We start from the raw sequence: 60948 nt of genomic DNA on the forward strand, positions 1-60948 counted from the left end.
AAGACAGTCTTTAACCTTCTCCCATGCCAGATTTCAGGTTTTAAAATTCAGTCTCAAATGTTACCCTTTATTTTTAAAAACCACATACATAATTGTTTAAAATATAACCTGTACGTGGGCTGGGGTCTGTGCTTGGATATGAGAGAGGTAGGAAAGCAGAGGTCACTGTCGGAACTTAAGGGTGGCTGAAAGGATATCTCTAAATTGCTCATCCTCAAAAGGGGAAAAAAAAACCATCTCTGGGAAGAGACCAAGCCAGGAAACAGCAGAGGTGACCTCCAGAGCTCCTTTCCAACCTAATTTACCGGATGATTCTATGAAATCTTAGTTGTAAATGGGACGCATAAACAGCAACTCGATTCACTCATATCTTTATGGCAAACAAGGATATATTTGTGGTGAACAAATATAATCACAGTGTGAGCCCATAGGGAATCTGACCGCAAAAGCTGTGAGGCTGTTCAGTCATCATGTAAGACCACAGGGAAACCAGATGTACCAGGATTCTCCCACTGCGTCTAGTGAAACTCAATCCCTGAGGCATTAAAAGGTTATGGAAAAAAGGGAGCAAATATAGCATATGTACAGTAATCCTCTTTTTGGAGTCGAATTTTCAGAGACGGGCTTATGGGGCTAGCACTGTACTCCAAAAGGAATTCAGTTCAGTTCAAAGCCTCAAACGCGAGTTACCTCGACTCCTGGCAAATTCAATGTTTTGAAAATATTAAGAATCGACAGCCTGAATAAAACACTGTGTTGCATGTGGTGTTCACATTGTGCATCAGTGGGACCTTTGGACAAGGTCAAAGACAACATGCAGGTCTGGATGCAGTAGCCACGTTGACACGTTGGAGAGCTCCCTGTCATTTGAGCAGTAGTGCACCTTGCACTGCGTAGTGCTCAGGGGGGAACTACAGCCACGTTAGGCTCCATCCCCACCTCGTTCCTTATTAGCAAAATATTAGCTGAATTATTTATTCAAATAACAGAATGCCAATTTTTCCTCTGGTTAAAAAACAGCCTGAAGTTGCTGAAATCAGTACAGTCATCCTGATTTAAATTCATTTTGAACAGAAATCACAAGAGGCTTCATTCTGACCTTGCACCAGCCCTTACACTTCTGTGTAATGCAGTAGAATTATTCTTGATTTCCATTTATGTGAAAATCTAAATTGGTTCTTAAAATAGACGCTGTCTTTTTTTTTTTTTTTCTCTCAGTCCGCTACCAGTAAATTATTTGACCTACATCTTAATACGTATTGGAAAAAATGTTCTCCCCACTCCTATTTTACAAATACATTTCAGAACTCATATATTGAACTTACACTCTATTGGTTTCCGCCCCACAAGATTTATCACCCAAGGAAAAGGGAAATCCAGAGGAAAGCCCACTCTCAAGGACGCCAGATGAATATAAAGTGTCTATTCACACACTTTTAATGCATATGTGCTGCGCACGTTGGATGTACACCAACTTACATTTCTGTCTTGTTTTTTTTATCATTTCAGTAATGAGAAAAATCCATTCTATGTCAAACTTCCCTAAGAGCTCCCTTCACCTTGTCTGCATGACGTCCTCTGTATTGAATGAGAAGCACTTTGTAAATTTTCTTTTCCTATCCAGAAGTAGCAATGAAATCCCAGCAAAAAAAGGTTATGTGCTCTCAATTTCAGAAGTTAGAAATACAAAGCACTCAAAATCTGAACTTTCATGAATTTTGCCGTACATTTCTTTGCTTAGCTCCCAATAGCCTTACTAGGAATTAACTATGAAAATCCCTTCTACTTCAGAAGGACTGCTGACCTTCCAATACCGAATGTACAGCACGTGGTCACTTTATGCACCCTACCAAAATAAATTTAGTGTATTCAAAGCAAAGTCCCAGTAAGCTGAGATGGACCGTACATACTCATTGTCAGATTGCTGCCTTAATATATCATGATGCCAAATGTCTTAACGCAGGACAATGACAGTTACTGGATTTATGGCAAAATACAGGCTTTGCAAAGCAAATGTCACAGAACAAGGTGAAGAGGCGCTGACAGACTCACCTTATATACACCCTCTTTCATGTAGTAGCAGCTGAGCTGTTTGTTCAGTAAGGATTTCACATCCTCTTACAGGACTGGGCTTTCGTTTTTTCGCTATTTGGTGTGGAAAACACTATTTCCTTTTGTCCTGTGTTTGCAACAGCTACATTCTTATTTGTCAAGAAACAAACGCTAAGGGAGTAAACTTCATGAGTGAAAGATTGTTTTTTCCCTTGTTGAACCATTTGATCCCTACCACCTGCTTACAGTAACTATTTCTGGTCTCATTACCAAGACTGAGAAATGTGCAGCTTATATGGAACTGGGACATTTGCGAAGAGTTGTATAAGTACATATGCTTCTCTAGATTTGCCACAGAAATAATAAAACCCCATAAACTACACTGGTTCAAACAGTTCCTTCTAGGATTTACTCACTAAACAGACCAGAACAAATCTTTCACCATTCCCTGGTACAGGCACTTCAGAAATCCTTTCTTAAAACTGCTATGTAATGCACTTTTATTCACATTACAGCATACCCAAGCCTTAAGCCATAATGCTGATTCAGATTCTACTAAACGTGCATTCCTTTCTTCATTTTAGCACTTGGTAACCCAATGTTAAAATCTCAACATATTCTTAGTACTAGTAGTTATTCATCCTCTTACTCTTTCTTATATCACTCAATGGATGTGGTGCTTAGGGACATGGTTCACTGGTAGACTTGGCAGTGCTAGGTTAAAGGTTGGACTTGATGTTCTTGGAGGTTTTTTCCAACCTAAGCGAATCTATGCTTCTCTGAATTTCAGAAACCTCAAGGCATAATTTAACATGTACGTTGTTTGTTTGTTTGTTCGTTTTTTTTTTTTTTACATTAAAAAGAAGTATTTAGCATTATTTCCTGTTTTGAAATGTGTCGTAATCTGTTCATTAGGAGACATATTTGAATCCATATCCCCAGTCTAGCAGATTTTTTCCGTAAATGTTAAAGGGTTTAAGAGTTGAACACCTACCTCACCTTAAAAATAGTTTTGGTATAAGCAGGTTCATAATTGACTCCAAGACTGCAAAGCAAAGCAGAAGTCTGAAAGTTTCATAATTAAGACTGTAACTTTAGCTGTCTCTTACTTCTCGCTGTATCTACTGAAGGCTACCCCAGCTCCATTACCTAACTAGGCTCACCTCAACAAAAAGTACGTTTAAATCTAGTCTTGCAATTCCACTGATTCTATGTTCTCAATTGCCTCTGTCTGCTCATGACAGCAGGGAAAAAAATAAAAAAATAAAAACCACCTTCTTACATTCCTGCAACAAGCTTTTTCTTCTGATGTCTGTCTTACTCCAGAATGGCCCTTCCCTTTTTAACCTTTCCTTCTGTTTCAGCATCACCAGGTTTTCCTGTGTTGCGGTCTGTGTTTTAGCAACTAACCCACTTCGGCAAATAAATCATTCTGAGCAATTGCCAGCTCTTTTTGTCTGAGGGTCCTCCATTCTATTTCAGGTTGTCAGCATTTCATTATTTTCCATGGTTGGCCTCATGGCAATGTCCTTTTAAAATTCAATACGCTGAAAAGCTTAGGAAAAAGAAGAGATAAAAAAATGTTCCCTTTTCAGTAGAGAGCATGCAGGTTGAAACAGATATATCTTGAGGACCCATGATATCAAAGAGAATTCGTAAGTTTTACATAAATTCCTCAAATTGCCACAGTTTTGTTATGCATGCATATTTATGAGGAGGTATTATACATAATAGAGATATACAGTATATCAACTAAATGTTCTGTTAGCTTTTGAAGCATAACATTAATACCAAACTTGCAATGCAGTACAGAATTACCCAACAGGTACTTTTTCCTTGGCTCCCTGTCCTGTACTGTGAGGAACTGGTAAATTCACTCATCAAAGGAGTGCTTTTATGTCCAGGCACATATCCCAGATTAAGGAGAACAGATCACTAGTATTTAGGTCTCTTATTTCCACATTTTATATTAATAACGGAGAGTGAATAAGTTCACTGAAGTTTAACAAAATTATGTAGTGCAGAAGTGCAAGAGCTTCAGACATGATTTAGATATCTAAACCATGACTTGAAAAGAATTTAGGACATAAATCCTCCAAAAAGTGACTCAGGAACCCTTCACTGCAGCAACAGCAAGACTTATCAGTGCTCACTTTTCACTTTGGCATTTATGCTTTGGACCTGCGTTCACAAGTTTCCCATCCATGTGCAGGACTGCCCAAGAGTACGCAGCTCAGAACCTCTGTGATCCAGATGTGAGACGGAGCATAACCTAAGTGCCTCCCTCCCCCCCAGAAAGACTCTAAAAGAGTCTGATCTGACTGGTGTGGCCAGGTAAGGTATATCAGCAGCAGTGCTGAGCCCAGCAAATGCACAAATACTGCAGGAAGCCCTCCTTCTGCACTACCGCCTAGCAGTTGCAACACATGAAAGAAGATCTGGAATTCCTGTTCATCCTGGATCCCCTATATGCAGAAATGCAAGAGCAATGGAACCGGAAAACAAAAACTGAAAACAGAAACTGACTCCCATGTGCACTGCCTAGGACATGCCTCTTCTGGTAAGATTTGGGTCTTGATTGTTGCTCCATGGCCTGACCTTATGCAGCCAGTGAGGAAACAAACCAAAACCAACACTAAACAGTGCAGGTAGCAGGGATCAGAACCCATGAGTTTCTCTTGCCAGCTGAGTGTCTGATTTAGTGCAGTGCAATATCCTGTTCCTGCTCTATTTTCCACTCTTTTCTTTAAATACCATTAGGCATTCAAACATTGCCTAATTATATGTAAATACTAGTCCAATTAAGCACCAGATATTGCCATTTGCTAACATTAGGCTAGATTAGTTTTGTAGGTGACAATTCAATAAAACATTCATTCTTTCATACCTCCACGAAACAGGCAATTCAATAATAATTTTGTATTTACAATTGCATCATAGAGCTGCAATCATGCACTTCCTCCTACTGTGCCATCGCCATGCTGTTCTCATAGTGTCTGAATAATTCCAACTGTCACATTTCTTATAGATGACTTACCCTTACCCAGAGACTGTTTTCTGCATCCTCATCGGTATCATAAGACCTCCAGTCTTCCCCCCTCACAGTACCTAAAGGGGGCCTACAAGAAAGATGGGGAGAGATTCTTTGTCAGGGGAATGATTATCACTATCCTAGTGACAGGACAAGAAAGAATGGCTTTAAGCTATCAGAGGGCAGATTTAGATTAGGAAGAATTTTTTCTGCTCTGAAGGTGGTGAGGCACTGGCACAGGTTGCCCAGAGAAGCTGCGGATGCCCCATCCCTGGAGGTGTTCAAGGTCAGGCTGGATGGGGCTTTGGGCAACCTGGTCTGGTGGGAGGTATCCTTGCCCATGGTGAAGAGGTTGGAACCACATGATCTTTAAGGTCCTTTCCAACCCAAACCACTCTGTGATTCTATGACTTAAAATTGCTTCACCTTTTTCCATATATAAATCAGAGCATTTCAAACTTAATAACCTACAAATTGACAAAATGAAACCTTGGCACCAGGTTTCATATGCCAAATTAGTTGCATCAAACAGGTAACAAGAGACACAGTAGTATCCAGGAGCATTTCCACTTTCTAGACCATAAGACCTAAATATAATGAGTAGAAAATATATTCATGCTAACTGCTCACAAAGTCAGCATTCACTCTCCATCTCTGATGCTAGAGACTTGATTCTCCATTGTCTAAATCTTATGCATTCAAAGCAATTATCATTCAGGATAACACTTTTTAACCACTTTATATTTTCTTTGCAGAGCTTTAAATCGATTCAGAGCCCATATACTGTATGCCTATATTACCTTCAATTGAAACAATAAATTAGTAGGAAGTTTAATGCCTAGCTGTGAACCAATTGTATCAGCAAACATACATATTTCTAACACCAACACTGTGAATTTTTGTCCCTGAGAAGGTCCTAAAAGTTCCCTGAAAGCTGTCAGTGACAGTTATCCTACTTTATCCTATTATTTTTAAATCCCCTTCTCAGTATATTGCTAGAAATAGAAAATGTTATTGCCAAATAGTCTCTTTAATCCTACAACATATTGTCCATTCATGGTTCACCTCTAACCTAGCCTTAAAGATGGTAGAAAATGGGAGAAGTGATATAACTCAGCTCTGCAAAAAGTGACTGAGGTATACTGCTGCACACCAATAGTGGTCATGCAAATATTTCTGTGAGCACCAGAAGAAATGGAGAAGTAACTGTGCAACAGAAGCAAGGAGGGGCTCAGCAGTGTTCCTGTTGGATGGTTTGATACTAAACTACCAAACAGGATATCTTCAGACTCGCAGAACCAGCAAAGCCCTTGGTTCTAACAGTGGTGTGCTTGCTACTTGTCATTCCTTCCCTGGTCAGCTGCACAGCTGAGCGGAGCCAAGCCTGGTCATGAAGTGTTTGGATGAGGATGGATTAAGACTCCAGACCATGGCTGGTTTTGACCAGTGGATAGATGGCTGTAACCTGAAGTGTCAGGCATCAGCCAGTCCCTAGGGTGTCCTGAGATCACAAGTGGTGGCCCATGAGAAAGAAGAGCAAGGGAAAAAGGTAAACTCTAGGACAAGATGCCAACACCTACATTCACAAAATTTACAGGAATCTCATTTGCCTGTGAGACCACTCTGCTCATGTATCTAACTTCACTAAAAAGAGTCTTCAGGTTCAGTGAAGGGGAGGAAATGTGCATAAATTTACTTAGTCATTATCTAGCTTCATGATAGAAAGTATATGAAAAATAATGAACCATAATCACTTCTTTCACCAGGTCCCAACCACTTCCTAATAATCTCCATTGAGCCAACTGCACAAAAAATAGATGGGAGCAATACCTGGCACCGTACCAGCCCAGGAACCACCCCAGAAAGCTGAAGAAGCACTGCACACATACCCATACAGGCTGGAAAACTACACAAGACCTCAGGACAGAATAGCTTTACATAACTGGTATAGCTACATGCATCACAAACACGGGGCTGTCTGCACTTAACACTGGGTGCATGAAAATGCTGGACACAGCTCAGCTGGAAGAAGTCATCCTTCCCCTGTCTCTCCTGCATTTTTAGGTTGTTCTCTCAAGGCAAGCAGTCTCTGTAATGTCACCAACTCTATTCATTTTGCTCCACAGTGTTGCAGTGGCACCTGTAATGGTGATATATATATATATATAAAAAAAAAGGCTCTTGAATGCAGTGATTGGCACGGTTAATGACCATGACACTGCAGAGCTGCTGTGTGCTTCAGCAGTGGTTGGCTTATTTCAAGTCCTGACTTTCCATTTAGTAAAGTAAACCAGGAGCATTGCATAGCCTCTGAGTAAGCATTTTATTGAAGCTCAAGTGTTAAAATAGCCTAGACAAAAGGACCATCAAATATAATACTTAAGAAGGGGTGAGGTGGGCAAATGCAAACCAAACACTTCCTTTGTTTAAAAAATAAATAAAAAAATCTGCAAGCTTTTGTCTATCATCGGTTTGTAAAGCTAGTAGACTACACACTAAAATCACGGTAACAGATTTCCCCACCGGAGTAAATGAACTTAGCTTTCTATGTTAATGGTGAGTGCTGCTTGCATTGGCTAGAAATATTACCTTGAGTGGGGATGCTCCACTCTTACCAAAACACGGTTGGCATGCTATCAAAAGGTAACGTCTGTGGAGAACAGTCAGGGAGGCCAAGCCTGCTTAGCCATGCATTGGAGCCAGAAAGTCATTAGCATGGCCCTCATCAGTTCTCCCAGTTCTTTTTTTTGGATTCTGAAAGACTCTACCAGTTTCTTACCAGATTGGTTTTGTATTACTGGCTAGACAAGGCACTTGCAAAAGATACAGCTTTCACCAATGGTGATTTAGTCATGAATTCAAAACTTGTCAGCATCGTTCCTTTCAACTATCTTGGTTGCTGAATTGTACCACTATGATGTATTCACATAGCCATATGTCATGCACAGGAAAATGTATCGGCGAATGGAATGTATTTACAGGAGCTGAAAGACATATTGTATATAGCTTATACTAAAATATGTACAATTAATTGGATTAATTAAAGCACAGATGAAAATATATTAAATAAATGAATTGCTATTTCTGTAAGACTATTCCCAGTGTCTGTGCACATGCTTCAACAAGTCCCATCTACCAGGTTTGTAAGCAATGGTATTTTATTTTTGGTTAGGGAGACAGAAGAAAGTTATTTCCAGCCATTCCACATTCAATTACCAAAACACCAACAGAATTTCTGGCATGGGAGGAGAGCAGAAAGACTGGATATAGCGGGTACTTTCCTAAGCTTGGTCCGCATTCTCTCGAGTCCTGATGAGAGGTTCATTCTCCTTCCCAGGAGGGCAGGGAATAACACCAAGTGTCCTTCCAAGGTCAGCAGCTCAGGACCTCACTGAAGGCTACGTTGTTGCTCATATTAACTAAAAACTGTTGACTGGAGGAGAATTTCAATACTTTACACTAACAAAATTGCAAATACAGCATTATTCACATTTAGAAAAATAGATAATATGGACACACAAGATAAGAGTTTACCCTCTGTTTTGCTATTTTTTTTTTTTGTAAATTTGAGCTAAACAAATTATTCAAAGATTAAATTTTAAATACACCATTATCTATGCATACAATTTACAAGAAATCCAAGACGGCAATATTAGACAAATATTCTCAGCCATTCAAAAATGTATCTACATGAAACTACATCTTCATCTACTATAAAGTTCCTTTTATCTTTTTTTTTTTTTTTTAATATACTTCTGTGGTAATAAATCATCTATTCACATCACTGTGGATGTGATTATCTGTATCTTTAATCAGTTATTTATTATCACTCCACCTTGGCTGTGAAAATAAGAAATTTGGTAATTCTTCAGTACATTACAACATACATATGGAGTACAAACCACAAAGGCAGCATGAACCCTTCTTTGCCTCTCTCTCTCTCTCTCTCAAATATATAAAAAGGCCACTTGTGAAGTCCAGCAATTTAAAAATGTAGCTTATCTTTTTGTAGAAACAAGTAATTAGCAGTGCAATTTAACATTGGCAATTAGTCATGGGCATGGTTAAGTTCATTTGCATTTCTGACTACCTGATAGCAAGTGAAGTCAAGTAATTACTTGTCCACACTACCTAAATTGCATAAAAAATAACTGAACGTAACACTGCAATATTTATTTAACAGTATATCTATGAAAACTAGATGCAGAAGACGTGTGTCCAGTCTTTCAGATATAGTTGTAATGAAAAGAACATTAAAAGATGTTTAGAAGCTTGAGGACACCAATGAGTATCTAATGCGATTTTCAGAAGCACGTTGGTTTCTCACAGCCACTAGAGTCGCACAGAGCTGTTGTTTCCCTCTGCAAGACAAAGCCTTTTTATGTGCTCAGCAGACAAGTTTATGTATATTGGCCCTTAAACCTTTATTTATCACAGTGTTAGCATGCAACATAGTTCAATTTTTAAGAATAAAATTAACTTTCAAAGGGCACTTTGGAAACATTTTTTAAATACCTCATTAAACACTTCTGAGAAATATTTATAAAACAACTGAGGATCTGGCAAAAGATTAATTTTAAAAATTGCAATAATTACCCACAGGAATTGTTCTCAATATTCATATGAATGTGGTTTTGCTATACGTGAAACCAGGCATCACTGAGGTGGAGACCAGTTCAGGCATCTTTAGCGTGGGGTGAAATTTATGTCTGTGCTCAGAGCCAACCCCGCAGCCAGACACTACCAACAATGTCTTTACTCTGCAAACACTTTACAAAGCACAGGAACCAAATATATTGCAGGTGAAATTCTCTGTTGTGCAGGGGTCTTTCACAGGTCTCTGTATTACATAAGTTGTACTTAAATACTATTTCAAAGTTGCACAAATCTACAGCGCTGGCATGAAACTTCCCTTGGAAGAATTCCTTGAGCCCTTTGAAAAGGATGTACTTTGATAGCATCTATCACAGTCTCTTAAGCAATACATAAATCTTGTGCTGACCTCTGCACAGAGGTGGGTACACCTTGCAGAGTATCTCCGGTTTTGTAGAGATGTCACAAAATCCCACAGTGCTTCACAGTTTGCATTTTGCAGACTGCACAGGCAACACATACATCCAAATTTCAGAACCACTAATAAACGCTTTAATTACTCAAATGATCAAGAGAATAGAGACATGAATATTTTACAGTTTAGCTGCTCACAGCTTCTGGCCCTGGACTGAAATCTTGATTCCGCTGAAATTGGTGAGAGTTGTTACTGACCTTGGTGAGGCCAATATCTCACCCCATCTTTTCAACTGATAGCTACTCGTCATCACTAGCCTGTCTTCCAGCCCAATCTCTACCTCAGACTCCATTAGTGAGATTTGTCAGTGTCAGACTTTTCTAAAAAACCCCTTCCATTCTGAGGAAAAAGCTCAAAACAATGAGAATCACCTACCCATCAACCCGACCTGGTTTATAACTTTGGTACACAATTCCTCAAAAGAAATCAAGTGCCATGTACCCAAACTGCTCTTACATGCCAGCAAAGTTCCTTTACAATAGTACTCAACTGTCCCTCACACAGGTGCCAGAACTCCTGGTACCCAAACATCTCCACCACCTCATGGCAATGGGTTGCCGCAATGTCTTGTCAAAGACCAAAAGTCTCAAAGTATGACTCTCTAATAAGGTGATCCTGTTTTGGGAATGGACCTAGTGGGTCCAATTCACTGGACCCAGACCTTGGTTATTCTTATACATTACCTAAATAGCAAAAAAAAAAGTCAGTCAAAATATGGAATCCTCAGTTACCAACAGCAATGCTGAGTACCTCCCCCTTTATTTTCTAGGCTGTGGGTCTTTACTTACGAAAAAATAAGTAACTCCAGCAGGAGACATGGAAAGATCTCTGTACCATAACGATCAACAAATTTGCAGTAGGGTTACCCAAACCTGCAGATAGTTCACGTCTTTGATCTAAATCAGGAAATGAGGGAAAGAGTTTTCACTCTCATATTTTCTAGGGAACGCCTGAATCATTCTGCTGTTAGCTCCAATGGGGTACATAAATGCTCTTGCTCTTACACTTGACTTGTTCTCTGTCCCTTTCCCCTTCCTTCCTGGGGAAAAGCAGACAAGGACTTACATAAAAACAGCAGGGAAAGATTATTTACCTTCCCAAGAGTAATCACTTCTGTCCTCTGAGATGTTTATATAGCATGCAAGTCCTCTCTTTTGAACTTCCTTCCTGTTGTCCTTAATGCTGTCCTTAATGCTGTCTCCCTTACACTGAGGAGCGGGCCATTTATTCCAAGTTCAGGATCCCTTCTTGTGGCAAAGCCCCAAGAAGTTCTGCTTGGCTACCCCTAATCAACTCACTTTACAACAAAGGCTTCCCCACTTTTTTTTTTTTTCTGTACCTTTCAGATCTCTAGCCTGAAGAACTGAAGAGTACAGATCTGAAGAACTACTGAGGACAGATCTCTTCACCTGTCCTTTTGTAGCTTTGCTCCTCCTCCCCTTCCAAAGGCATATTCATTTCAGCTCATGCTTCCCGGAGCCATCTTTAACAGACCACTCCTTTCATCTCCCAGATTCCCAGTCCACGACTCCTGGATTTGCTTTCCATCCATGGGGAAAGTGACCTGCTCCCAGCACAACAGCTTAACATAGTGTTATTTCACACTTCACCAGAAATCTCTCCATTTCTAACAAGGGTTTCTCTTGCTTAATTCTATCCCAGAGAATAGTGTATCCATCTGACCTATTTTAGACTTGTGCTTCAAAATGAGGTGATCTGATCCCTAAAACATCTTCTCACGTACTGTAAGGAGAGGCCGAAGACACTTGGGTTGTCTAGTCTGGAGAAAGGAAGGCTCAGAGGCAACCTCATTGCTCTCTGCAGCTTCCTGAGGAGGGAAATGGAAAGGGAGGTGCTGGTCTCTGCTCCCTGGTAATGGGTGATACGATGCATGGGAACTGCAAGAAGCTGCACCAGGGGAGGTTTCAGACTGGGTATTCAGAAAATTTCTTTACCGTTAGGGTGGCCAAACACTGGAACAGGCTTCCTGGTGAAGTGGTTGATGCTCCATACCTGTCAGTGTTCAAGAGGCATTTGGAAAATGCCTCAGTAATAAGTTTTAACTTTTCTTTAATCCTGAAGTGGTCAGGCAGTTGGACTTTTTGATCTCTGTAGGTCCCTTCCAACTAAACTACTCTCTTCTCTTCTCTTCTCTTCTCTTCTCTTCTCTTCTCTTCTCTTCTCTTCTCTTCTCTTCTCTTCTCTTCTCTTCTCTTCTCTTCTCTTCCATTTACAATGGGAAACTAGCTTAGTTATATGTAACTTCAGTCTAGATGTCTATATTTCATTGAATAAAATTAGAGCATTAGTTCTCAGATTACACATATGATTATTATGCTAAAGCAGCAGTTGAACAGTAGTCCATGAATTCTGAAGTCTATGGACTCCAGCAGTCCATGACAGGTATAAAAGAAAAGCAAGTTTTTAAATGTTATATAGTGATATAAATTGTAACAGCTCTATGAGAAAGCACACATATTTAACAGAAAAGGGGTAGCCAGAGAGGTCTGCTTAGCTCAGCTGACTGTGACATGAGAAGCACATCTTGAAGTAGTAGCTTTAATAACCACCCAAAACGGCAATTTTTGGAAGTGAAATCAGCCCCAAAGATGAGCAGCAACCTAAGGTCATAGTAATTACGTTCATGAAAGAAACAAAGAAACAAAGAGACAAAGAAACAAAGAAGAAAAAATGATAAGGTATCTATGATAAGGCTCTATGTGAGTTTTCTACTCAGAAAAATGTTTTATTTGAAGCAAGTCACATGCTTGAAACACTGCAATTTTTTGTTCTGAGTTAACTGTATTACTCAGTGGCTGCAGACCTTTGGGCTCAATCACGCTGCTCCTGAAGCTAATTTTGTTGCTTGGCCACTAATTCCAAAGACTTTTAGAAAGTGCCAAAACCAAGAAGAATCCAAACTTTGATAACAGCTTTAGTAGTCTACTGGCGATCCTGAAGATGTGCCACACATTATGAATCAACCCCATAAACCCATTCTCCAGAAGGACTTATTTTGGCTTGAGTAGAGGCTCCCTGTGAAGAGGTTCCTCAGAAACCAAGCCTTTTTCTACCCTGGAATATCTTGTTCCATGACTTCCTCCTCGAAGGCTTTTGGGGCATCTCTCTTGTTAATGTGCCCACTTGTCTGGGATAAACCTCTACAAAGATTCAAGAGGCCGGAGGGCTGAGGGTCACGCTCTGTCAAGGTTTTTCGCCAAACCCTCTGCTTCTTTCCCGGGTTTTATACCCTCTGCGAGGGGCAGTGGTCAGCCAGGCACTCGCAGCAGCTAGGCTGCAGGCTGCCTCCCGCCATGACCACCTCGGTCCCCCCGAAGGGTGCCATTTTGGGGGACGGCCGGGCCGAAGGGTGCCATCTCGGGGGACGTCGACCCACGCCGTCCCCTCGCGTCTCCCCGCTCCCTCGGTGCGCGTCGAGGCACAACCGGGGGCCGCGCCCCGGCCGGAGCAGGCTGCCATTAGCATTCAGCCCCGCCGCCATGCAGCGCTGCCAGCAGCCCTGCGCCGGCCGTGCCTGCACGCTGTCAACGCCGCCGTGCCGCCGGCTGCCGGGGGGGCAGCGGGGGAGGCAGGGGGAAGGTGCGGTGTCCTAGCGGCCCCGCAGCCGAGGCGCCCGCCCCGAACCGCGGCGCTTTCTTCGGGAGCCCCCCTCCCTCTCCCCGCCGCCGCAGGGGCCAGCAGGGGGAAGGAGAAGGGGGCGCTCCCTCGTCCCCCCCCCATTTTCAGCACAAGGGGAGGGAGGGGGGGGGAGTTCATCGGCACAAACAAGGAGCGCAGGACCCGCTTCCTCCCCCCCTCCCTTCCCTCGGCGATAAACCCAGCCGGGCTATGCATCGCGATGGGGACGCGCTGCCGCCTTCCCCGCGCTGAGGCGGCGGCTGCTGCCGCTGCCGGGGGGGCCGCCATCCCCTCGGCGGGGACAGAGCAGCCGCCGCGGGAGCTGCCCGGCCCCCAGCGAGGGAGCAGCCGCCGCTGAGGCCGCCCTGCCCTCGGCCAGGGCCGCCGCCAAGGGCCGGGGGGAGCCCGAGCCGCTGCGACACGGGAGGGAGGACGGGGCTCGGCGCGCAGGGAGGAGGCGCAGCGGGCATGCGCCGGCCGAGCCGCTGACTGAATCTTCAGGCGAGGTACCGAGGCAAAAAAAAAAAAAAAAGGAAAAATAAATAAAAATAATCCTAAAGGAATGAGAGAGAGAAGAACGGAACGCGGCGGAGGAAAGCGAAAAGGGGTTTAAAAAAGGGATAAAGCAGCGCTGGAGGAGCAGCTGTGGCATGTGGGCACCGCCGGCACCAACAGGTAGGAGGAGGAGGGCAGGGGCTGGCGAGCCGGGGCTGCCGCAGCAGCAGGTGCGGGGACACCCCCCCCCGGGCTCGGGGATGGGGTCCGGGGGGGCGATGAGAGCCGAAGCCCGCAGACAAAGCCCCGGCTCCCCGCCGCGGGGGGCTCCCGCAGGGCGCCGGCAGCTGCGGCTGCCAGGCGGCGGCACCCGGGCGGCGCGGCGCAGTCGTGCCCGGCATGGCCGCGGGTGGCGGGCGGCTCTTCCCCGGGGGGTGCGAGCGTCTGTGGGGTGCGTGTGGGGTGTGTGGGGTCTGTGGGGTGGGTGCGAGGGGAGGCAGGGCCGCCCGGGCGGCGGGGACGGCTCCACAGAGGAGGGGGAAGCGGCGGGGGGGTGAGGGGGAAGGGGGGGGGGGGGGAGGGGGAGCCTGATTTCATGGTTTTAAAACGATGCCATGATCTGATCAGCCTCTGTTTACACAGCAGCAATCAGGCTCTTTTGTGGACGGTAAGAATGGAAGGGTTTTGCTGGGATTCAGTGGGAATATCCTTTGTGCACACCCGAGGTGGAAACACGGGGTGGGGAGCAAAGGAGCCTGATCATGCCTGCTGTGGCTCCCGTCCCTGGCTCTGGAGGGAGGGGGAATAATAATAATAATAATAATAATAAAACAACAGCAGACAGTTCTTTAATTTATTTTATTTTATTGCACGAAATGATGTTCCGGTGAGGTTCACCGGGAGGATTAGTGGGAATCGCGGAGCCCTAATTAGCTAAAAATATATATATATATATATCAATTTATTATATGTTTATTTAAGCATAATCAAAACCAGCCCTCCTGAAAGGATGGGCATTGTATCTTGGGTGTGTTGCCTATTTTTTCTCAGTATTTACATCGAGCGTTGCTTATTCTGAATTATGTTGAGGCTCTAAAGATTTGCATTAAAGCGGGGAGGGGGGGGGGACCCTAAAGCATAGTGCTATCGCCTGTCTGGCATACCTGTTTATTTGGAAGCCCAAATGATAAAATTACGGCTTATAGGAGGAAGGGAGGGGAATAATGAATACTGTTTCTCTTACAATGTGCATGAACCAACACAGTGTGATTAATGTGCTTTGGTGACTTGGGTTAAAAAACATAAATTCTGCAGGGTTTCTTTGGGTGTGATCCGTATCAACACAGCAGCTGCCTCTAAAACATTGACAAATACTGTAGCCATAAAATAAATATAGGTAATGTCAAAATATCAGCAGCCTTTGGGGATTTTTTTAAAGATGCCAGTGATTAACTCTTGGGCTTGCAAACTAGGAATCTTTTTGATTCATAAAATCTCTGAGGCTTTAACTGTAAAATTATATATGCTACCGAATAAAAGGGGCACTGGTCAGTTCTGAAACTGTAATGAGCCAAATCTGTGAAATGCCAATAATCAAACATGCTAAACAGTAAGTATAAAAAACAAAAAAAAAGCCTCGAGATTTTTAAAAACAAACAATAGTACTCAAATTTACAACTTCATTTGCTTCTCCATAAATTAACATCTTTGTTAGCACTTTCTGACATCATTTCTTGTTAACTTAAGAACTGATAGCTCGATTTTTTTTCAGATATTTTGATGGCATGACAAATCAGAAAGAAGAGGATGTACTGTATGACTAGACACCAGATCAGTTCTGTTTGTGGATTACATTTTCAGTAAGATGTATGGATCTATTTTTTCCTTGTTCTTATATATAGATCATGAGACTTGACTGAGGCAATATACATATCATCCATCCATCTATGGCGAACTACAGCCATGCAGCTGACAACATTTTACAAAATCTCTCTCCTTTAACAGCTTTTCTGAAACTGACTTCACTGGGTTTCATAATAGGAGTCAGTGTGGTGGGTAACCTTCTGATCTCCATTTTGCTAGTCAAAGATAAGACCTTGCATAGAGCTCCTTACTACTTCCTGTTGGATCTTTGCTGCTCAGATATCCTCAGATCTGCAATTTGTTTCCCATTTGTTTTCACCTCTGTAAAAAATGGCTCTACTTGGACGTATGGGACTCTTACTTGCAAAGTGATTGCCTTTTTGGGGGTTTTGTCCTGCTTTCACACTGCTTTCATGTTGTTCTGCATAAGCGTCACCAGATACTTAGCTATTGCCCACCACCGTTTTTATACGAAAAGGCTGACCTTCTGGACTTGTTTGGCCGTTATCTGTATGGTGTGGACCCTCTCTGTAGCCATGGCTTTCCCCCCAGTTTTAGATGTGGGCACCTACTCGTTCATTAGGGAGGAAGACCAATGCACTTTCCAGCATCGTTCCTTCAGGGCTAATGATTCTTTGGGATTTATGCTTCTTCTTGCCCTCATCCTCCTAGCCACACAGCTTGTCTACCTCAAGCTGATATTTTTTGTTCACGACCGCAGGAAAATGAAGCCAGTCCAGTTTGTTGCAGCAGTGAGCCAGAACTGGACTTTCCATGGTCCTGGAGCGAGCGGTCAAGCGGCTGCTAATTGGCTGGCTGGATTTGGAAGGGGTCCCACACCGCCAACCTTGTTGGGAATCAGGCAAAACGCGAACACCACAGGCAGGAGAAGGCTACTGGTTTTAGACGAGTTCAAAATGGAGAAGAGAATCAGCAGAATGTTCTACATCATGACATTCCTCTTTCTGACCTTGTGGGGTCCCTATTTGGTAGCCTGTTACTGGAGAGTTTTTGCAAGAGGGCCTGTAGTACCAGGGGGATTTCTAACGGCCGCTGTCTGGATGAGTTTTGCCCAAGCTGGAATCAATCCTTTTGTCTGCATTTTCTCCAACAGGGAGCTGAGGCGCTGTTTCAGCACAACCCTTCTTTACTGCAGAAAATCCAGGTTACCAAGGGAACCTTACTGTGTTATATGAGGGAGCATCTGTAAATCTTTAGCCTTGTGAAACACTACCATTCTCTGCTAAGCAATTGTGGCCTGTAGCCATGTCTTGAGAAGAAAATCAAGAATGGGATGTCAGCAGTTGTAAGGATTTGGGCAACATTCTGCAGTCTTTGCAATAGCTCACCTCTAATCCTATTTTAAACCTAAACATGTTCCTGCTGACCACTGCTGAAGGTTTGTAATTAAGAACAAAGGACTGAACTACTGCCCTGAATTCCTTTATGTGGTTGAAATCTAGATTATGAAAGTAGCAGGTGCTAAGTATCAGTGCTAAATGCTGTGTATATCACTACATAAAATAAGACCATCAAAAAGATTAGCATTGGACATCTTAATAAATTAAGTTGATATGAGGTTAATGTGTTGATAAAACTAATTTTAGACATCTGAAGACCTTTAAAACATTTCATACAATTATTGTTTTGCAAAGACTGAAAACTGGGGACTCAAGTACTGTAACTGATTAAAGATGTGCCATGCATTATTGGATTATCACACTTACAAATCTGTTTGCCTTGTGAGTAAGTTTTGGGGAGCATTCCAAAGCAGTATTTTTGTTCGGATTTAGACTTTTCTTTTTTTTTCTTTTTTTTCTTTTTTCTTTTTCCCAAATATATTACTCTTTCTAAATACCATTTTCCTTAATGGTGAAATTACTAACATTTAACTGTATTCTGTGGGTTTTGCTGATTTGGTATAAAGTTTAATAGACTCTTATTTATATTTTTTAAAAAGCTAGATATCAGTCTGTTAGGCAACGTTAATGATAATATCCAGTCATAATTGAACAGTTATAATTATACAGAATAAACACATGTTGCCTTAAAGGGTTATCTAGTATCTTCCATTTTGTTTAGCATTGAAGCAAATAAGCAAGGAAAATTGAATCAGTAACTCTGGTCAGTCATTTGGGAGTGCATGAGAGATCACTTAGTCCTCTTTTTTCCTTTTTACTCCAATGGTTCCCAAAATCAGTATGCACCTCACTGGGATGATATGATTTTTTTCTAGGTGTGCCGCCCTTTCTAGTTTGTTCTGAGAAACACAGGCAGTTGATGTATGTTTATATTTTAAGACAGCTGTCATGGGGAGACCGCAGCCTTAGTATGATATCTTGCACAATTTGTGAAGCATTTATTCTACTGAAGGCACAGTCTTGTTTATATTTTCTGCACATTTTGGTGTATTGGTTGTTTTAAATTATTTAAGTTTTAACTTGTGAAAGCATATAATATGATTTCTTAGTATTTTAGAAATACATTAGAGTCTGTGAGTCTTTCCTTCTTTAAGATACAGATGTGTGGATTTCAATATAAAGTTGCATTTGCCAAAATTTACCTGTGTAGCTTGTTAATTTTCTTGGAATAAAATTTTACATTTTTCCAGTTATACAATTAACCTTTTTTATTTTGTCTAGTGAGCTAGCATGAAGTACTGAGAATGTAGCCATTATGAATTATTATCCTTTGCAGTCACTGTATTCCCAAACTGTAAATGCATGAATGATGGGGACCACAGGATTGATAAATGATATTATCTACAGTAGCACTATTGTGTAGTTTATCATAATTACCCATCTATCTGTTCTAATATGTCAGTTATATTTAAAGTTACAACACAGTATTTGACATTAACTTCACGGTTTAATTTTGGAAAATGTGTATATTTGAAGCACAACATCATGAGTCAGTCGATCGTAAAGAACATTGATTTTTTTTCTTAATTTTTTTTGAGAGACAAGACTAGAGGTCTTAATTCACTATTGGTGTATCTTGTTCTTTGTTGTAGTTTTATGACCAGCAAGTTAATATATACATACACGAGCAGCAGTCAATAATGGAAATGCTTAAATTTGTATGATAACATTATACAACATATGCAACAATTCAGAGAGTTGTGTCTATATGTGATCAGACAACTTGATCAAAGATTTAGTGAGCAATCTGTTTGACCTCACTTACACTTTTATACTGAGGTTGATTGGTTGAGAGGCATGGCTTAATATACTGTGTTGAAACAGAAAACTTGCTGAAATACCAAGTCATCATCAGTACAAGGATGTTTCAGAACGTAATTTGAAACGGGACCAATAAACTTCCACCAAAAGGACTTTTTTACTACACCGAAAAGGCTTTGAAATTAAGGTAGTTAAGCAATTGTCAAAGATAGCAGGAGTGCATAAAAACTGAATCGTATGTTGAGAAAAATTCTGAAAGTTATCCCACTTAAGTTTATTAAAAGGTTGATTGGCAATAACTTCAGTCTAATTTCTATAAAATAGTAACCTTTACAAGGAACATTGATATTACATATTGTAATAAAGAAGTACATATAAATAAAGTTGTAAATAGTGTTATAGTTGTAGAAGTAGTCGGTTCTGAGGATTAGCCGGAAAATTTTCAACTATGAAATTTCACAAGCTGCGAATTTGGGGCCTGGCCTAGCTCCTAATAAAGTCAGTTGGTGTTTTCCCATTAACTTCATTTGGAGCAGAAGCTGGCCCTCACATTTCTATAGTACTATGCTTCTGAAATACTAAGAAGGCTGTATTTACTATGCAGTGGGAAAAGGAAAAAAACAATTTAAAATTATTTCCCTGGAAGTTTTGCAAGCAGTAACTGATGTAAATTAAAATAATAAACAGTAAACAAGTCTGAAAGCAAATATTTTGCTAAATGTTTTTCTTTTGATATGAACATAATTCCTTTGACTAACTGAAAAATACACGAGTGTATTGCTACCTGACGAGGGAGTTCTTTCTCTAAGTGAATTTTTATACTTGTTCCAATAAGAAGTCTTGTGACAGATGTAATTCCTTTTATTCTCTCCAGTGTTAAATGAACAAGGGGATGTGCAGTGAAGTTAAAAGCCAACATATGGAGTAACATGCCATGCAAAATTATTACTCAGTGGAACTCACTGGTGCAGGATGTCCGGTACCTTAGAGAGGTTCATTACATGTAGACATGAAGTAAAGCAGTGCTTGCAGGTTCTGCCATGGGTGTCGTTTGATCCTAGTCAGCACATCAAACCTCATGCATTGGGGGATAAATTCAAAAGAGCAAGAAGGTTTCTTCCAGCTCAGTACACGGTTGTGTCACAGTATGAAAAGCTTTTTGCTCTCGTTTTAGTATGGGAGTAAAATCGGTGCCAAAGCTTATACAGGGCTGGTAGGTTACTCTTCTATTTCAGAATAGCAAAGAGTGTCACAGTGTTTTATGTCTGCGTTGATCTTTGATGCTCATGGGTTATATGATGCTAGTTGTTTTAATTTTCCTGGGTAAGAAAAAAAGAGTAAGGACAGGTGCCCTCGAGAAAAGACTGTCTGCCCCTCTTGCTTTCTTGCCCTCTAGTTGTGCCACTGGCCCTTTGGTAACCTCTCCATCAGTTCTTGTTCAATGTGAAGTATTTCATATATTGAGTCCTGTATTTCTTCTGCTCCAGTGCTCCTTAAGAAGTATCTCAGCCATCCCCGCTCCACAGCAGATAAGAGGAGTCCACTTTCCTCAGCAGTAGCTTCTTGCAGCAGCTTCCCGGGGTTTGTCAGTGTCTGATTTCCCTCCTAAAGACAGAGGGAGGCCACTGGTTCCTTCCAGCTGCCTTCGTGGTGCTATCATGCTATGATGCTTGGCTAGCACACTGCCTATCTGTGTCTTTTGGCTTTGGTCATGAAGTAGTCACTGTCTATGTTATGCAGAGAAAAATGCATAATGGCGAGAGTGCAGCAGGAAACAATTTCCCCTCTCCCAACTCCTTCATAAAGAAACCACAGTTATTGTTGCATTGATCCTCTAAATGAATAAAACGGATAGTTAGCAAATTAATGCAAGGTTTTTGGTATAGCCCTAAAATATTATTACACAATGGTTTTCAGGCAGTCTCCAGGCCTCGAGGGCAGAGCAGCCTGCTGTATCCATCTCCTTTTAAGTGCATTGAGTTTGCTCACTTGTATTGTCTGTGCTTTGCCTTCCAAGCATGAGAGCATTTTACTTACATTAATCCGAGCCCAGTATTGCAGCAAGCTGCTATTATTCATGGGTTTAATAAATAAAGTCAAAGGGAAGTCTAGTGGTTTTTGAGGAGAATTAAAGATGTACTTTGACTAATACTTGTTTTTTAGCAAATACTGAGTAAAACTATGGGTTGCCAGGCTCTTCCATAGTTACACAGTCAGCTGTCAATTATTGAAAACAGAAATGGTGTAGACTAACTTGCATAAAACATAGGTAATACAAAGTATATGCACGCTAGCCTGTAAGAACTTCCTATGTTTATTACATTTCTTGAGGAATGAAGTTAAGCTGAACTAAAAAGCTGCAGGAGAAATTCAAAGGAAAATGGTGGGTGTTTTTCCTTTTATTTCTGCTTTGTTTTAGCATAGCCCTGCTAATCTGCAACCTGGGTTACACACCCACAGGCAACCAGGAGTTGACTGTACAGTTCTGCATACCACTTAGACAACTTCCCTCTAGTTTATACTCATTGAGAGCTATGGAAGTGCACACTACTAATCTGATTGACTTTTCAGAGAAAAGAGAAGTCTCAGCCTGAGATACAGTATTCTTCAAAACTAAAATTCAGTGTATGCTCTCTGCTTTTGTTTACTGAAGTGATTTTGAATGTAAAGAAATCAGTGATCTAAATCAGTAATGATCATAAGCACTCTCTGGCTGTGTCCATTAACAGCAGGGCAAGATGTCATTTTGCGATGCATATGCCAGCAACAAATCAAAGAATTTGATATTACACACCATGACTTTCCTTGAGTGGCCTGAAAATAGCTCATGCTTATATTTAGAAAAGATACGATGAAGCTGTCCATTTAAATGGATAAAGTCTTTAACTAGCCAGTATCAGAAAACAAAACAAAACAAAAAGTGAATTTTAAAGATTGCTCATTATAAATAGCAAAGAGTTTTTGTGGTGGTTTTTGTTTATCTGAACTGTGTAATTACATAAGTATATGATGATCAAAGGAGTGCCACAGTAAATAAGTCAGAGTTTTAATAGTCTAAAGAGGAAATAAGTAACAACAAGCCATTTGAAGTAAAATAAATGTAGCTGACCATGTGTTTCATAATACTTAGGAAACAAAGCAATAATTGAGATTTTCACTACATAGTGATTTTACGTACCCAATGCATTTAAAAAACAATGTCATTAGACAGTAAGGTGACTTATGCAGTCCAGTGAGACTTACTCTTCACATCACAGTTTTTGTACTATGCACTACATTTAATGAGCATGAGATTTGAAAACAGAATTTGTCTGATACAATCGTCAACAAACTGCATTAGTTACAATAAAACTTCTCCTCCAAATATTAGGTAAATTACTGTCTCCAGAGATTATTCAAAATTATCCCTGTGCTAATTCAGGAAAGGTCTACTTCACCTTTGTAAAACAGCCATCTAGTTAAAGATGTTTTTTTCATCCTTTCATTTGTTAGCCAAGACAGGTTCTTCTGTAATGTGGAATTAAAAATACCAAGTTTGAAAGGATACATTTGAGTTCCAACTATTATGCCACCTATCCATGATACTGTTGTCATATTTTAAGTAAACCCACAAGGTCTATGGTTGAAGAATGTAAGCAATCATTTAGAAAACAAACAAAGCAAAACCCAATGACATGCTTCCAGTTCATTCTCTCTCCTATTTGCATGAAATGCTAAAATTATTTCAAGAATTTGAAGGCAAACTCTGAAAACAAGCATGTTGGAGGGGAGAGAAGGCAAGCCAGAAATACATTTGTTGAGGTTATCGTCACAAAGAAGAAGGTTATCATGTATGTATTGCATTTTCTGCATGGTTTTAGTTTATCAGCTTGCCTAAGCTTTGCCAACGCATTTAAGCAGCATAGATTGAATTCTCATGCTACCATTAACTGCAGCTTTTCCTGACCCCTTTTATTTTCATTCTATAACCGTAAAGCTCAGGCATGTTAACATTCTTATGCAAACTGAAGAAATTGCTAAAAATAGTTTTGCAATACAATAATTTTGGAGGATCAGCTTCTTGAGACAGTCTAAGAGCAAGGTACCTATTTATGATGACTGCTTTAGGCAGCAGCTTGGAGGATACAACAAAGTTTTAACCCCTGTTTATGAGCTAGCTAAAATCCTGCTGCTGTCCCTCAGTGAAACCACCTCCTGTGGAACTGGCCCACCTCCAGCCTGTGACCCACTTCCATGCTGAGATTAAGTAGGACTTTATTTGTGCATACCCTGAGTGTTAATGGGTGAAACTGAGCAGGGAGCAGAAATGCCTAGACAATATTCATAGGCTACAGATAGATTATGCATTTGTCTTCTCAAAACAGAAGTAACAGAAGAAGCAGAGGCCCAGAGGTAAACATTTTTGTGAGCTGGTTGGTATTTCATGCTCTGTTGTCCCCTCAGAAGTGACTGAGATCTTCTGCTTTACTCTTGATTTTTTATTTTTTTATTTTTTGGAAAATATATTCTGTCTCTGCCACTCCCCTATATCCCACCCCTTACAAGTTGATTTTATGCTTAATCAAGTTTGTATAGTCGTTACAATACATATTTAGCAGTAAAACATTTGTAGCTTTGCACTGATTATGGAGATATATATCAGTGTAAGTGCTTGCCCATTTCCATAAGCAATTCCTGTGTTACGGGCACACAAATCCTATTTTTGAAATTAAGGCACTCTGCAATTATGTGTTTCCTGAATTCCCTGTTAAGGCCCTTAAGCTTTGGAAATTTCTCCTATTTGATCCAAAACACTCAATGCAGATTATTATGGCACACCGCAGGGAACATTCGATCTCTCTGACTGCAGGACTGTTTGGACATCATGAAGACTGGAAATGTATATTTAGCTCCTGTGTAATAATTTATGGTAATGACTGAGCAATAGAAGCGATAGTGATGGGGCTCCTAAAATAACATATTTGGGTAATTGCAACTTTTAATCGTAAGACATCCAGCACAAAGGAGAAATGCTCCTTTTGTAAGATGATTATGTAAATGAAAATTAAATACACAAATACAGTTCTATAGGATTTTGATTAACGTATTCTGTCGAAGCTACAGCAAGATGGACATAAAAAAAAGAAAATAGAGTACCATTTGACATGTAATCCCTGTAACTTTGGGTATATTCTTGCAATCCCTACTCAAGGAAAAAATTCCCTCTCTTTTGTGGAAATTGTCTCAATAAAGTCTGTAAGATCTTGATAATTTACGTAAGTGTTCATGTTCTTTACTTGACTAGTTCTCAGTGAGAGCATGGTACAGCAGGACTTGAACCGTAATTATGTCATAGTCTATGTGCAAAACTAATCTTTTGATTGGTTTCAAGAGGGAATGTATATGTGTATATATGGGCTTTTCTCAGGCTCTCTGATAGAGTGTGGTGTAGTTGGTTCCGAGTAGTGGCGGTTCAAGCCCCTGAGGAAGGCACAGAACATCACACTAGAGCATGACGAGTATAGAAACAGGTGCAAGGAAGGTGAGGGACCTGTGCTAATAGAAGTAGATAATGCTTTTGGACTCATTTGTAAGTTCCTAAGCGTTGGTAAGGGTATCTGCAGTAAGGTGGGGTGGAATGCTGCTACCCCCATCTCTTTGCATAGGGGCAGACTGGAAGTAGTACGCGTTACAGGTTGGTTCCCGCCCCAGGCAGCTGGCGTGGTAGTTTGGGTCACTAAACCCAGCAGCCTAGGGATTTAGCCCAGGTGGATTATTTGGTCACAGTCCGTGCTGTTCGAATGTGTGAAGCTTGTTTTTCTTTCAGTGTTTGCTGTGAGTAGTTTCTGGTTTTCATAGGTAGAAAAGAGGTGTGTGTAAAGAGAATGAATGGGCAGATCAAATCCTTTTCAGCACAACCTTTGTGTGAGGAATTTCAAAAGGATGGAGATAGATGTGGAAGTCCCTCATGGTTTTACCACATCTCTCAGACAGTCTTGTATTTCAGCTTAGTTAGCATATATGCACACAAGGGACTGAAGTGATCGGCCCCCATCAGCATTCAGTCTCTTTCCAATGTAAATCTCCAAAAAGACAGAACAGTGTTTGTGGAGACTCTTTTATATAGATGACCTTCCTCTAAGAGACGTGTCGTCACAAAAGGTGAGATTTATTGTGTCCTTTTGTATTGGAGAAAATTCAATACTGTATCTTTAGGAATAAAATTTCATGTTATATTTGCTTATTAGCATACCAACTTAAAGGCAATGTTACAAAAAGAGTCCATTGCCCTCTTTGAACTAGGCGAACCACAAGTCTAACTGGTAAACAGTATCAGCAGGGATATCGTGATCCTTTGGCATCAGATGAATGCTGATATGTCATTGCAATATTTGACTGTGTAAACCCCCCGAAGGGGTTAATTTCCCACTTTGACATTTTCCTTACACAAACATCTTCATCCCCTTTCATACAGGATAGGCTTGGTAAATGTGGGTGCTTTGGGTGGTATTGACATCTCAGCCATGCCATCTAAGGACAAGTGCTAAATAATTTATTAATTGAAAGTTCAGAAGAGGCTGTGTAAAGCAACAAAACAAGCTATGTTTTCTTAAGTTGTGTTTGTGATCCATTAAACATTGGCTTTGGTACCTGGGTATTGTCAGACCTAGCATACAGACCTGATACAAAATCAGAAATCAAGCTGTCAAGATAATTCCTAGTGACTGAGTATAACTATGAAATGTTATTGTTAGGTGTATTCTAATGGACTGCTTCTTTGCAAATATTCACAAAGTCCGTATGATAAGACACGGATAGAAAAGCCTTGGCCATATTGAACTTAGTAATAAAAGGCCTGTTGCTTTCAGTGAAGTCTGAATGCTGTGCATAAACCTTAATTTCCAAAGATGGCAGATTCACCTGTGCATGCCCAGCATGTCTAAGAATGGAGTTTTTAAGGCCTTGACCATGTTCTTAAGCATTTTGGTTCTCTTTTCTTCATGACAAGGTTTTCATATGATGCTTGCTGCAATGAAATCTGAACTCCCTTTGTAATTTGTGTTTATATAACCATGTTGCTTAATAGCCTCATTACGGACAAGTACCTCTTTGTATTAGGTTCTGTGAAAAAGCAGCCTCTGTCTAAAAGCTTACAATTAAAAGATAACAGAAGATGGGTACAGACGAGTGGGATTCCAAGGAAATTATGAGACAGTGTTTGTTGGTAAGCGTGATGGGAGAAGAGATCCCAGAATACTCCATCTTTTTTTTTCCTTTTTTTCTTTTTCTTTTTTTTTTTTAAAGGAAGAGAGGGAGAGAGATGATGGAAAAGGAGAGTTTTCAAAGGATTGAAAAATAACAAGGGGATGGGTTCTCAGCAGAGAAGAGCAGCTTGGGAGAAGGTACAAAGGCTGTTTCCTGAAAATGTAATTGTCGGTGATAATTGTCAGTGATAGCCTGTCAACATGAGCAGATCAGAACCTCTCGATAAATAAAGAAAGATGATAGGCCAAGAAGAGCAGAAAGAAGTGGCAGTGAAGCTGAATGAGGGACAGAAAATAACTGCTGATCCACAGCATTAGGTAGGAAGAGGTCATTAGAGGTCGTGTTGAAAATAAGACTCAATGAAAACAGCTGGGGAAAGCCAAGGAGATTGACACCAGGTACTGACTGCAGTCAGGGAGCTTAAAAAGGAGAGGTAGAATAAGATAGCAGGGTAGTTGGCAGAATAAGTGGGATACAGAAGCCTGACTTTTTTTGTTTGCTTGTTTGTTTTTGTTTCCAAATTAAGGAAGAGGCTACATAACCCCTGAGCTGTTATGGGGGGAGTCAGAGGACAGCAGGAAGCTGATGAAGCCAGCAAGAATGATTGAAGGACAGGTCTGGTTATTCAAAAGAGTGGTGGGAGGTGAGGATATCTGAAAGAAAGGCTGTAAGAATGACCAGAATTGGATGATTGTCCACAAATCAAAGCAAGTAGATGTACATTTGAGGTTCCAGGAGGAGAAGCACTCAGGCAAAGATGGAAAGGACAAGGAGAAAGGGGGGTCGCATTAGCTGGGGAGTGGGAGGGTGAAAGAAATGAAGAGCCAGAAATGAGGGTCACCTAGACAGGAGCAGGTTGCTGTAGTCTATTCGAGGTTCCCCTTACCAATGACTTTGTGTTAACCCATGGCAAAAGAAAGCAATGCCAAGGGTTTCCAACTTCAGTGATGTCTAGGCAGCAGTGGTGCCAGTGTCTTGTAGCCACTATTATATCCGAGTTCAGCAGGAGCCTGAAGAAAAGCAGAATAATATCCATCATTTTCCATTCATTCCTTTTTAACATTATAACAGGATTTTCTGTTCTACTTCCATGTTCTTTTTCTTTCTCTTTTTGTAATGTTACTCTACTAAGAAAAACTACATGTTCTTCATAAGTGACACTCTGTATTTAGAGTATGTTGGGCCAGCAATTTTGATAACTTTCAGACTGAATGATAGCTTTTCAGAACAGTGGAAGTGCAGCTCCTGTGCAATTTGAGAGCACTGCAGTGTTTTATTATCATTATCTCCCATAATGGTGGTATCTTGGTCTGGTGAAGTGACCATTAGGATGAAAGCCAGTAACTTCCAGGTTCTCATTGCAGCTTTGCTGCTAACATCATTGCATGGGTGACCTTGGATGATTTATACACGCCAACTTTCCAGTTATCCCCAGTTAATTTTAAGCAATCCAAGGACATTTTGGGCTCCTAATATAAGACACTAGATGACCAATTTCCAAGGGAATGCAGCACTAATAAGTACAGATTATGTTAGTGTGCTAGGTGTGTAGGTGGTAAAACTGATGAAGAATGTTTTGTTTAGCACATTTTGCCAAGTCTTGGCCTCCTGCAGGAAATTTCAACATCTTTTCAGATTTTTCCTTCTTGAGAGACTCAAAATATTATGTGAAAAAAGCTCTGTTTCCTAACCTCTTCTTAAAGATTAGGCCAAGCAGCATTTCAGTATACAACAAAATAAGATAGCCAGATTATTGGTCAGCTTGAAAATGTGTTTTTTGTTGTTGTTGTTCTGGTTTTTTTGTTTGGTTGTTTTTTTTCTTCCCCAAGCATTTTTTTTGCATAATGTGCCAGTTGAGCAAAATGGCTAATAATATAACTTACTTGAAGGATGAGAGAATTAATTAGCTAACGTCTCTAGATTTCTGAAACTCATTACAAATCAGGATTTACATCATGGCCTTGTAATTGACAAGGCCATGATGAGAAGCCTGTAACTACCCTAGGCAAGCAAATTGTTGTTAGAGCCTTTTCAGCTAAAGGTTGACGAGACAGTGTGGTGGTCAGCTTTCATTGCTGATGGTAGACTGCAGCCCAAAAGTTTGGAGACAACTGTGACAGATGATTTGGGATGTTCAGATAACCTCATCTTGCCAAGAGATATGTTCATTAAGTTGTCAAAGAACTGAAATGTATGCATTGCCCATCCATCTGGCATATAATTTAAATACAGCTGAATTCGTGACCTCAGATATGATATAAGCATTTCTAAGTAGACGTGACTGATAAATTTGCATAAACAGAGGCTCTTAGAATAAAAATACATTTTAAAAGGAGAATAAAAAAAACACTTCTGAGATCTAGAGACTCATGAAAACATTGATAGATGGTAACATACTCAAATAAAAAAAATTTACTGAGTACTAAATAATATTTTTAAATGTTTGCACAGATTTTTAATACAATTAAGAAAGTCTCTCTGTAGCCTGAAGAAAGGTGTCAGCAGTTGAAGTGCCTGAAACTGAGATACCGAATTCATCACAATGAGTTTTCTGAGGGCTGAATAGATAATCTGCATGATTTTAAATATTAAAATCCTTTGTCAGGATAGATATGCCTGCAAAAATGCAAGCTGGCAGTTACACATGATGAAGGCACAGTTGTCTGGGCAATTCCGTATCTGGGTTACCAAAAATATTATAAATAAAAACAAATATTTTTACCTGATTTCATTTTTTTTAAATTTACTTTTGCCAGACAGCAATACCGTCGTCAGTTAGGTGGATTTCAGCAACACCTAACATCTTAATATTTGAAACCCAGTCACACTGATACGATGCTAGACCCCAAACCTGCAAAACCCTATGTACTGACCCTGTGGGAACAGTAGCACTGTGGATGCTGGCTGTGTCCCCTGGGAGGCTGTGCAAGCAGCCTAGGCCCCCCCAGCTGTCTGTGGAGCTTCAGCAAACAGGCTGATGGTTTGACTGATAGGCTTGGAGAGAGGTTCTCTGAATGCTGCAGGCTTTCAAAGTACACACCTAAAGCAGAACCTGAGGTTTGATGCTGTCAATACTCTTTCAGTCTTATTTCAGGTCTCTCTGCGAGAACACTGCCGCACTCTCAAGGCTGAATCTAGCAGAAAGGGAAGAATCATCCCTCTCTATCTGTGCAGAAGGGCTGGTGCATGAATTTAAACTTCTACACAAGCAGATGGCAATATTTTCTTTTCCCCTCCCTTTTCTCGGCATGGAGCTCATCACTCTCTTCAAGTCACGAATCTGGAGATATGTTTATCAAGAGAGCTAATAGCAAACCCTCCCTCTGCTGTACAAGCAGTGTAAAGAGTGATGTATTTCTCACATGCTCATGAACATGCTGAGAGCCTGCTTTGCTCATGGGCACTTCTGAGTAGCCCCTCAGTGCTGCTCCTGCCGGTGAGGCTCTCGCAGGCACCCATGTCACAGCGTGGGAGGAAATGGCCCTGCCTTCTAGCAGATCATCAAAATCCACATGGATTTCAGTATTTCCACAGGGCAGAAACTTCTGCCAGCATTCAGGTGAAGAAAATGCGGACCTGTAGATAGCAGAGGTATAGGCGTTAGGTATTTCTGTTCTGGCCATGGGCCACCACTTCCTCTGCACAAGTACCGCCCCACCCTGTGCCCATTTTTTCCTTTCTCCTCCTACAGTTTCTACACGCTTGGAACATTTTCTTCTTGGAGGGCAACAACAGCAGAACTCATTTGTCCCTGCTCAACAAAAATTAAGTGAATGTATATCCATGTCTTGAGCTGTTTGATGCCCCTGTGCTTGCTTCCAGGCATCTTGTGGGACAGCAGAGCTCATTCCCAGGGGACAACTTTATGGTTTTCCCTGCAAGGACTGCTTAAATCTATAAGCATTTACAGGATCTGGTCTTTATTCCATCTTTGTCGTTCAGTGTTAGGGAGGCTCAGGAGCAAGCTGAGGCACAACAGTGCTCCATGACCCTTGTTCTGTTCATCGCAGGTCCTTCAGCTCACAGTGACCACCCCACAGCACCTCCTGCACAAACAGCCAGGTGTTCTGGGGTCCCTCTGGTGGCTTCAGGCCATGCTGTGGTTAGGCCTGTTGCACTGCTGCTGCTGAAAGGGCACGTTTAAAAAAGGTGGCATGTCAGCTTTTTGAAAGCCTCCTGCTGAGTGCCGTCTTGTGTCCAAACAGTTCATGCCGTGGCTGTAAGCCACACTCAGCTCTCAAGGGGATTTCAGCCATCTGAGGGGGTGAGCAAGTGCTTCTGTCCTCAGGAACTGAGGTGGGATGAGCACCCCAGCCAGTGGTTGACTAGTGAGGATACTCACAGCTTTGTTGTCGTTGCTCAGGCCTCTAAGCCAAGCAGCACACCGTGCAGCAGGAGCTCTCCCTGAGGGACTCAGGGTGCGTGGGCCCAGCGAGGTGGGCAAAGGGAGGAACTGCCACAGAAGAAGGAAATGGACAGTGGTTTCCAGTGTGCTGGAGAGGATATGCAGATGGCAGAAGTTTTACTGAAAGCAGGGAGGGTCCCTGGGAGCAGTGTGGATGCTCAGGGGAGAGAGCTGGTGTGGAGAGGCTGCAATAGGTATAGGGGTCTTGGGGAAAGGAGGCAGCATGTTGGGCTGGATGGGAGGCTACTGTGGTATGAAAGGCTGCTGGAAAGTAACCTTTCATTAGTAGGCATCCCTTAAATTAGGTTAGTTTAGACACAGCCAAGGTGTCTTCGGTTTAGAGAGGAATTTGAAAGTTACTTAAAAATAAGATAAATGCAGCCAGAAAGCTCTTAATGATTATGGGGGTCAGTGACAATTGGACCCAGTGATCCTGGCTCTTCCAGGCCAGCTAGCAATGCTGGTGCATACCCCACAAAGGGCAGGACAAGGCAGAAGGAGAATATGGGAGGCCATAGTTGTAGGAGATGTGTGATTTAGTGCTTTCCCTGCAGCCTCTCTGCGAAATGCTTCTCCTTCACAGAACTCCCAGGGGAGGATGGGAACAGCGTTGTCTTGCACCCTTATTGGGATGATTTCTCTCTTCCCTTTCCTCTATGTGACACAAAAAGGGAAATTAGTATTCCAAACCATTGAGCCTGTTTGGTGAAGCTAGCACGTCGTTATTTAAGATGACTGTGATTTTTTAATTGTATTTTTTTAATTGACTCCATCTAACTCAGCATTTGAAAAACCTTGAAGATCATATTATGTGCACAAGCACAATTAATTTTTTTTGTTGCAAGGACCCCAGTCATAAAATGTGTATATCCAAGGCCGTTGTGGAATTAAAACTTAAGGTCATTTAAGCGACTCTGCATGTGAATAAATAACATTCAGCCTCCTGATGCCCAAAAAGTATCCAGGCAAAGCCCACAGAACTGAGGCTTTCAGCACAACACTGCCCTCTGGAGCATTCTGAATCACTCATCACAAGCCAAACAAAGGACATAAAGGAAAAAAATAGAAAAAGGCCTTGGTCTCCAATGTAAAAATGAATAGCACAGTGCAATGAGTAATGAAAGCAGCTATGCTGCAAAAGCAATGGAAATATAAAGACATTCATCCCCGTCACAAATACCAACAAACATTTTTCAACATTGAATGGAAGGCAGAAAGAAATTGAGAATTTAGAACAGACCTGGAGAGAATGGCACATAATAACAAAAATGCTTTTTAATTTTGCTCAGAGGTCTTGGCAGAATTCTAACAAAGAAAAATCAACAAGCTATTGGGAAGGAAAAAAATAATTTGCTCTCTCAAAAATCTATTTTAGATGCAGATCTTTTACTGCTAGGCATCCTTTCACGTTTTGGTAGTGTTTGTGTCAATGCAAAGATGATATGTTACCTTGTGCTGTCAAGAGCTTACCAAAATAAACCTCATCAACAAGGCATTAAATAATAATATCACCTTTCCCCAAAGTTTTGATATTCTCTGTGATGTACTTATGCATATTTTTAAAAGAACATAAATTATTGATTCCCTCCTTCCATCAAACCTGTCTAACCAGTGAAGTGTGTATAGAATGCAGTCCTGTACTAAGCTCTGTTAAAGAACAATCTACAACACGTAATTGAAAGCATGGGCTTGATAGAAGTGAATTTCTTGAATTTATTAAAGGCCTAATCTTGCAAATACAACCTATAACCAGCAACAGCTCATCGTTGCTGATCCTTCTGATAGCGGATATTATTGTCAGTAATACATGTGTGCAGAATTGGATTCAAGGATGTAAGAACCACATTCCAACACCAGCTTCCCAACACAGCATGTTTCAGCTAAACAGAATCATAGAAAAGCTGAGGTTGGAAAAGACCTGGAGATCATCTAGTCCAAACACCAGCTCAACGGAGGGTCAGGTAGAACAGGTTGTTCATGGCCACATCCAGTCAGCTTCTGAGTGCTTGCAAGGCTGGAGAGTCCACAACCTGTTAGGGCAATTTGCTCCAGTGTTTGACCACCCTCACAACAAAGATTTTTCTTCTCTCATTTTTACAAGGTATTTTCTGTTTTCTGATTTGCGCCTGTTTCCTCTCATCCTGCCACTGAAGATGGGAGGACCTGTCTTCTTTACTTCCCCAACTGGGCATTCATTCATGCCAATAAGGACCCACCTTAAGCAGTCCCAGCTCAGCAGTCCCAGCTCTCAGCCTCTTCCCATATGTCAGGTGGACAATGCCCCTAATTTTCTTTGTGGTCCTTTGCTGGACTCACTCCAGTGTGGTTTTGTCTGTGTTGTATGGAGTGGTCCAGCACTGGACCCAGCACTCCAGATGGATCTCATTGGCACTGAGCAGAGGGTAGGGATGCCACCGCTTGACCTGATGACCAGATGCTGTTGGCTTTCTTTGCCAGAGGGACACATTGCTGGCCTGTGTTCAATTTGGGGTCCACCAGGACCCCAAGGGCCTTTTCTGCAAAGCTGCTTTACAGTCAGCCCCCAGCCTGTGCCGATGCATGGGGCTATTCCTCCCGAGAGGAATTCGTAGTGCAATTAAACATCATCAGGATAGTAGCTGCCAATGAAAAGAGCTGAAATAATGACTTGGGAATAAATGACTTGTGTTGCTGTAGTTGAAAGAAAGGTTATTTGAATACCAGTAGACTAAAGGGAATGGATTGCAACAAACAGAAATGGCAAGAAAAGGGAAACAGCCATCCCCTGGTGAGTGAACGTCTGATCATAGAAACAGAGCTCCTGGATGATTCGCCCAGGGCTTGATCTAGTAGCTGTTTAAGCCAGAGAGATTTTCCCCAGGGTTTTGGGGCACACTGAATGAAACCCAAATGTATCATGAAGAAAGGAAGAAGTTGCATAACAATCTTTTTTTTTCTTTTTTTTTTCTATCCTGCTAATAACAAGCAGGCAGCACAGTGAGCTTCTGCAAACAATGGGAAATTCTGAAGACACCTCATAAACTGAATTTAGAGTAATAAAATATAAAAATGTCAAGTACAGCTTAGGTAGCCTCAGTGGTACCTCTGCAATGCAAATAATTAATTATGCACATGAATGTTTGCAGGACTGATACATATATGGGGAAGGATATTCCAAGTAAATGATAGCACAAATTCTATTGTCCTCTCTCCATTACTTAGGGAATAAGATCTAGTTTGGCAGTACTGGATTTACATACGTTCGAGTGTTTTATGGAGTTGACCACTGTGCAAAAAGTGAAGAGAAATGATTATCCATTTTATCCTATGATGCTAGTTATGAAATATTGATGCTAACATTGCAGTATATAATAGAAAGTAACAGTTATCAGACTTCATCCTTAGTGCAAATGTTTAATAGCTTAATAACATGTTTAATTTCACTTCAGATCCAACCAGATACCATGGGGTCAGCTTGGCTGATTTGTGTATCTGTGCATGTAAATGTCTCTTAAAGACTGTTTTTCCCTTTAAAACTGACTTTTCCAAACATGGGAGTTTGTAAAATTTATGAGGCAGAAGCTGGAATTCAAATAGGTTTTCCTCTTCACTGTAAAAACTTGGAATAAAAAGTTTGCAGAACACATGTCCTGGTTGGATGTGAGATAGGATTTGAATTTAGGATCATGGATTAGAGCTGCTTTTGGAAGATAATTTATGAAGCAGATTGGTCCATTCCTACCTTCCCTAAAGTAGAAATAGATCACAGAAATCTGAGATGTTTGTTTTTCATTTCAGTATTTTATTAGAAAATCTAAATTTCCTATACAGCATTCAAAAGTTTACTTATTTCACTCTTTCATAAATAATTAATCTTAAAACACCAGATGGGAGGATAAACTAATCTCTGTCCAAGGTGAAGAGCTCTTTGCCTCCCGTGCTCCCTGTGCAAAGCCCTGTATATTCAGTGTACAGATGCACTGTAGAAAGGATAAACTTCTTATTTCAGAGTGTCCTTAGAGAAAAATAAATAAATAAATGACAAAGTAGAAAACAGTGATCAGAAATCATTGTGGGACTTACTTTGTTTCTTTGCATTGATTATACAAGTATTTCTGTATCATCCAGACACGTCTTAGTGGATGACAGCTTTTTTACTTGAGATCTTTAGGATGATTTCTACTTTAAATACCTTCAGATATAAAATCTTTAAAGCATTCATTGCTAGGTTTGTATAGTCAAATTTGTCTTCAGTCAGGCTAAGTGATAGCATTGTTATCATCGTCTAATCTTTAAAGGAGCTGAAGGTCTTGTCCTCAAGGATATCAGTTTAACTCCAGCTCTGTGTATGTATTTAGCTAACTCAGAGGACATGATGTGGCTCATAGTGATTAATAACTATGGTCTTCAGAAGCTGGCATCTTCACTGAGGTTTACAGTATATCAAATTGAATTGGTCCCACTGAATTTAATCTTGAGATCCCCAACACACAAAAGAATTAAGTACAATTTTAAGTATAGTTATTAAATTATACTTTCATTTGACTAGGAAATATGGGCATGCAACACTTAAGTGACATGAGATGAAAGATTAATAATAAACCCATACAAAACAACTTACAACTTTTCTTTATAAATAGAATGGCAATGTTTAGAAAAGATAGAACAATTATTTAAATATTTACAAAATATAGGCTAAGAGCAAGTCCTTATTCATTGTAAGTCCTCTGATATTAGTGAAATCAATATACAGTTGGGGATTCAGACTATCATCCAGGCACACTGCCAGCAGAGTGAATGACTCTTTACCCTTGACTTCAATAATATGAAGTAGAGAACCAAAATGACTATTGAGGTGCCTGTAATTCAGACACTGGAAAGCCTGAACATAAGACAGCAATGTCATACATGTTGATTCAGTGGAGTGGCAACATACCCTTAGAGGATATATCAGATTAACAAGAAGGGGGCGCCTACTCAGAGGGCAACCTAGAAGGTCTACGAACTAAACAAAGTAAATAAAAGCTCACTTGTAAGAAGCTCACAGTGGGCACAGAAACCCTCTTCTGACCTTCAGCACCAGGAGGCTTTCCTGTCCAGTCAAGATCCAGAACACAAAATCCTCTCCTGAGGATTTTAAAACAGGACTCTGGGAATGATTAGAGACCTGATAATGCAATCCCTCCTCAGGCTGAAGGAATTCAAACCTTCAGTTGTTTTATGCCACGCTCCAAGACTGGACTACGACGTAACCTGTTGAAATGGAATCATTGTTTGATCAGTGCTGTGAGACTGATGAAACCGAAAAGAAAGCAAACATGGGGGAACTTGATGTTATAGCCCAGTGAATATACCTCTTTGCTCAGAGGTATCGCCTTCCTGATAAACAAACTCCTGTATTGTTGCTGATAATCTTGGAACAGTGCCTGCAAAAAGCATTTATGCTTCTAAAGATTTACTCAAGATACAAACTGATTAGCCTGGTATCGATATCAGAGCAGATAAAGAAACAGTTGGAAAAAAAAAAAAAAAAAAAAAACGATTAGTCCTAATAATGGGATTTGTGGTAGGATTAAAGAATGGTTAATGAATGATTACTGCCAATCAAAAAAGTTTTAATTGACCTATAAATAGAGATTTCAATATTTCTGATTAAATTACAAATGTGATTGTTAAAAGCAATATTGAGGATATAACATACTTAAACTTCTGTGCATCATTTGACCTAGACCTGTACAACTTTCTGCTTAAGAAACAGGATACAAAAATAACTGATTAAAGCTATTGAAAACTAGGTAAATGACAGAACTCAGCCTGACACTGTAGACTGGGAATCTGCATCAAATAGGGTTTTTTTTTTATGGGGGCCTTCAAGGATTTGTTCTGGGCCTCAGATGATTTCATTTTTTTTATCAGTGACCTGGAAGAAAAAAAAATCATGACCGAGAAAGTTTACAGAAATTGAGGAGGCAGTGAATGATGAAGCTGACAGATCACTGATACAGTTCAGATTGTGCTTTTGACCAGGCACAAACAAACAGTATACATCTTTCTTCAGCTGAAGCTGTTCTTGAAGAACAGGAACTGCATGCTAACCAACAGTCGTTGCAAGGATGACTTGATGTCCTGGTAGATATCAGCCAGGTGTAGGCTCCTGGTGCACAAGTGTGGCTGAAGGAGCCAAATGAAATCCTTCAGTACACAAATAAAACTGTGTGAACAGTAGTAAAGGGGTTCCATATTGGCTACTGATGTGACTGCCACCGGACAACTGTGACCAGTTTCTGTCCTGGTGAATGCTGAAAAGCCAATCAAGATTTAGAGAAGCCCACAGCAGCACTTAAAAGAAAGTAATGAAAAGACTATTTAGCTTAAAAGATTAAAAGAACTGTTTTATGTGGGGCTACTGTTTAATCCCATCTGGGAAAGAAAAATTCATTTTGCTGAAAGATCAGCCTGATACAGGCCAGCAGAAAGGCTGATGAAACAGTGACTCTACCACAAGTCCTTGGTGGCTTGGTGGTATGTGTACAGGGAGGGTTAGGACTGTGGTGTCTCAGTGCTGGGCCCTGTTGGAGTGAGTGGTTCTGCACTTGTTCCTCTGGCAAAAGCTTATAAGGACAGGCAGTCTAAATTAAAGAAAGGATCCCATTACTCGGCTGCTGTCACTGCTCTACCAGGTGGACAAGAGAAAGAGAGTAGGTCAGGTTAGATAATCACCTTACAGTCTTGGTGCTTATCTGAACCTTATGTTTATCATATCCTACCTTAATCATTTGTATCAGCAGAACTAGTTTCTAGCCTCGTTAGAACAAACTGTCCTAAAACATTTAATATTTATCACATCTAGTCAAGCAACAATTCCTGGGGAAACTGCATTTTTCCATTATATTTCAGCACCAAGTCTAGAAGTGCACTAGCTTGCAAAAATGAGGATGGGGGGAAATCCTAATTAAATTTTTCTATTAAAATAACTTAGTCCTTAGGGAGGAGGGTGTTAAGGTGTAGACAACAGGTTATTATGACTAAAAGGGCAGAGCTGTCACCATTTGTTAGCTTGTAAATGACAAAAACACAAAAGATAAATTTTTAATGCAGTAAACCACTGAAAGCAACGCTGCTTTTACAGGGCATTTCCCATGCAGGCTGCCTTCCAATCCATGCAAGCCAGATGAAAGTTTGAGCACTAAATATTACCAGGTGAAATGAATTTGCACGGTAATTGACCTCCTGCAACATGTCACTAATACAGTGTCCTTTCCCCTGGCTGTGGCCTCTAATAGAAGTTTTGGAAGAATATTAACCTGGCTGTATATTATTTTCTGGTTCATTAAATATAATAGCAATTCTGGCAAAGCTTTTTGTTGATGAGAGAGGTTTGGCCTCCACAAGAAAACGTTGTCACAATAGTAGATGCTATATCCTTATCTAATTTACTTACAGCCAATACAATTTTGAATAGAGATATTAGATGGCAAAACCACAAAGGACAATTTATAACTTGCAGTCTACAAAACTATCCCAGCCCTCAACCACCCGCTTTGCCTCTATTCCCAAACATTCCTGCAATCCCAGACACCTTTAATGTGTTCTCTGTTGCATATTAGCCGTTGGCTCCTCTTCCCATGCCTTTAGGACAAACTATTTTGTTCTAAAGGTTTAATTCTCCTTTGTCAAGAGGACTCTGAGGGAAGAAAAAGCTTATCATCCTTTTGGTGTTTTCACTCCCATGCTTAAGAAAGACCCTATAAAACAAAAGGGTCCAAGTGTCTGTTTTCAGTGTTTCATCCAGTTTTAACGCATCTGCTGTTGCCCTCAAAGTATCTCTTTCAGGCCATTTGTCACTGTCCTGGTGTGACTGGCAGTGACAGTTCACCTTTTCTTATCACCCTGCAGATATTTACTCAGTAGTTCTGTTTTTTTCCCCTGGCGTACTAATAAAACACCTGCATTTATACAAGACCTTTTATCCCAAAAGATTTCAACAAGCTCTGCAAGCTATAAATTTACAGCAATACTGTACAGGTAATGTAGCTTTCAGTTCAATATAAAAGGCAGTATCCAAAATCTGGAAATCCTGATATTTTAACAAGTGACTGCTGAACACAGGATTAAAGCAGAGGGTTGTGCATTTTGGAGGGTTAGTCTCAGATGTAGAGCTAGGTTAAATTCCCTGCTGAACCCACACCCAAAAAACTCACACAGGTTTCCTGTGGGACCTTGGGGAAGGTTCTGGTGCCCAGATCCACAAAGTATCTTGGCACCTGGCATGGGACCTCTGTGGAGCCGAAGCGATGAATTTCAGCGGTGTAGGCCTCAAAGCTATGCCTGGCTCCTTAGTAAGGCTGTCAACTCCTGCATTTTTGTGTTTGTGGTGATGATGAAAAATTATCAGTAATACCAATATTGTGCATACCCAGAACTTCAACCATATTGCCTAGACTGAAAAGTTTAATGTTTATTACACACCCTTACCCAGTCAAGACACACATTAAGTGTCCCCACTTACATCCTTGTTAGGTCAACTCCATGAAGCAGGCTTAGGTCAAGCATAAGGCCGAGTGGCAGCAGTTTAGCTCAGTCTGGATAGAGAGGCAGGAGGGAAACTGCTATGCCATTGAGCAGATCCCATTGAGGTGAAGGGCTGAGGAAGAGGGACCTTGAGGTGCAGAGCAGAAGACATCCACCCTCAGTCCAGACACAGCTTTCATGCCTCACCCATTAAAACAAAACAAAACAAAACAAAACAACAAAAAAATTTATCTCCTTTGACTAGGACGCTGCATTATACAGTAGTATTCAAAGTCAGGATTATTTCCAAGCTTAAAAACCTAACATATTTAGGATCAGACTTGGCCTCCATCAAATACGGATCTAAAATAAGCAGTCACTATTTAAATTTTGGCCTCAGTAGCAAAAGTAAGATTTGGATGACACCAAGTGAGAAAATACAAACCTTTCTATTGGATTTATGTCACAAGCCAAATGCAAATTATCACTGTTCCTCATTTTCAGTTTACCTCTAGCTATTTAATCCATCCTCCACTAATTCTCGTCTGCATTATTGGTCTGGAATTTAGTCTACATGATGAGAATCATTTAGTTGATAGCACTTTAAACTCATCTATAAACAGCTTTTGATGACTAATATGCATTTTTCTGTTCCTGCAATAAATTTGTTTCAAGCAAAAGGAGACTGTTTGGAAACACCTTACATTTCCTGGTAAATCAGCTATTTAATATTTAATTTCAAGCTGTACTGGGAAAGCAAATCTAATTTTTTCTCAAGCTCACATCAGAAGGGAAAAAAAGTACAATAGCCGCAGAAAAATAGATAGAATTTGTATAATTTCAATATGGATATATGTCTTCTTAAGCCATAAAAAGAATAATTTTATATGACTTTTTTTACATTTTTCCATCTTAAAAGACAGCCACTTTAGATTCATTTAATTTGAATTCCTACATGGCCTCTGCAAATAAAGAGAATGAATAACCAAATGGAAAATGCTTTTGCTTACTCCCAGCCCTGGAAGTGATTCATTATTTAAAGCATTACTATTAAAAATGAACCATTTCCACAGATAACATGAAACAGGTAATTCTCTTACAGGCATCCTTACAACTACAGAAAACGTGAATATTTGTATACTTGTATGCTTTTGAGAGGAATCCTCAGTAATATACACACAAAGAGACATCACAGATGTCTTCTATCCTACATTTTTTATGCCATTCTTATGCTAAATGGCATTAGACTTTAGCATACCTTTCTTCAATATTCTTCTTTTTGTGCTATACCCAGTCCCAGTTTGCTTCTGCAGTCAAAACCAAAAAAGCCCTCAGCTTCCACAGCTGCTTCTGCTATTCAGTATTATAAAACTGCACTACTGCTACTTAGTGATACTGGATTTTACCTTGCTGCTTGATCCTGCCCAAGGACAGAGTGCATAATTGTCCTGTTCAGCCATGTATGAAGCAATCTGGCCCACAGAGGTTGTACTGAGTATATTTTGTGTTACTGTCAGAGGCTCTGTCATCAATACTTTCTTACTTGGCTGCATGCAGTTGAACCAGGCAAAAACTCTTCAAGGAGCAGCAAACACCACCTGGGGCAGGAGCTTAAGGAAGAGAAGTCCTGTCAAACCAAAATATTCTTTCCTCACCTATCCACAAAGGCAGAAGCTGTGATGAGGGAAGATTCCTGATGCACGGGGGCTGTGCCAGGAGTGCATATGCAGCTGCAGTAATGGGAGATGGGGTATGATCAGCATCCAAGAGGGGCAATAGATCTAAACCACACCATCCAGCTCATTTGGCTGATCACTTTGAGTTTTTTCATCATTCTTGGGATCTCTGTGTTTTAGTCAGAGTGCGCAGTAGAGAATTGCATTAGTTAAAATAGTTCATGAAGCAGACAAGAATTTCAAGCAAACTGCAGACTTAGAGCTTGCCATTAATATTTTCAAAAGGTAATGACTCAGCTCAGTCTTATCACAATTCTGTTGCAAATTCAGATTTCCATCTTTGTTTCTGCTGACTTCACGCAAAGATTTTGCTACTAAAATGAGACTGTTTTCTGATACAGGCCCTTGCTTCACGCCAGTCAAGCTTTTGTGCCAGTGGAGTTGCAGGCTTGTCTGTGCTGTTCTGAGTATATTAGGAATGTATACAGGATATTTAGTACTCAGAAAGTACCAGATTAGTTCAAAATGACCTTATCTACTAAGTGGGGATCAACCCCAAGATTAATACCATGCATAGTTGTATGTGCTCTGTGCCCCATGAGGGCCTGGTTTTATTGCTTTATGACACTTCCCGACCACAACCTCTGCATTTGCCAACTAACAGCCAATAATCCTTACAGCCACATTTTTTTTTTCATTTATATATGCAAGACTATCATGCATAAAAGCCTACAGCATTCTGTAGATAATTTTAAAGAAAATCCCCTTTCCTTGGAATTCAGTCAGTATCCTGAGCTCTTTTGGCACTTTATCCGAAGGTTGAGATACAGGGTCGTATTTTTAGCTTTCAGGCCAAGTCAAAGAGTTTTACTCATTCTAAGTGGCTGTTTGTGCTCTTCACCATGAAGTATGAGTGATTCATGGGTTTAGTCCACTTGGGCTCATTTACAGTAATGCTGTACAGAAGCATAGTTTCTTGGTGTAATGAATTTCTCTCTCTTCTCAATAGTCTAATTTGACTGGCATAATTTGACCGACATAATTGCTGGGCTTCCTATTAAGCAAAATAGAAGTACAGATCATGCATTCTAGTTATTCAGAGGATTCTTGACTCCGATGAGGAGTACTTAATCAAGTTATTATTCAGGTAAATACTACATGTACAAAAGTGACTTTCAGTTTACCAGCTGGAATTGATGTGAAGGGGGATTTTTCAGCTCATTTTCATAGTTGCACTGATGAGTTTCTCAGAGTTCAATCAGGAGAGTTATCCACATTCCTACAACTGTGTTGCTATTCTCTTTCACAGTTTTGTCCCATTCTGTCATGATAAAACATTAAAAGACAGTGCCCTGTTTATCAGCAGGAGTTTTGTCTTTGCTATTCAAAGGGCATTTTCACTAATCCAAGCAACAGGTTTCCCACTTGCAGTCTGCAAGTTGTATGCTTCCTTACCATTTGATAGGAAAACTAAGTGTTGACATTATTTCTTTCTGTAACTTTGAAAAATGTGTTTCTTTGTGCACAATAGCTGGTGCCATCACAGTGTACAACATTCTGGGCCCTATCCCAAATGTCTGATACGTTAGCACCAGTCAATAGCCTGCCCTCCCGTACTATTTTCTTTCACCTCTTATGAAGGTAACTCAAGGCCATTGCCTCAAGCAATTTTTACAGTGAATAAAACTGACTATAGAGCAGTCAAGGACTACAGAATATTTACGTAACCTCCTCTATATTTCTTGATAACCCCATACTTTTATGTAGCTCCTTATTAAGGCATGAAATCATTTGACATTTCGCCTGGTTAATCAAACAACAGGAGGTAATCTGGGAAAGCATCAGTCTTGATTATCGCCACACTACACTGGTAGGGTTGTTACAATTACTTTGGAAGTAAAACTTCCTCTGGGGAACTCAGAGTCAGTCAACTGCCAGTCACATCTTTCCGTAACTTAAGCCACGCAATTAGTTCCTCGTAAAGGCTCGTATTTCATACTGGCTTCTCCTTCAATTAAATGTATTCATTCAAAGCAGATACTTTATCAGCTATTCAATTATTGGGAAGTAAGTGTGATGCAGATCATATTTCTATTCAAATTAACATGGTTCAATATTTGAAGTATTCTGTGGTCAGATTATAGAGACAGCTGGAGGAGTTTATACCAAAATGCCTACAGATAGCTTTAGTTTTCTGTTAGAGCTTCTTCAATGACACAAATTACATGTTTTTTAGCTACTAATAATATCACACCATATGATACTGTGTTAAATGTTGGGCTTGATCTCCTTTATCTTTAAAAATGCACAAGGATACAGCATATAAAATGCAAGAAAAGGGTAAAGGGGGATGATAGTTCACAAATCAGCAAGGTTTTGTAGTTAAGGCTATCTGGTTAGCTGTTTTACTATGCAGCTTACACATCCCCAGTGCGAAGCACAAAAGTGTCGTCTGCTTTTTGACACAGCTTAAAGACGTTGGCCTAAGTTATGCAAAGACTGTGTGGGGGTTCGTAGCAAGAGTGAAATGACATATGAAAAACTGTTACTATTAAGTTGCACATTTGCTGTTCTGCACTTTGTATGTCAATAGTGGAGGCTCTGTGCATCTGCCCTCACCTTCACTGCGGAGGTTACCAGAGCAGCTTCTGAGAACCCAGCCAGACAGCCTGGCTCTGCTGTCTGAGCAAAACCATCCTACTTTCATACTGAAAGGGTTGTTAGGCATTGGAATGGGCTGCCCAGGGAAGTGGTTGAGTCACCATCCCTGGAGGTATTTAAAAGATGTTTAGATGTAGAGCTTAGCGATATGGTTTAGTGGAGGACTTGTTAGTGTTAGGTCAGAGGTTGGACTGGGTGATCTTGGAGGTCTCTTCCAACCTAAATGATTCTGTGATCCTCTCTGATTCACTCTGCACCCACTGTAGATGCTCTACTCTGCTTTTCACAAAAAGTTCCTCTAATGCACTAAAGAACACATCTAATAGTCTTTATTTCTCCTTGCCTCATCTCATGCCAAAATTATCTAAGGATTTCTTTTCACTAACAAAATGTTCGCTTATGTTCAGAAGGGCTCAAATAATTCCTCTCTGTTTCTTCTTGGTTGTGTCATTGAATTTAGCCTTGTTTCACAGTGGTGCCTATACAATACCAGTATTACACGTAACCCTGTGAACTCATTTAGGGAACATCTTGTTTAAAGAGCTGAGATGTTTCTTTCATTCTCTGCTACAAGCCACTAAGAATAAATCCTATTAAAAGTAATGCAAATTGCTGTCGTTAAGAAGATAATCCTGTTTGGCCTACATAGAGTTCACATTTTTCTCCAACAAAACATTACAGATTCTTGGTTTGTTCAGCAAGAAGCACATAGGCTATGCTGCCATTGCTGATAAATAACACACTATCTTCTTTTTATTTCATACCTGCCCTCAAAATATCATTGTCTTGTGCAAAACAACTATAAATCCCATAATCAGCCTAGTAGAGTTTATAGGTGAGAGTTACCTGAAGCAGGGATCACTGGTACCTGACTGGTGTGTGGTCTTTCAGTGAACTGGGCAAATTTGCACACATTCATTATACCCCACAGTACCCAGTACATATGTTAATTCTAATAATATATTATATTGTGTATTATACAGTCATTCATACTGAGATATTGTCAGTGGGAAAATGACAGCAGATCCTACGACAAAAGAATTTTAGGTTCCAAAACAATGATTATGTGGAAGATAGCACTGTCTGTCTAAATGAAATCTGAAAGACTGGCATCCCATAATCGCAATTCATAGTCCTAAAAATATCACGCTGTCCTTTCTGAAAGTAATATAACCATCATATTAACTTACTCTGAACATACTAATGGAGGGTTTGACTTGGAAATGGAATAGATCAAACAGAGAAGTGATCTGCTCGTACTTCAAACGTTAGTCCGAAAGTCACCATTTTAAGCAGAACATTCGGCTTTATTTGGAAGCAGAAGACTTCAGCCGATGCCCAAAGCACGATATTAAATGAGAAGTTGGAAGATTATTTTAAATCACCTGCATAGTGTTTTGTGTATGGTTCAAGATAGCATTGTCAATAATGTGTGCAGTGCTAGTCAACAAGATCTGGAAGATGGCGCAGAGTGCACCCTCAGCAATTCTGCTGATGACACAAAACTGAGGGGAGTGGTGCATACACCAGGAAGTTGTGCTGCCACCCAGAGGGACCACAACAGGTTGGAGAAATGGGCTGATAGGAATCTGATGAGGTTCAACAAGGAAAATTGCAAAGTCCTGCACCTGGGGAGGAACAACCACACACACTGGTACAGGCTGGGGCCAACTGACTGGAAATCAGCTATGTAGAAAGGGACTTGAGGGTCCTGGTGGACACCAAATTTAATACATGCCAACAACATGCCCTTGCATCAGAGACTAATGGTATCCTGGGCTGCACTGTCAGCAAGCTGTGGGAGGTGATCCTTCCCCTCTACTCAGCACCAGTGAGGCCACACCTGGGGACAGACTGCTCTGGATGGTCCTGCTTGAGCAGGGGCTTGGAGCAGATGGTCCCTTCCAACTTCAACAATTCTGTAATTCTGTGAACCAGAACTCTATTGCTATGGTTAGAGATAGTCAAGAGAACAGAGTTTTGATGACTTCTGCAAAGATTCAGTATTTTACTCAGTGACTGTGATATGTGTCCCCATTATTTTAAAACAAAAGTGTGAGTTTGATCTATTTTAAGACAAAAAAAAAAAAAATAACAGCAAGAGAAGCAGTGGCTTTCCTTGGGTGCCGTAAGTGCTGTGGATCACAAGAAAAATTGCTGACAGTTTTGCACTTCTTCCTGGCTAGACTGAGACTGTCCCAGAAGCAGTGGGAAGTTCATGCATCCTACCTCTTAGTAAAACCTACACTTTTCATGCCTGTACAGACCTCAACCAAAAGACAAAGTAAAAATTTTTACAGGAGAATAATTTATTTGTAGAACTATAATAAACATTTGAGCATTACAAACACAGATTCATTAGCTTTCCATGCCCTGATGTGTGTTTCCTTAGTGATATCAGTCATTAGAAATGTCAGTTTTACTGTTTTCCTTATGTTTTGCATATTTAACAGATGTTGACTTCCTAAAGATCTGGTCTTAAATATTCCTTCCTCCTATGCATGTAACATCCCTCATCACAGTCATTTTTTTCTTCCATTATGGCTCTCTCCAGACTTGGGATCTCTTCTTATCAATTAGTGCATATTTTTCATTACGCTTTAGGGACAGAAGGAAAAGAAATGTTTTTTCTCCATCAGTAGCAATCTCTCAATGTTGCAGATTTCACTGTAGCTTGCCAATGCTTCCTACTGATTTCACATATCTGAAGTAGTAACTCATCATTAAATGATCTTTGATATTATTCCATGTCTACACCACTGAAGGAGTAGTTGTTTCCATCAAGAAATATTTCTGCCTCTGTTTTCCTTTTCAGTTATTTCAGTTATTTAACAGAAAGTACAATGTCCCATCTCCATTCAAGATGGCAGTAATTTCAGCCCCTATCACAAAGTTCTTTTGTCATGTCATGACTTCAACAAAAGCAACTTAAAACAAATAAACAGCAAGGAATAAGTCTCTATAAAAATTAGTAACTCATAACAAATCTATTTCCAGATCTACTATATCAGAATCATAATTTGCATATTTTCTGCCAACTGCCATTTGCAAATCCCTAGGATGGTTTTCATCCAACTGTGATCATAACAAACCTTTCCATCTGTGTATTTTTCTAAGAGAAATCTTCATCACAATTGTTCCCTAGAGGCCTTTTGGGCTTCAAAATTCTGATATGGTTCCATCATTCCCATAGGAAAAGTGATACAAAATTTAAAGGAATGTTATAATTGATCCTTAGGTTTGCTCAGCCATGATAAAGAACAGGTCATTTGCTTTGAAAACTACTTTAAAATTTATATTAACAATATTATTTCATTAAGTCATTCTAAGTTCTAAAATATCTTTTCTAACACACAATATATGTAGAATATTTGTCACTTTGAATCTACAAATTCCACAAGACTCTTTTAAATAAGGCTTACTATATATTCTGAAAAATAATAAGTTCACATTTCTATAGAATGTCGATGATATGTTCTGGGAGCTCCAAAAGTTCTCTGCAAAGAGTAGCAAATTAAACAGATCTGTATTCCTGAAAATATGTTAGCTCCCTTTATATGTGGGTAAAATGAGTCCATAACAAATTCAGCCATTTACTAAGATACTTCTTAGTCCTGGCAATAGTAGTCTTTGCTGCTAGTGTTGGTTACAGACATCCTCTGTAGTTGATTTATTGCAAGGTGTCAGAGAAAACAGTTGCTAGTATGAGAAAAAAATAAATATATATATATGTATATATTTAATTTCAATTCTGTTTTAACTTTATCATTCAATTTTTAAAGATGGAATGGGAACTGCTATAATTAATGACAACAAAAGTTTATATATTTAATTTCTTAGGTAAACAAAGAAACAGTAAAGAAAAGATCTTATAGTCTCTTTTGAAGCAAAAGTTTCAGATAAATGAAATTCAGGGAATTACTTCAACGCACAACTGAACCCACCCTTGTTTACAGAACAGATTTGCAAAAGCGAGTCTTTGAGTTTGCTGGTTCAGGACACAATTCTCCTCTTTCAGAAACATGTAAGTAAAGTGGCAGGTGGGACTAGGGGAATGAGAAACTTTCCAAGAAACAGGACTAATTATGAAAGGAGTAAGGACTATCTGAAAAATGCACCATAGCTTCTTTTAATAAGTCATCATTTTAAGTAGGTCATCTATGTCCATTTCCCCACTTATAGACTGAAATAAACATATCAAGAGTAAAACACTTAAGCAAGTTTTAAACTTCAAGAGTATACTGACTAAAAAGACCTGCAGAATCAAAGCCCAATATAGGTAGGAAATTATTTTGCAGTACCAGGACTTTGCTGTAAGAATGCAAGGACAAGCCATCTGCTCTGATCCAGGCAGGAATATTAATCTACATGAGAGATCTGACTTAATACTTTTATTTATTATTTTCTATGAACTTAGCCAAGCAAATGTCTTCGTATCAGGTTTACCTTGCAAATCCTGTAAGACCTATTTCTCGTGTGAGGCGTCTTGCCAATAATGGAGCAGTAAGTACCATGCCCTGTATCTGAGAGGTAAAGGAGGCACTATACCAAGTAACATCAGCAGGCTCCAGTATCAGAGAAGGACATCAAGACATCAAAAAGAAAAGAAACAAATTATCAGGCACCATAACACACAAACAGCATCCAGCCACATCTACAAGGGAACTCCTAGGGCCAGAAACACACTCCTAATATTATGGGAGATGTTATTATCTTTATCATGTGCTGGAGGCACATCTATCTAGCCGTGTGTTATTGATGAAGGGGCTGTGGAGAGACGGAAAGAAGGAGGCAGGGAACACGTCACAGGCTGACAAACCAGTGAATTCAACCAGCAGCCCACTCCCTGCTCCTGCCTGCAGACACTTGGAAAAGAGGCTGCAGGAGGAGGTTGTGGGGTAGGAAAACAGTTTAAGCAGGCTGGATCCATATAATAGGTCATACTTTGGAGAAAATCTAGCTAAACTATCAAAGAGTTTTAAAGGAAACCACTCACAAGCATACACATGTTGCTGACAAGACATACTTCTTTATATCATAGCTCATCAGAGAGAATATAGAAGCACCTACTCATTCTGATAAATACTAGACAACCTTAAAATCCAAAACAGCACTAAAATAAATTAATAAATTACAGGGAAACTAGTACCACAGTCTAGAAGGAATTCCTAGTAACACTGGTAATAAGGAAGTCAAGATAGACAGCATTACCTCCACAGTGGGAATGGAAATCTGAGTTCTCAGCCCTGGCGCTGATCTTCCAACTGATTTTGAAGCAGTCACTTCACAACCTCGTGTTTCTGTTTCCTTAGCTCCAAAATTCTGATAAAAATCATTGCCTTATTTGTTAAATACTTTTGAGATCTGATGTTATTGATAAAAATCAAGGCAAGTGTTTAAGAAGAGGAGAGGTAAGCAGTGGTATATAATCTGTTGCTAAAATCTTTGCTGGAGAATTAGAGTATGGAAAATGTTCTACTACTCCTTTAAAAAGATACTCAAACTGAATCCAAGAATTATGGATCAATAAGATTGAATCCAATTCAAGGTCACTCTAAATGCAAGAAATAATTAAAAATAAAAGCAAACAAAAAATCACACACACACCAAAAAAAAAACTTTTAAATCTAATAGAGTTATTTTAAGGAGCAGCTGATAGTTGTTTATCTACTAGCATTACTGTAAGTTTGGACTATTGACTCTGGGAGAAAGACTCATTTTTTGGAAGTTCAAGGCTCTTTCATCAGAATACTCTGGAATAAAAAGCCACAGTGATGAATTTTAGACTAACTGGAACCATATAAGAGGAACACCTAGGTGTCCTGCTAAAACACCTGTTTATTTTGGAGAACTGAAAGAGGAAGAAAAAAAAAAAAAAAAGAAAGCTTAGGCATAAAAGGCATAGAAAATAATAACCATATTTGTACATCTCTAGTCCACATCCTGACCTAACCTTCACAAAATAAAAGGTGAAGATTAAGAGGATCAGCAACAGTGATTTCTGGGAGAGAGTGGGGAGACTGGAATCCTGCCCATAAGGTTATAACGAGAAGGGGTCTGGGACAAACTTTGCCTTTTATTTTGTACACAAAAACACCTTGTGTGCTGCTGAAACATAGTCCTTCACTTCAGATGGCCTGTAGGACGCAGGCATGAAATACAGTACCGAAAATGCTACGGTGTCATTGCAGGCATTGATGTCACAGTTTCCACTTGAACACTGTTGTAGAGCTCATGAGTAAAGCAGTTTAATTTCCAATAATTTTTGTGATCAGTTCATGGTAAGATCTACCTTTTAGCACTCAAACTTTCAGATTACCATAATAAATATAAATTTATTTCAAGAGTTCTTTTATTAAATAATTTAGATTTGTAGGCTTACAAGCAGTGCTATGTTGATGAAATTTGGTAAGATGCAGATTTCAGCCCTGGAGCAAATGTTTTAGAAGACTTTGAAAATACATTTCTGGGAACTGTGATTTGATTTAAAAGATATTTTTCAGAGAGTGGGATGGGGGAGTGTGTTACATGAGATGAATAATATGAAAAAAGAAATCCTATCACTGCAGCAAAATGCAGTGGATTTTAGAGAGGAAGGTGATGCCCTATAACATATTCTGTAGGAATGCTGTAATTAGATGAAGCTTTTTCTGATATCTAACATACTGCAGCAAGAAAAAAGAAGCATAAATTTGGAGTTTTTTGAGCATTTATACATGGTATTGTGCACTGTGATACAAGCAAGGAAAATTGGATTTGTGTTTCTATATTAGTAGATCAAAAATTCATAGAGCTCCTATGATCGTGGAACCATTGTGATTACCAGCTCCCAATAAATGCTTAAGATTATTTGATGGACAGACTTGTTTCCTTGATAGAAACAATGTCAGAATAAGTTATATATAATATATATTATATATATACATTATAAGATATATATTATATATCATATATAATTATCCATGTTTGCTTATTTAATATTTCTGCTCATTAAAAAAAAAAAAGTCCCAAATAGTAAAAAAAAAAAAATCTGTGTAAAACAACAAAAAATGTTTTGTTGGAGGACTCCTACTTAGACAACATATTGGCAATGAAAAAATACTGTCCTTGTGCAAGCATTTGCAAAGCAGTTTTAAGGACAACTTTAATATTACATTAAATAAAATAAAGCAGCATGAAAACTCTTTGCTGTAGCATTTTTTAATAGCAGAATTTACTATAATTTTTAGACAGTCAGGTTTCCTGAATTCCAAAAAGGACATGAATTTTTTCAACCTAGCCTTTGTGAGGCTCAGGACTGCCACAAAGCACAAGCCATTAAGATAGCAGTTCTCAACAAGTGACTGAAATAACAGTTCACTTTCTCACAACAAAAGATGCTGAAGTACTAGCAGCATTTTCTAAGCTCTTTTAAAATACCTTAAAAATAAATCTATATTTACCTACAGTATACTATAAAAATCATGGGCATCTTCCCTTACATTTTTAGAAATAGTAGCATTTCAGGATGCCATGACTAAGACACACTGATGCTGTCAGAAGTTATTATTTGAGTGGCTTAAAGATGTCAAAAACTATCTCCTAACTGATGGGAAAGGAATTCAGTAAGAGACAATTTCAAGACAAAAAAAATGACCACCTTGGCCTTAAATAAGAAAATGTTGTTAAATTGAAAAACCTCAATTAAATTAGAAGCTTATGGCTTAGTGATGAGCTGGGCTACAAACATGCCTTTTTTAAGGAGAGAGCTTTTAGTAATACTCATTTAGCATATAAGAAAATGACACAAGGCAGAACTTTGTTAAGGTTTATTTTACATAATGGCAATTTACCCATGGGAGCAGTGCTTATATGCAAATTGTATCCCCAAGTGAGAGCTGCTCTCCTTGGCGGGGCATCGATTCTTCCAGTGATGGCAGGCAGCAGCTGTGTCACTGTCCTCAGAGGGACAAAAGATACATATTATCCAGGTTTTGTAGCAGCTGGGCCACTAACTCAGAACATCTCCCAGCCCAGAGACCTCCATCCCTCCTAAAATGGCTTGTCGCCATTAGAGGTGAAGATTGGAAATGTAGACAATGGTCTCAGGATCCAAGATTTATCAATCTCATCGCTGCATCTGTTCACAGATCTGGATGTCAGACTTTTATCTTCCTTTCTGTTCCTCTAGACCACTTCAGTTTCATATTATTCTTTAGCCTATCAGTCTTATTTGAGAAAAATAATAGAAGTTAATCTGTTAGTTTCCAAAAACTCACCTTAGTCTCACAAACAACTTCTTACACTTCTCTCATTGAAACTACCACTTGTATTGAAAGGATGTTAGTATTAAATTATAATGATGCTCCTAGGGAGGAACATGCATTTATTTGAGCACCCAAAATGTTCAACATGATTAATGTGATTGCAACCAATGACAAGGTAATTTAAAATGATTACTAAAAATATCACTCTCACACATGTTATTTTTAGAGTATCTCCAGCAGTAACAAAACAGCACAGAGCTGGGCACAACTTTCACAAACAGTGTAAGATGTGAAATCTAAGAAGAATAAATTAAGTTACTGGCATCTGTCTGTCTAGAAATAGAATCATCTTTAAGAGTGCTCTCTAGAGAGAAGGAAAACACACACTTGTGAAAATGAGTCAATATTTTCAAAAAAGCCACGGATTCTGAGAATGTCATATTCTTGTTACCCAGCTTGGACACGTGAATGCTGGGTTTTTCCCTGAGCCCTTCTCCATAGGCAGTTAGTTTCAAGTCCTTTGTCAACACATTTTTTCTCACATTTAAATTGGCTTCATTTATTTGTAGGTCCCAGGCTCTGGACCCCACCCATTTCCCTCCCTACTTAGTATCTGCCCAACGCTGAAAGAAAAAAAAAAAGTGTTGGTTTTAACCCTCAATGTCTCTTAAATGTTGAGCGTAGGGGAACAACCTTTATTTTACACAATAAAACTCCTATTAAATGATGCTTAGCGAGACCTGTAAGTTGTTAAAGTCAAGCTACTTGGAGATCAGAGGAAAAAAATATATATATCAGCTTCAATGAAGCCATGCACTCACCAAATCTTGATTCTGTGACTTTTCTTAATTTTCATTAAAATTCTCAGATGAATTATTCCTGGACTAAGGAGGATACATCTCAAAAAGTCTCAGGAAAATCCAATTCTCTTTTCTCCTTTTCCAAGGGAAGTAATATTTCCATAGAGAAGCACATTATCAAGATGTTAAGGCCAGCAATTTACTTAATTCCAGAAGATGTGATAGTATAAAGTTATAAAATATATCATGGCCAAAAGGTAAAGGCGACGTTTCATGAAGTTTTCAAAGAACATATTTCTTTTTAACTAAGTTCTTAAGTTCTCTGTGTATGCATTACTGCTTCTATTAACAATATCATTTATTTGTGTAGGCAATGAGCTTTACAGCTGTCTACTTGTTTTATTTGCTTGGTAGAATTTTGTCATGTAAATTACAGTTACATTCTGGTAGCAGCACATTCCAGCAGCTTGGCTCACTTCTTCCCTCACACACCTCTTGCAGGTTCCTGCTCAGGAAAGCACAAGTGTGGTAAACCCTATTGGACTCAGTAGGCTTCAAAAACAAGCTTAAATTAAAGCACATGTACAAGTGTTGACCTAAAAAGAGATGGATTTACGCACCTTTTAAATTTTAAAGAATGTAGGGGCCACTGTTACTTACATCTATTGCATTATTTTGTCTTACACCCTCGTATTGCTACCTGCTGCAGAAATTCCTGTGTAGTGGCACAGGAATTGTGCCACTTGTGGCTGGTGGGAGTCAGCAAAAGCCTGAAGATAAGTTGGTAAGCTCAAGTTCGTTAAAAAGTTCTGAGTAAAGCCTCAATCTTGCTAAAGAGTAGGTGAATTTTACTGTTTTATACGTTATTATTGTCTTTATATCACTCTAAATGCAAGTCAGTCATGACTAAGGACAGCATCTGGATACTGTTCTGCAGCAGACATTAATGAAACCATGTTATTTCATCAAGATTGTCCCATTTTCAGTGTCTGATTGAAGCTGTTTTTTGTCATCAATAAGGGCTGTCAAGTCCTGTAGAACTGTATAATTAGAAATCCAGAGAACCATTGAAAATCAATATAGTCCAACTGAAGTGATTCTACAAATGTTCAGAATGTAATGGACTGCGATAAATCGTTCAAAATTCCATACATTTGGTCAAAAAAAAAAAAAGTCTGTAAATATGCTTAGTATTAACTTCTGTAGAACTTTACCTTTAGGTGCAGAGTTTGTCATATCTGTGGAATGATTTAACTGATATCTATTAATATCAATAGGATATTGAGAAAAGCAGGATAACCCATTATTTTGATTCATCAGAACAGGCAGTGTCTGTGTATCTCCTATCTACATGACGCTACATAACTGTTAGCCTGTTTTCAAGACAGGATCACATCTAGGAAACTTATTCTAACAACTTTCTCCATCTTCAGGTAAGTACCTTTTAGTTTAGTCAAATTTGTTTAACCAAATCATGTTGTATATTGTGGTTTGACTAGTCTTGGAATTTGTTTTCTCTTGTAATTTATGATTACATATTACAGCATAATTATCTCAAAGCCATGAACAGGTCAGCACTGCAAATTCATTCACAAATTAATTAATTCCCATACTGAAAACAGTTAAAACTTGCTACATATTTGTCATTTGTATTAAGCTAACAGGCATACAAATAGATTCAAAAATCATGTAAAGTCATTAAAATGATGTGAATGACTGAAGACTATGTCTCACAGTGGCCTTAGACCTCCATTTTACTACACAGAGATGTCATCTTTAAGACTCATTTGTGTTCTATAGTTTTCCCGCCTCAAATGTCTGCCTGACTTTCAAACTAGGATGGATGGATGGATGGATGGACGGACGGACGGACAGATGGACAGATGGATAGACAGATAGACAGACCTATTTCTAAAAATCCTTTTTCCAAACAAGCCAACATGGCATCACATAAAATATCTGGCAACAGCTATAAAGTTAAGTGTTGATCCTTAAAAAACTCTAATCCTTTCTGGAAGGTGGTCTGCCAAAACCGGTCTCTTTCAATGACATGGAGAGAGCATTGCTGTACATTTGCATCATCAAGAGCTCTCGAAAAAATAGTGAACTGAACAACTGTCCTTACCAAAAGACAGTGTAGAGAGGAAGAAGGCTGACTCGTGCACCTTTATCCATTCAGCTGTTAATAACAAGTAAAACAGACAGTTATTACAGATTTGCCCAAGGAAATACAATACACTTAAAATGAATTTTCTCTCTTCTCAAAACTTAAGTAATAATTTTTTCTCTGACTGATAAGTAACAAGCATGCTCATATTAAATATTATTCCAAAAATAATGCTTGAATTGGATCTTCAGTCACTAGTTCTCAGTTCTAATCCAAAGCAATCTATTTGTTGTGAACTGCATCATAATAAATTCAGTTTTACAGCCCATTCTCAGGCCTCGGTATGATAAATCCTCATTGATTTCTTTTTGAGTAATCAAGTTTTAGACATAAGTTTTAGCATTTTTTAAACTCACTGGCATCACTTCTCTAATATAAGGGAAGATAAAGTGTGAAATGGATTGTCAAATTCAGCTAAAGACCTACTAACCCTGGGAGTGTTAGATGTGTTAAAGTCTTTCAACCATTTTATACCCTTCAAAAAACAAACAAACAAACAAACAAACAAAAAACTGTAACTCCAGACTTCATATATTATGGTCACTAGTATGAGTAAATGAAAAACCTTCCAATACAATATCTGTGTCTGCTACACTTCCATTCTCATCTATAACTTTAGAGACCAGAGAAGAATTAAAATTTTGTGAGTGAAATTTGGGGCCCATTGAGCCAATGGCAATCAATTTGTTATTCGTTCACTAAAATCAGGAACTCTACTTTAATTTTTTGCATATTCAGTGACTGCTTTCATACTGTTATCCAGTAGTACTGGTAAATTAATTTTATGTCCACACAAGTGTATTAAAAATGTGAGTTTTCTTAAAAAAATTTGGACCAAGCTTCTGCAATACAGCTGTTTTTTTGTCAGTATTTGTTTATGTTTTTACATAATCATGTATTCAGATGTCTTATGTAGTCTATCACTATTGACAGAGTATTTCCAAATTTTGGAAAAATTGTATACTTTCCCCCTCCCGTAGCAAATACTGAAGATTTCCATTAAAAAACAAACAAACAAAAAAACCCTATGTTTGTTGTATCAGGTATTTAAAGAAACATTTTATTTTATTTTTAGTTATTGTACTTTAATGGCCTAACTACTGACATCGCAGTATGTTTTACAGCTCTAAGTAAGGAAATAGCATCATTTGTATTTCCCAGAGACACAAAAACTTCCCATTCTGGCATCCCATATTTTTAGGCCATTCAGTTCATTTAATGACTACTAGACAGAGCTGAACAACTCATGGTCAGAAAAGAAATCTAGAAAGATATTCAGCTCTGTTTCAAAAGTAATAAAAATGATGAACTGAAGCAGAAACAATGAACTGTCATACAAGAAGATTATGGTGGAGCTGAAAATTGAACTTGGTTCTCCTGGGTCTCAAGCTAGCTGCACTAACACCTTATCCTTTATTCCACTCTACCCAAGGCATCCTCCAATAAAATAAGAGAGAAATCTCTCTGAGGGTTTAAAATGTGTTAGAGCTGATGAAATGTTCATAACTAACTTGTCACCTTGGCAAGTTTAAAATTTTGCAACAAAAAAAAATATTTAAGCTGAATACCTGCCAAACCTTACCAAAATACAAGTGGTCAAATGAAGGCACTGGTCAACTGCTTTTGCCAGGGATTGTTTACTAAATAAAACCCCAGAGGCAATCAGAGGTGTAGCTTCCTTGTTATTATGAAAGCTGGGTCATTTGGGTTGTTTTTACTCAGAGGTCTGTTTTGTTTTTTTTTGACATCCAGCTTTGCAAATATCTTGTGTCTCTCCCCTTTCTCAGAATAAGGTTGGAGGGTAGGCTTGCTCCCAGTGCTAAGCGAAGATGCTGTTCTGATAGAGAACAAATTGTCCCATTCCCAGAAGAAATCTTCTGCAGGTGAAAGTAGTTCCAAACATCCCCCTACTTTCAAAGTAAAGAAAATGCAAGAGCATCATGCACGGAGTCAGTGACCTGCATCAGGTTGCCACAATTACTGCATGCCTTTGCTTGGTGACCCTGAAAGGGCACAGCACTTGGTGGATATCTGGGAGGATGCAAGAGGCTTCCACATGGTTTACCTTTGTCTTCGTAGATCAAACAGCAAACTCATTTGGCTTGCCTGGAAACACAATCGGGCTAAAATGCAAAATTTTCTCAGAAAATTAAAGGGACTGAATGGATTAGAATGAAAGCTATTTCAGTCTTAACCTTTAAATTCCATTAATGTTGTGTCTCCATAACATTTCTTTGTTTTATCTCCCTAAGGCAAACATCTTTTGTGCATCCAGCTGAGGAATGTGGCCAGGCATTGGCAAACTCCACAAGAGGAAAAGAGGATTCTTTTCCATCAAACGCCTGTTCATTTTAAGTGCCTCCACACTCCCTTCTTCCACAGGAGCAGGATATTTGGCAGTTCACAATGATGCATAGGGTTCCCCTGTCCTGTTTTCTGTCCCATGTGATGGAGGCTATGACTGTTTGATTTGTGTGTTGTTAGTGTTTTGGGGTTATTGTTTGTTTGTTTGTTTACAGTGAATGGTTCTGTACAGTGTATGTTTTATCTAAAATAATACAGTGGCTACATGGCAGAGGATAAAGCACCAGAAGGTGAGGAAGGTAATCAGAGAAAGGGAAGAAAGAAGAAGAAGAAGAAGAAAAAAACAAACAAACACAACAACACTGCGCTTTCCTCAAATGTAGCTGTGCTTGTTCAGTTGAAGAAGGAGATGCTTGAAAGGAACAGGGCACAGGAATGGTGTCAACCTCAAGGGTTGTGGAAAGCAAGAAGCTTTCCAGGGAACTCTGAGGAGCCCCCACAAAGGGAGCCACTGAAAGCTGCTGGATTGGAAAACAAGAAGCTGCTTCTTCTGGAAGAAAAGACTTGTCCCACAAGGATGCTGGAAGATTTGTTTTCAAACCTTTGTATTTAATCTGCCTCCTTCATTTACCATTTTATGGCAGAAGGCTGGGAGCCTTCTGATATGTTGGTGTGCTCACCTCAAAGAAGATATTGACCAGTTCTGCTCCAAGCCTCTGTTAATTGGGGTTCTGTCATAGTCTTTTTCCTCATATGGAAAACAAGCTATTTCTGGATTTCCAGCAGTTGTTATATGGCTATAATTATTGAAATGATTTTATTATTTGCACTTAGAGGTGCGCCACAAAATTCAGAGTTCATCTTCTTTTGCATTTTTGTTTGTTTGTTTGAACAAATAAAGATTTACAAATCCCTACTGTACACCACAGAGGGATTCCAGGTCTTTGGCACTTGTATTTGTTTGTTGTTTATTTTTATCTCACTGTGTAAGTCTTGGGACAAAGCTTCTTTAACAGGTAAAGACAAATGACTGAATTTCTGCTGCATTGGGACCAAATCACTTTAGCTTCATTTTGTGAACAAATGCAGTTTCACGGCTCATTGCTCAGATATTGCAGCCTGTCACAGCAGAGAGGACATGAAACAAGAAAACAAAGGGAAGAAATGTAGCCATGAGTAGCCTTGGTTGTACCTAACTAGAAGAAGGTTTACTTTCTGAGTAGGGATGGCAATTTCCCCATCATAAAGCTCTCAAGGTGTGCACAGGGAAAATGTTACCACTTCAGTTGGCAATTAGACCCAGAGACGGTTTTCTTCCTTAAGCTATCATGTATAGGTTGAGGTTCATAAAACTTTGTCCTTTAATGTCTTTGCAAATAAACAGATGCAAGGCAAATTAAAGCAGCTGAGTCTGGATCTAGACTCACTTCAGCAGGCTGTGGCTTTCCACAAGGGAGTTATACATCAGCTGAATAATGCAATTTATAAAGAGTTGAGGTGATCTGCATTTATCTACATTCAGGGAATAACTGTATAAAATGAGCCTGATTCTTCTCGCATTTACCCAGTTTTCAAAAGGATTCCAGTGGGATTTCACCTCAGAGCACCCTGAATGAGAATCAAAACCCATGATTTCACACAGCAGTGATGAATCCAAATAAACTGCTCTGCTTTCCACACTGCTGAAAACAGGCATGCTTTTCAGGGCATTCTACGCAGCTGCTTTACATTCATTATACATCCACATATCAGTCGGAGTAAGGGAGGTATTGCAATGGAGGGAGGGGAGGAGAAGGACAGATGGGTCTGTTCTTCTCTTAGGTCCTTCTCTTAGGAGGTGGGATCAAGAGGAGCTTCTCTCAGGGGTGACAGCAGCATTTCAATGGGAGAGTAAGCCCCAGTCTTGGGGCCTGGGGAAGGTCACCATCTCTCCACTGGATGTTGCACATCCCAACAGACCTGCCAGAATTGGGGTCGGTTCCTCTGGATGCTCAGAGCAGCACCCATAGGAAAGACCAGCAATGAAGCCCTTAAGAGCTTTGTGGGGACTTTTTTTTTTTTTTTTTTTTTTTTCAGGTAGCCTTTTGGGTACAAATACTTTTGAAATATTGCAGAGGCTTTTCTCTCATAAAAATGTTTGATATACTGGTGTTCAACTCGTTGCCTGTGGAAATCGCTCTTTCGTATCCAAGAACTGTTTGTGAGTGGATCTGTGACTGTGCTCCTGTTTCCTCACATGAGCATTCGTATCTTCTCACCTGTTAACGTCTTGGTTAATTTTCCAAGATTAGAATCAAGGCCCTAGAAATCACAAATGTTACTTTAAGAAGGGGAGGGAATTAAGAAGACAGTCACATCAGACAGTATCTACACTCCCCATTTTTCTGAGATTTGGTTTTACTGAAGGATACTTTCCTGAGGATGAGACTTGCCATAAGTCTCCAGACTTGCCATTGAGCATAAGTCATTGCCATCTTCAAATGGTATGAAAGCAAAACAGCACCATTCTTCTCAGTCTCTTCTGAGTATCTCTTTACTTTGTTTCCAAATGAGTCCCTTGTAAAAATGTCACATTGCTGTGCTGCTCAAAAGCTACTTAATATTCTTTTTATTCTTAAAAGTGCTCTGTATTCCCTGACATCAGAGGTTTCTTTAATCAGCTCTGAAGATGTCCCATCTTCCGCATTGTTTTCCTTGCTAAATTAGAAGGAAATGCACAAAAAAATTAATCCATATATTTCTCATTTGACTTCGGGAAATAACTAGCTTTGGGAACAACATTTTAATTGCTGAGTTTCTTCTGTTGCCTAAAATATTACTAAAGATAAAGGATTTGGCCTAGTCATGTTTTTAAGAACTATTTACAAATCTAAGCATTTTACAGAATCTGATTCAATGTCTCCAAGCTAACGTGGCAGCAAGCACATCATTATGAATTTCTTGTTTGTTATATGCATTAGTTCTCATGCTTGAACTGTTTGTAGCAGTGTTCCTCAAACAAGTAAAATACAACCTGTAAGAAAAGAGAATGTTCATTTCTGCAGAAAATCTAATATTTCAAAATATTTATCTCCAAACTGGGATAAAAATGTGAAATTGGAATTGTATTTATGCTGAAGTACAATGATTTTTTTTAATATTTGTACACTTAATATTTTATATAAGGATTTTATAAAGTATATATGAAACAATATCATATTCAATCTGATACTCTAGCACTGAAGTTTAGAGTGAATCAAAATCTTTGTTGAACTAAGAACTTTATCTCATTAAAAATGAGACTTTTTTTTCTTTTCTAGTACTTAATTAAATGTAATCAATTTAAATAAATTATCTGTTAAAAATGGAGAAACTTATTTTACTAACACTTAAAAGTGAATAAAACTGTAGCCAGCAATTTAGCCAATAATCTTTCTGAACAATTTTAAAGTAAAATAGTCATTGGAATACCCACTCCACCAGGAAGTTCAGCATGTATTTAAAACTTGTAAATTGAAAAAGGACACAGTTTTGCATGTGGACAATTTAAAACTGTGTGACTACACCTCTCTTCTTCCAAAGGGACATGTAAAGGTACTAATTGTATTTACCATTGTTTTATGGTAAATGTAAGCACTGTTGGAT

The 60948-nt window shown here is 39.5% G+C and overlaps 1 protein-coding gene across 8 annotated transcripts; it reads left to right on the forward strand.

Annotated features, from left to right (window-relative positions):
* The first annotated feature begins 14104 nt into the window (after positions 1 to 14104).
* On the forward strand, positions 14105 to 58267 carry GPR85 (G protein-coupled receptor 85). Of its 8 annotated transcripts, none has more exons than XR_004778221.2 (4): positions 14292 to 14465; positions 16057 to 16151; positions 54174 to 54286; positions 57273 to 58267. XR_004778221.2 is itself a non-coding variant. In XM_035544193.2 (2 exons), exon 2 carries the CDS (start codon positions 16232 to 16234, stop codon positions 17342 to 17344), a length of 1113 nt encoding a protein of 370 aa, XP_035400086.1. In that variant the 5' UTR covers positions 14295 to 14515; positions 16057 to 16231; the 3' UTR covers positions 17345 to 19753. The 8 variants fall into 8 exon arrangements, 3 of the variants coding, with proteins under 3 accessions (XP_035400086.1, XP_035400085.1, XP_035400087.1); XR_004778223.2 differs by having other exon boundaries at positions 57583 to 58267; XR_007709326.1 differs by lacking the exon at positions 57273 to 58267 and adding an exon at positions 54692 to 55524.
* The last annotated feature ends 2681 nt before the right edge of the window (positions 58268 to 60948 follow it).

The sequence above is a fragment of the Cygnus atratus genome, chromosome 1 (assembly GCF_013377495.2).
Source record: "Cygnus atratus isolate AKBS03 ecotype Queensland, Australia chromosome 1, CAtr_DNAZoo_HiC_assembly, whole genome shotgun sequence".
Taxonomy (NCBI): Eukaryota; Metazoa; Chordata; class Aves; order Anseriformes; family Anatidae; genus Cygnus; species Cygnus atratus.

Excerpts from the sequence above, each read along its gene's own strand:
- GPR85 (XM_035544193.2), top strand. The coding sequence starts at position 16,232 with ATGGCGAACTACAGCCATGCAGCTGACAACATTTTACAAAATCTCTCT.